General features: G+C 40.8%; 3 protein-coding genes across 3 annotated transcripts; 2 read left to right on the plus strand and 1 right to left on the minus strand.

Moving 5' to 3' along the window:
- Positions 1–5536: 5536 nt before the first annotated feature.
- On the minus strand, positions 5537–18474 carry LOC306753898 (cullin-5; the record flags this gene model as incomplete). Its single annotated transcript, XM_079237812.1, has 19 exons — positions 5537–6667; positions 6877–7000; positions 7426–7544; positions 7745–7906; positions 8075–8250; positions 8665–8788; positions 8960–9091; positions 9487–9619; positions 9710–9774; positions 9860–9967; positions 10523–10653; positions 11486–11579; positions 12131–12211; positions 15542–15687; positions 16364–16505; positions 16584–16760; positions 16927–17026; positions 17130–17239; positions 18451–18474. The coding sequence occupies 19 exons, from the start codon at positions 18472–18474 to the stop codon at positions 6473–6475; spliced, it is 2343 nt and encodes a 780-aa protein (XP_079093938.1). The 3' UTR covers positions 5537–6472.
- Positions 18475–21060: 2586 nt separating this feature from the next.
- On the plus strand, positions 21061–27937 carry LOC306750325 (solute carrier family 35 member F2-like; the record flags this gene model as incomplete). Its single annotated transcript, XM_079233734.1, has 8 exons — positions 21061–21149; positions 21714–21886; positions 22578–22705; positions 23665–23824; positions 24732–24888; positions 26014–26066; positions 26149–26303; positions 26686–27937. The coding sequence occupies 8 exons, from the start codon at positions 21061–21063 to the stop codon at positions 26929–26931; spliced, it is 1161 nt and encodes a 386-aa protein (XP_079089860.1). The 3' UTR covers positions 26932–27937.
- A 1611-nt stretch (positions 27938–29548) lies between these two features.
- Positions 29549–42211, plus strand: elmod1 (ELMO/CED-12 domain containing 1; the record flags this gene model as incomplete). The annotated part of the gene is made up of 10 exons (XM_079213970.1): positions 29549–29565; positions 35029–35174; positions 35483–35511; positions 35816–35913; positions 36085–36214; positions 37462–37595; positions 37824–37892; positions 39296–39346; positions 39971–40104; positions 42036–42211. 10 exons carry the CDS (start codon positions 29549–29551, stop codon positions 42209–42211), a joined length of 984 nt encoding a protein of 327 aa, XP_079070096.1.
- Positions 42212–72089: the final 29878 nt, after the last annotated feature.

Here is a 72089-nt window from a genome sequence, read left to right on the forward strand (position 1 = left end):
GTAAGATGCGAAAAATAAGGATTTTATTGCCTCAACAAAATCGGAACAAAGTGAAAAATAGTTCCATAACTTAATTACGGTTTAACAAAAACTCATGAACTAGAATTTCAGAACAACATCATGCTCTATGGTACAGGAGACACTCCCGACCAGAGCCATCTCCCACGGCAGGGTATATAACAGTGGGCTGGTCCATGCTAATTGGAGGGGGGGCGGAGACCCCTCTCCCCAGTGGTGCAGAACAGCCCGACCGCTAAGAACACCCCTCTGGCCGAGGCAACATGGCACGGCCCAATCATCCAGGCCAGCCTATTTAGGCAGGTGTGCTGCAGAGGCGCCAGTCTCTTTAAAGCAGGGGTCTCAAACTCGCGGCCCGCGAGCCGGTATTTTGTGGCCCCCTACTTGACATCAAAGTTTAGTGTTAGTGCGGCCCGCGCGCGGCCCCGTAAGACAACGTTTACTGGACGTTTCTATTAATAGCTCCGTGACAAAACGGAGTAGAACAAAGATTCAGATACTGCTAGATGAGCAGTCTGGAGATTCCGCCCACTCCTCTGTGTGATCATCCTCTCATAGGAGCACGCAGCCAGAGGCGTCCAGCTGTGTCCAGCTCCACCTTTCACCTGATTTGTTGATTTAGGTGTCAGTCGACATTTTGTGTGAAACTACCCAATGAACACTCAGGAAATCCCTGAAGACCCACCCACCAACATACGCTGCAAAGATACACTGGTTTTTATTCAGACAGACAACACACTACCACCTGAGAAAAAAAACAACACTATCCACAGAGAGATGACAGCTCTGCTCTGCTCAGCTGTTCAGTTTTACTCTGCTAGACACACGACCATGCGCTGGTAAAGAGTACACAGTGTACACACACACACACACACACACACACACACACACACACACACACACACACACACACACACACACACACATGCATACAAGAGTACACAGTACACACATACATACAGAGTACATATGTTGTTCTTGTTCTGAAAACTGTTCTTGAAAAAACGAAACTGAAACATGCACATTGTGTAAACATTGTAAATAGTTTGTTTTTCTATAGAACATATTTTGACTCAAATATATATAGTAAATATTTTGTTTGAAAACAAAAACTGTTGTAATATTAATGTTTCATGTGCACACACCCCATGAAGCTTGATCTGTAGTATGAAGTCATTTCTCAGTCCAGAGTCTGTTGCAAATGGAACTTATTGACTTGCAGCAGTGATCTAAAAGCTAAAGGCACAAGGAAAACCAGACATGACTGGACCATTTATGAGAGAATTGCCTCCATCCTTCCCTGAGCTGACAACAGTGATCAGTCGGGTCATGTACTTTTCTGGAAGCATATATCTGTGAGAAACCTTTCTCCACTATGAACTTTAATAAATGCAAGTACAGGTCCAGGTTTAGTGATGCCCATCGTAAACCTGGATCAGGTTTCACTGTGACCTGGATCAGGGTTTCTATACTATGACCTGGTTCAGGGTTTCAATGTGACCTGGATCAGGGTCAATGTGACCTGGATCAGGGTTCCACTGTAACCTGGATCAGGGTTCCACTGTGACCTGGATCAGGTTTTCACTGTGACCTGGATCAGGGTTCCACTGTGACCTGGATCAGGTTTTCACTGTGACCTGGATCAGGGTTCCACTGTGACCTGGATCAGGTTTTCACTGTGACCTGGATCAGGGTTCCACTGTGACCTGGATCAGGGCCAATGTGACCTGGATCAGGGCCAATGTGACCTGGATCAGGGTTCCACTGTGACCTGGATCAGGGTCAATGTGACCTGGATCAGGGTCAATGTGGCTCAGCTGTGTGAGCAGAAGCACTGCCAGGTGTCTGGCAAGAAATAGAATAAAGTACAAATTTATTCAGGTTTTGCATTTGTTGGTTCGGTGCAGTTTCAATAAGTTATTTTAAAAAATAAAATATATTTGCACTGTTAAAAACTATTATAAAAATGTATAGAAACTGCTGGTTGCCTTTTTTATGACGAAAATATGTTATGAATGTAAAAAAAAAAATTGCGCTTTCTGTGTGGCCCTCCGATGAGATCACAATACCAGCGGTGGCCCCAAGCCAAATTAAGTTTGAGACCCCTGCTTTAAAGGGTCATCGCCTGCAGGTAACTGACAGAACTGTTCGCACTCATCTCAACTCCATATATCTAAATTGCGTGCACTCAATAAAGACAATGGGTTACACAAACGCTTTTAGTGTCAGAAACCATCACCTCCAATTGGGCCTGTCGCTGTTACGGCTGGTTCCAGCTGTCACATAATGTCAGGTAATCTTGATAGTTAGCTAACGTTAGCTAGCCAGTGAAGGTGTGTGACATTCATTATTGCCATTCAGTCAAAACTGTCATCAGGCTATTTTTTTGCGTCATTTTCATTGTGTAATGAAGTTGAAATTTGACTGATAATAACAATGTTAGTATTGGTGCAGCGAGCTAGACTGTTTAATCAGATCTGATACAACTAATCAACAGCTATCTTGGAATGAAAACAGTATGTCAGGCTGTCCAAATACACCAAAATGCTTAATAACTAAATAAGATGGCACAGGAGTTAGAAAATGTACCTTACTGGCCATCAAAGAGCATAACAACTCTTTAATACATGCAAAGCAGCTCACAGAAATATATTCCAACTTGTGTATTGCTCTGTGTGGTGGAAATTAATAGTTTCCTTGTGAGAAATCAACAGTACTTTGAGCAAGTTAGTCTTTGAACAATTTATTACAAGATAAGATATACAAAGAATATAACAAGGTTACAAGTCATCACACATGAGCCATAGTACAGACAGGAGTCATGTAAACATTCAGCTGAATGGTTCAGAAGGTTCCATCCACCTACGATTTAACAGTAAAGCTGTTTAACAGTAAAGCTGAAGCTTTAGTATACTCTCAGAAAACCATACCCTGCTCCCTGTGCTGTGTCCTATATGTGTAAATAGGCAGGGGTGTAGAGACATACATGTAATAAAGAAATGGAGAAGGGTCAATTTGTAGGTCTACAGGAGCAGAGGTCAGGTTTAAATAACACACTTCGTCCCTCTCTGGTGTAGACATCATAGTCATGGTTAGATTTGTGTGAGATAATGAAATTAATAGGGTTTTGAACACACAGGTATTCAGTTGCACATCTGGAAAATATATCACTCAGAATGCAGAATTTATTTTTCCCCGGACATCCTGCAGATCAGTGCAACACTACCAGTACCAGTAATATACCCGGGGTATAATCTAGTCTAGACCCCTTTAACCCCTGGTATAGTCTGGACTGGGGGCATACTATGGCCTGTTACACCAGGATGTTTTGGATACAGGGCATACACACTGGTTATATACTGCATAAAGATATTGATATAATTTTATATATATATATATACGTATATATATATATATATATATATATATATGTTCCTCAGCTTTTGTTCCTCAGCTTTTCCTGTCCGCATGCCGTTTAGACTTGCACGAGCATCGAGTGTTGTAGTAGCTGCCCAGATGACACACCATGGCATCAAAAACAGACCACATTAACAGCCCCATCTGGACAGAAAAGGAAACTTCCTCAAACTAAAAACAGTTATAACCACTTGGTGCAGACTCCCACTGCAATTTTCTTTTTGTCTTTGTACAACTTCAAGGCAGGAAGTTCCATTTATTTTGAATAGCTCTCAGTCTTAAAATTCATGTCTCCCTGCACAGGAATGGATTGTATATATATATATATATATATATATATATATATATATATATATATATATATATATATATATATATATACACATATATACACATATATATGTATATATATACTTAAAATTATTGATTTAAAATTATTCAACAGTGACACCTGCAGGACAGACATGGAAGTGGAGTTTGGAGGCAACATGATCACATTACTCCTGTACTAGCTGCTCTCCACTGGCTTCCTGTAAGATCGAGAATCATATTTAAAATCCTTCTCATTACCTAAGCCGTAACTGGTGATGCACCATCATATCTTAAGGAGCTTATAGTGCCATATTACCCCACTAGAGAGCTGCGCTCACTGAATTACTTGTGGTTCCCAGAGTCTTAAAAAGTAGGTTGGGGGCTAAAGCTTTCAGTTATCGGGCTCCTCTTCTGTGGAATCAGCTTCCCCTTTCAGTTCGGGGGGCAGGCACGGTCACCTCATTTAAGAGTAGACTTAAGACTTTCCTCTTTGATAGCGCTCATAGTTAGGGCTGACTCAGCTTATAGTTAGGGCTGGCTCAGGTTTGCCCTGGTCCAGCCCCTACTGTAGATATGCTGCTATAGGCCTAGACTGCTGGGGGACACCTTAGGATACACTGAGCTCCTCTTCTCCTCTTCTTTCTCTCCTCTTCTTCTCTTCTTTTTCTCCTTCTGGTTAAATTATTGTCTCTTCAATGCACATTACTATTAATTAATGCACTCTACTTTTTTCCGGGAGCCTCTGTGCTTCCTCGCCTCAAGTTTCCATGGATCGTGGCTGTCTGGAGCCGGTCCTGCCTCCTACCATGGCGGCCCTGCAGATGCCCCTCCTCTCCATCCTTCTGCTGACATAGATCGTGGTTATCTGGATCGTGGACCATGCCTACTACTCATTATATGAATAATTTCTGTCATATTCATTGAATGTGCGGTAACTCTGTTACATAATTCATTCTGGTCACGTGACATCTATTGCGTCTGTCCATCCGGGGAGAGGGATCCTCCTCTGTTGCTCTCCCTCAGGGTTCTTCCCTTTTTTTACTATCTTGATTTGGGGGAGTTGAATCGAACAGGCTGATCTGTGATTGGCCAAAGCACGTAAAGCCATTTTTCAAAATTTTTTATTCATGGTTCCCATTTTTAAACATAAGTCTACCAACCTAGATTTTCCACAATTGTTCATGTATTTGAGAAACACTTTTTTGACATCTCATGGATATGTCCACGAGAGCACCTGAAACATACCCTGAAGGTTTCATTAAATCAACCACTTGGGGGCGCTACAGATGCACACCAAAAATGGCCTGATTATGGATATTTATGAGTGTTTATACGGTAACTTTAACCGTACATGTATGCATTATAGACGTGGGCGTCATAGAAAGTGTTAGTCTTTCCTGCTTCAAATTAGCAGACATTTTCCTATTATTTAATTAATGTTTTTATATAACAAATATATACGTTTGTTGATCATTTTACATGAAGACATGTAGGATTTTACACAAATAAAATTAACTAGCCTAATTTTAATGGTACAATGTGTATGCTAGTCTAGCTGTTTCTCCATATTTAAAGTATTTATGCTAAACCAAGCTAACCGGCTGGAACTTCAGTGTGTAATATATCTTCTCAGATGACTCTCAGTTATTACTTTAGGTGTCAAATTGATGGAATTAATAATAAACAGCATGAAATATAAAACTTTAATGATTTCATTTTTATTCAAGAAAAAATAAAAGAATATATATATCTATATCTATATATAGATAGATGGAACTGTTAACCTGAGCTAGGATGAATGACGAGCCTGTTGTTTTTTTAATAATAATAAGGTGCTGTTTATTTAATCATTTCATTACTCACATATCATGGTACACTCTGCTAAAGCTGAGTAGTATTTACCATGTGTAATACTGACCTCAGCTTCTTCCCCCAAGCTTCCTGCAGAAAAGAGAGCGGTCACAAACACGTGTAGCTCCAAGCTCGACTCCCAACACCACCTTTGTCCCTGGGTACATTCGGTCGAGGTAAATGGGTTCTGGATTATAGCGGTATGATATTTCATTTTTTTTACCCAAGGTCAGAGGCCCGGCGGGGGCCCGTCTGGTCCAGTCCTGTAAACTGTGAAGTGCTTATCTGGCTCTTTATACACACTAAATGTTCGGATTAAGTGTTTGATCACTTTAACTGCGACTGCAGAGGGCTACGACAGCACAAACCAGCCAGGTCGGTCAGAGCAGCGTCGCCTTTGAGTGGCGAGGGCGGCGTTTTGTTAGAGGTTCAGGTGGTCTGGTGTTTGATTTGGAATAAAACCGGACTGCAGATGTGTTGAGATCCAAAGTTCCTCAGCCTTTCCTGTCCGCATGCCGTTTAGACTTGCACGAGCATCGAGTGTTGTAGTAGCTGCCCAGATGACACACCATGGCATCAAAAACAGACCACATTAACAGCCCCATCTGGACAGAAAAGGAAACTTCCTCAAACTAAAAACAGTTATAACCACTTGGTGCAGACTCCCACTGCAATTTTCTTTTTGTCTTTGTACAACTTCAAGGCAGGAAGTTCCATTTATTTTGAATAGCTCTCAGTCTTAAAATTCATGTCTCCCTGCACAGGAATGGATTGTATTTTTAAATAGAGGACGGGGGGCCTGGAAGTATCCTAGTGTCCATCAGGCCTGATCCACTGAAACCAAACTCAACACGAGTCATCCCGATGTGCCGTGCTATGCCATGTAGATGAAGGTGTTTAAATCCGTCTCATCCCGCTTTATGTACTTGTGATCTATCAGCCACTCAATCTGCTCCTTGATCATCTTCTTCTGTGGTAAAAACATGTTCTTTAGGATCTCCACCAGCTCTGTCTGCAGCTGGGCGTTGTTGATGCGCTTCCTCATCTTCATGATCTGGATTATGGCCTCCTGGAGAAGGGAAACAAAAAATAAAACATTGGTCACAAAGTGCACTGTGAAACAGATGGATTATATTGTAGTTAAAACAAACACAGGGGTCTGTTGAAACTCCACGATGGGAAATGGAAGATGAAACCATTTATTCTCAGCAGGTGGTGTTGCATAACAAGAGAGAGCAGCAGTATCTTCACCTGCATGCTGCGAGCTCATGTCTGTACCTGTGTTCTTAGTATCCTGAGCTGGACGATGCCCTCGTTCTCCTCCTCTCTCATTCGCTCTGTGGTGAGTTGCAGCCGGCCAATCAGGTTAATCTTCCCCCTTTTCTGAACCTTTGAGTTTTTTCTGTAGAGTTAATTTAAAAGCACAAACAAATCAATGTACAATACAGGTTTACAGTTTTTAAGTGAAAAGGTTCAGGAAACTTGATGTGTGTAGGTATGCATGTGCAAATGTGAAATTGCAGATAACCTGCCACTATATCACTATAGTTTAATCTGACTTTTCTAAATTCATAAGCATGTTTAGCACACAATTTGAAGGTATTTGCAAGATTTTTGTCGCATTAAAAGTGATATGTAGATCAATTTGCAGGTCCGAGAATTACATTGCATGCTCATGCATGGGTCGCTAGTATAGAATTTGTTTTGATTTGTTAAACATGTAAATATATTTACGCGTGAGGACATTATCGTATGTTGCATCATTGGTGACAGGGCTCCCATAACTGATAATGTCATGCCCAATCTTACAAGATAACTTTCACTTACATGAGTGAAAACTCCTGGTTGACGTAAAATAGTGTTCCTTCTGCAAAGTCTTTGGGCGAAGACACCACCGGGTCGTACGACAACACCTGCCGCTTGAGTTTGGGAAATGCCACCAGAGACTGGGAGAGTGAGAAGAGAGAGAAGCGGTAAGAACAAATAATCTGATTAATAAAACAGATTGAAAACAAGCTACGTCAAATTTAAAACAATACACTTACAGCGCTGCATCTGTAGTTCAAAATACATTTGTGACAATCATAATGAAGCCAAATTACCAGATCCAGCTTCATCATTTATTTTATAACAGCTATCCGTTTACCCAGAGAGTGCGTCTCAGCTCAGCGTCCGGCAGCTCGGAGGCTAGCTTGAGGTTTTCAAAGCTGATCCGCTCTCTGGGCCTCTGGTTCCAGGCAAACAGCACAGCCAGCTGGAAGGTGGTCACCTCCAGGTCGTACTGGCCCACCTCATTCTTAAAGGTTATCTGGAGGAATAACATATTGTTTAGTCCATTTTCACAGGCAAAACATCCAAGTGTCTGATGGCCATGTTGCCATGTTGGTGCAAGTTTAAAAAAAAGTTAACCAAGCAATGGCACCAATGTGATTTAATGATCCAGTTTATGTGCAGTGTGTTTGTGGGTTTCACTCACAATGCCGTTGGACATGAGGTGATGCCAGTGCAGCTTCCTGCCACTGTGGTTCTTCTTGTAGAAGTCCTCTACCTCTGGTATCAAATCTTCCAGCTCGGTAGGTAGCGAGACAAAAACCTTCTCGCTGCTCCTCGACCACGCTCCAGCATTCAGGATCTTTATGTTGACCGAGTCGGCTGCAAGGGGAACATACAAAGACACCGAGGTTGCATGACAATTGCTTACAGTTTGTATGTCTTTAACTTACACACAAAAATACTGTCTTGAACAAAAGAGGTGGCCATTAGGAACTATTTTGGACGATTACTAATTTGGAAAGACACGTTTGCTTTCCAGAGAGCTAGATCAGAGGAACCACACAATCTTATTTCTGACCGCTAAATAAGAAGCTATAGGAGGGTATGCTTTTAACTTAACTTTACATAAAGACAGAAAACTGGAGGAAACAGCGAGCCTGGTAATTAACATATCATATCTTGTTTGTAAACTCTTATTATGTGTATATATTGACATTAGAAACTCGGCACATCTTCAGTCACTGACTAAAAATTCAACCGTGTCAGTCAATTCCAGGCTCTTCTACCTCTTACCTGGTAAAGCAAGCCTGTTATGTTTATGCATTTCTTTGAACAATTGGTTGAGGTCCTCTGACACCTTGATGTCTTGAAACATCCTGGCAAGCTTGTTGACATAGTCAGCTGGCATTCCTACTTCCTGTTAAGATACATGATACAACAGATAGAATTTTTTTTTTTTTTTACAGGCGATAGAAAAACTCAGGTTTTTGGCTCCACTAAATGACTAAAATAAAAACACATTTTCAGATTAGTAGGTATACTCTCAGTAGTCTCTCTCACCCCCCCCCCCCCTCCCCTCGGATCTCACCCTGAGCCACTCCACCATGTTCTCCTCTATCTCGCTGTCCGCTGAAATGTCCAGGATGAGTCGACGGGTCAGGTGGGCTTTGTGGTAGCGCATGAACACGTCTTTATTCTGCACATACTTCAGCACTAACAGCTGCAAAAAAAGTACACAGATGTTCACTGAAGCTCAGATTAAACATTTAGTTAGCTGCACATACATGAAACAAAATGCAGTCCAAGATCTACCGCCATACGCTGCTCATTGTGAGGGTGAGATTAAAACAGACTCCAGATAACGGTGACTGATAGGATCAAGCACAAACCAAACATGGAGCATCTGCAATTAAAAAAATACTTGAATTATCCTGAAAAATATTAAAAAGGTGAAATTAAATGGTAACAAAGTATAATCTCCCCTTCAGTTAGTAATACGGTCTCCAGTATATTCTAGATGACTTATGTTTGGAACAATGCAAAACCAATTTGTCACCTTTTTACAGTGCTCACCAAGAGGGCTCATGAAGCCAGGGCTCAGAACATGAAACGTACCACTTCCTTGAGCTTGGCCTCTATCTCTTCAGATGTGAGCTTCTTGCTCAGTGGGGTCTTCCTCAAGAGCATGTCACAGTAGTTGGCCAGCAGCTCTGGACACTTGGACTCTGGTTGAGTTTTCAGACCGACCCTGTAGAAACGCGATGGGAACACTGTTGCAGTCAGACGTCATCGCAATCAGGCAAAAAAAACTAAACGTCGTAGAAGGAGCATCTCTTACCCTTTCTGTTTCAGGGGAAGCTCTAATTTAAATATAGTGGCGTCATTTACTACAGCTTTATATGCCTGCAAAGAGGTTCGAAGAACAGTTTAAACATCGTCTGACAAGTGTGTCCTACAATGACACCAGGCTCGTGAGAGTTCGGCTCACTTTGTCTCGAGCGGTCAGGAAGCGTGGGTCGTCCTGAAAGGCCTCTTTCACCAGCTGACTGAAGCGGTTGAACAAGGTGAGCAGCTGCTCCACATATTTCTCGGAGTCCTGCAAAAAAGAACAGAAGGTGACACCAGTCAATGGGATGAGCCTGAATGTCCATTCTTCTGTGATTCTTCAGTCTGACTGCTTGCGTCGTCCGCATCGTGCCCCTCCCACCGCCACACAGGCTCAAGCCCGATGGATGGAACAGGGAGCTTCGTACTTAAAAACACACAGCAGTGGGAGTATAATTTGAAAAAATCTGCGACAAGAAAAACAACTTTTTCTAGCTGCTGTATATTTGATTGAGATCTGTTTCTCTCACTGAATGACTGAGTGAAGGGGGGAAGTCATATCTTGAGTAACAGGGTCATGATGTCTGGAAAGAGAGTTTTTTTTGGCACTTTGAGCCCCACAAGCTGAGCTCCATATAGTTCTATTATACGCCTTCGAGAGGAGGCCGATGTCTAAACACTCGGCAACTCGCACCAAAACAGTCTAGATGGATAATTATATATTTTTAATTTTTAATTTTGTCCCTTAATCATTAAGAATCAACTTGCATTCAGCAGATGTCAATTTGCCACCTGAATCAGAACATGTGTTGCATTTGACACTCACAGAGGTGATCGTCTCTGCTGTGGCCACCATATCAGCCAGGCCAGCGCTCATGATGTGCTCCTCCAGGTCCTTCAGCATGGGCTCGATGCCGCTGGGCACTTTGTCCATAAGAGAGAACATCAGATGCAGCTCTGTGATGGAGGGAAAAGCAACGTTATCACTTTCAAACCACATAAGCAGCAGAATGTTAAGATCATTTATTATAGTACTGTAAATTTGAATCATGGAACTGACTGGAACAAACATGTTGTATAAGCTAATGTTAAGAAGTTCAAGTGGATTTCAGGGATCTGTCATCTGGAATGATAAACAGTTTTTATTAAAAGTACTTGTGTTGAGACAACATTTCACGAAACGTTTTGTAATAAAAGGAACATGGTTATATTTCCCAAAGGAATCAAAACATAGTTGCATCTGTACTGAAATGCATTGGCTCTATGTTGGAGTAAAATATTTGCATTACTTGATTTAGCTCAAATAAAAAAAAAATTGCAAAGAATGTATACTGTACATATACAACAATAATCTTACAATACTCAAAGTGACTTTAAAACCTACTCAGCAGCAGCAAATAATAATAAAAAAAAAAATCTGGTCTGATCGTTGACAACATCTTCAGGACAACAACAATTTGTATTAGTTTACTGTATATTTTGGCAAATTGGCACGGTAACAAGTATGCAGAATTAGCTATTCGGAGTTTCTGTATCACCGGAATATTTTGATACTATATAAAAAACATGACATTTCTAAGGCAGGTTCTGGGGGGTAAAAAGGAGCATCTTTTCTGTGATTTCTTTGCGGCTTCATGTTTCTGACAACCCTTCACATATCATCCCTCATTCATGCAAGAGGAGTGGTGACAACAACACAATGCTGAGCAAGAAGGTTTGGTCAGGGCTATTTCCTGGTGCAAACCTGAGCTAGCTGTGCCTTTGGTGGGAGCAGTCCGTCCGTACTCACTCTCTGTCTCATTTCGTTTGATCATGCCTGGGCATTCGGCTAAGATGGTCTCCTTGAATAATGTAACCAGTGCATTGACGCAGCACTCCATTAACTAGGAAGATAAACAGAGGGGGAAACAATGCAGTGGAAACGCAAGACAGATTTGTGCAGCACATTCATAACACATTTCCATTTTGTGAAATATGCTTGATTGTTATATTTCTAAGAAGGTCGATTTTAGTCTCATGTCTAACTTCTTTGTTTAAAACCTTGCTGTTTGTTATGTACCGTTACTATTCCTCGACAAACAACAGTTTATCTGTCCACTCAGTACTCATGTGCAACTCCTTTTTTTTTAATGAACACAAGGCACAGATGTGAGATTTCTAATCTCACAGTCGGAAATAAAAGGAAACACCGTTGTGCATATTTCCCTAAACTGTTCTTTTAATAAAAAGTAAGTATAAGTAAAATATGTACAAGTTATATATGTATACACTAGTATTAAAAACAATTGTAATGAAATGATTAAAACTAATACAAAAAATAAAAAATGATTTAACTAAAAAAATGCTATAATTAATATGAGTTGCACTTTGGAAAAAGAGAGGACAACACTACATATAACATTGTAATGTACAAACATAACAGTAGAACACTCACTGCTTGTACAGAGTTACAGTCACGTCTCGTCTCCAGGTATCGCAGTGCACGTTTCTCCTCTTCCCTCAACTTCGAATCAGCCTGGAGAAAATACACACACACATTTATCTCTTTCACATAAAATACTCAACAAGATCTCAAACCTGATAATAAAAACAGAAAGAGTTGTGTGCGTGCGTGTATATATGTACATACATATACACACACACACACACACACACACATACATACATACATACATACATACATACATACATATATATATATATATATACATACATACATACATATATATATACATACATATACATATACATATATATACATATATATATATATATACATATATATATACATATACACATATATATATATATATATACACACATATATATATATATACATATATATATATATATATATACACATATACATATACACATATATATATATACATATACATATACATATATATATATATACATATATATATATATATATGTATATGTATATATATATATATATACACACATACATACATACACACAGAATATATTTATGTTTGTTAATTATTACAATTATGTATGCATGAAAAGGCAAGTACTCTATACAGTACATTTACATTTACACCAAAATAATACAAATTAAAAAAAAATTAAAAAATTAAAAAAATAAATATATTTGCCTGTAAATGCAACTATTAGCACATTGACAATCAAAAAATGAATATGGTTTTATAGAAATTATGTCTTTAAACTCAAGACTTCAAACTCAACCTCTGTCCTATCGGAGTACTTTATTTTGTTTGCGTGTCCCATGAGGGTCGTACTATCACTAAAATAAACAGGAAATGGTTCGATAAGAAAAACACGTCGCCACAGCAAGGCCATCGATTGTTGCAGAGGGAGGGGGTGAAATATTTTGTTTGTATAGTTTGAGATGTTCATATTGAGATTGCAGTGTTATACAATAGCATCAATAGCTAATGTTAATTATTGGGGATATCATTAGGCTATATCAGTGGTTCTCAAACTGTAGGGCGTGGCCCTCAGTGGGGCGCGTAGGTATTAGAGGTGGGGCGCAGTGGGGAGATGCAGATTCTTTCTAAAAAATAAAATTAAAAAAAATCCATTTATTTTTTTAATTTAGAATCCTTTATTAATCCCAGTGTGGAAATTATTCTATGCATTTTACTCATCCTACTAATTAAGGAGCAGTGTGCTGCTGTGAAGCACTGGGGGTTCAGTGTCTTGTTCAAGGACACTTCAACATGCAAACTATGGGGAGAATATTAGTTATTTTTTGCACAGATAGAACTTTATTTGCATTGTTCTAACAAAGTGATTGCACAGGTTATTAGTTTTTGTCTGATGGAACAATCTGGTTTACTTGAAAGGGATTTACATTTTCTTTATTCTATTATATGAAAAAGCACAGATGGAGGAGTCACAAAACGTTGGACCATTTTGTTACAATTTTGTTGGGGCGGTGGGGCCCGAACATTTTTCTTCCTCCAAAGTGAGACGTGACAGAAAAAGTTTGAGAACCACTGGGCTATATGAATACATTTTGTATATTAGCCTGTAATTTGAATTGCAGAATCTAACTAAATAATGTCAATATGAAGAGTAATTTATGTCGGGTTACAAACTCAAAATTGCTTCAAAAGTAATGAAATATATAATCCATTAGTAAAAAGAATACTTTCACACAACTCCTACAACAGGTCTGGACCACTTGTAAATTGTGTTTGTGCCTTACAGAGAAAATTCCAAATACAAGAAAATTGCTGAAATCTCTGATACAAGCTACTGAAGAACGAATCATTTGTACGAGTTGTTCTTGCTTTAGCAGCTACAAATAATCTAACTGGATTACTTCAAAAGGTTGGTGGAAAAGTCCTCCAGAAGAAATAAACAACCTCTGGGGAAGAAAAGGTCATTGAAGTAGCCGTGTTCAATCTACACCGACCGACATGAAGTATTAAAGCTTGAGCAAAGTGTACATTTCTGGCCCGTGCTGTGCTTTAACAGACACATTGCCTCAGTCTTGTTTGCGTGAGAGAGACACTGTGCAGAAGACGAGCACGAGACCAGCCACGGCAGCGGATCACGCTGGCTGTCTGACGGTTTTCTCTTTGGATTCATCCAACTGGCTTATTGCCACAATCATCAAAACAGGGAATAGGAGCCTCAATAGAAGCCTCAAGTTTCTGCTTCTTGTATTGTCTTCTCTACCGGAGAGAGCTGAAAGTTGTTTTCTTACAGCGTGAGCAGAGAGCGAGCTGGAAGCTGTGATTGGGAGCGGAGGGATTACAATACAAACATTTCACGGTATCAACTGACTAACTGTAGATAAATAGTATAAAAATGTATTCATGTCTCAACTTCATGGCATTGTTTCCCCCCGTTTTTTCATAAATTGGGAAGAGAAGAACATTAAATCAACAAGAAACATGCTCCAGTTAAAGTCCATGCCTGATGAGAAACATTGGCTCCATCACATATATATCTTATACACAGGCACAGCATCACCTGAGGCAACAGCCCAAAGAAGCATCTTTTAATCAGAAAAAAGAACAACTACAAAACGGTGTTTAAATTTTTTGGAGCGTTAAAACACAGAACGGCTCTTTGTAAGTATTTGATCCGCTCGGTACAATGAAATGTGGAACGCCTAGATGAGCCGTATGATTAAATCACTGCAGCCCATTCATGTGTGCGGGTAGCCAACAGGAAGTCTCAGACGCACATGCTCTCAAACTGGCTCAGCTGGAGGACGACACTAGTGCTGTATTGGCCCAAAAAACACAGTGAGCCACTTTCACAGGACGTAACGAGCCACCATGTTATAACGCAGTATCCAGTGTTTCTTAAAGCCATGGATGAAGAAAAAAATAACTGGATAAAGCGTTGGAGGCGGAGCCACGTTTGTCCCTATGAAAGTTGCTCAGTGACCCGGATCATCATCTGCATCTTAGGGCCCATCGGGCAAGTGCACTAGCGTTTACTTTTACTTCGCTTCCGAGCCCTTGTCCCACTTACATGATCGGCAGTTCTTTATGCAAAGGGAAATAACTCTGGATTCTGCTGTTATTGAACCTCCACAACTTTTAGAATCTAATGAATCATTAAAATGGCTTTTTAAGCCATCATACTGGGAAGTTTATTTTCCTTTTGGGCCCGATGGCCTCACATGGCGGAACAGGAAGTTGGAATTCCACGGTTTGGCCATGAAGTCAGTTTGGCTTCAAAGCTTGGCGATCTTCTTGGGGGCCTGCTTTAAGTTTCTGTCCAACATTAAATGGTCGTGACTGAACAAGCAATGTTGTTCATTAAAAACATGTCAGGGGTCATTTATTAGGAGCTAAACACTAAAACTTCCGACAATAAATCTGTGAGTGATACTCACATATTTCATGTAGTTTTGGACCCCATTTTGCTGGAGGTAGGCGGGTGCCTGTGTCCTGTAGAACCTCTCAGTAGAATCCATGTACGCCTTCTCAAAGTTGTCCCTGTAGATCTGCAGCTTGTCGTCAGGGTTGGAGCACAGGTTCACTGCTCAGGAACAAAACATAGAGCCAACACAAAAAAGATATGGGAGAGGTCAACATTGTGTCGGCAGATATGTAGACAGATCAGTGTAGTCAAAGGGTTACACATACAATATTTCAAACTGGCAGTATTTTAAAATTAGACATCACAAACACAGATGTGCAGTGCTTTGCAAATGTATTCGACCCTCCTGGTGTTTTTTCCTATTTTGTTGCATAACAACCTGACGTTTTGGATAATTATGTGGATTTTATTTAATGGACCGACAAAAAATAGTCAAATTGGTGAAGTGAAATGAAAATTTTTACTTTTTAAAACTGGACAGTGGTGTGCTCAAATATATATTTAGATCTAATCCAATACCTGCTCACGAGGCATTAGAGACAGCAGAGAAAGACAGATCACGGGAAAAGAGCAGGAGGGGGGCATCAAAGAAAATTCTTACAGCGATATTTATGAGTATCTACGTATTCAGCAGTCATAACTGTAGCTGTAAAGGCTATGGTGAAGGAGAAGGAACCATTTTTCAGGTAAACTTGGGAGTCCATGGAGTGGATACATGATGAGTTTCATATTTCTAAACTTCACTCTTTGAAAATATCTTAAATGCCATGAAAAGCTACTCTCATAAAACTATTTACTGTACAAAAAGAATCTAGTGTGTTACTGTGGGTCATACCGTAGGACTCTCTCACTCCGATGACCAGCTGGGAGTCAAAGGCCTCTCCCAGCCTCTCAGCATGGACAAGCTTCATGGCACTATCTTGTAGCCTGTTTTTGATGTTGGAGAAAATGGACTCGTTCCACGTGTCCAGCATCAGCTGAAGAGGCAGAGACACGGTCAGAAATGTGACGACAACGCACATCATGCTGATTTACTTTTTCCTGCTCCTCCTCACTTTGCGGACGATGCTGTCCTCCACGTTAGACTTCTTGTTGCTTCCTTGCTTGCCCATCAAAGTGATCTCCAGCTGACAGAAAGGCTTGGGCAAGATGTCACACTGCGTGAAGAACTTTCTCCACTCCACGATGTAGGCCTTCAGCAACGCCGTGTCATCCTGGTGACTCAACACTCGCTTAGAAACGGTGAGAAACACAAGGCTGATAAACCCTGCAGAATCTACTTGACAGATACCAAGCCGGAAGAACAGTTTATTTTTCCCTTGTAAATCAGCAACAGCATCGGTTACTTGTTTGCTTTGTAAAAACAGGGATAGATTCCCGTTATGGTCGTAGTCTTACTGCTTGTGCTTGTTTGATGAAGTCTAGGATGTCCTCTTTGAGGGCCTGGTGGATCTTAGCTGGACCTTTGTCATCCCACAGGCACACAGCATGGACATCTCTGTGAAACAATGACGAATTATCTGTCTTAACAAATTCACCTTTGCCTGCTTGCTTCAACGTCAATGCCTGAACTGAAAGCAGACGCATGACGGTAAACTTACGAGAACAAGTCGAACCACTGCTGTTTGGTGACGGACTCCTGCCGCAGCAGCTTCAGCACTATGGGACGCATCAGTTCCCATTTGTCCTCAAATTGAAGGGAGCCTTTGTTCTGAAAACAGACGGGAGGGAAGTGAACTACTCGATTCACAGAGCTTTATTTCAAGGTAAGGCAACGACACAAAAAAACTAAATACCAGGGTAAGTTCCAATTTAAAAGAGCGACAGTAACCCGGAGTAGTCCGAGGCCTTATTTTTTCATTATGCGCCTTAAGAATATGCCAGCATATTTTAATGCAAATAATTTGGTACGTATAATACATATTTTTATGATATCCTTTTTCATAATTAGAGTGAAGTGCCTTATACGTTCTCATATCAACATAGTCAGTTAATTTGAATCAAAAACAGATTAAAATGTTCTTAAGATTTGTTTTTATAAAACACGGTTTTAATATCCAGTCATAGAGCCAGAATTGTCCTGATAAAACTGTGGGGGTGGACTGTTTAACATCTCTCTAACATTGATGTTTTAATGTGCTTGTTTTACTTTTAATGTTATGCCTATATACTTGTTAAGGGTATTTGTACCATGCACAATAGTAACAGATGCACAGGAGGATTGCCTGTCTGCCCCTTACTGTACACAGATACTTATTTTTCAATGCAAAAAGTCTTCTGTTTTGACTGCAGTGTAATTTCCCTCCAACCAATAAACGTTGCACAGCTCTAACCTGTTACACTCACGGTGTAGCTGTGCCACCTCTTGTTTGAGGATATATGAATAGTGATTTAACTAAAGACACATTCCCCGAGGATTCCCGTAGAGCTAAACTTAGTTTACGGGATTAGGGTTCACACATTGCACAGACGCTGCTACAGACAGTTGCTTTTGTCAGCTTTTTAGCTTGGGGGGTGGTGGTCTTCTGCTGATTCCTGTCTCACTGAAGTGACAGATGATATGATATGTGTTGCTAACGTACGATAGTTACACAGATAATATTCTTATTTCAGGGGCCAGGTTAAGCTAACGAGGCGTCTCCCCGTACGTTGTCGCTCCCAACGTGTCTGCGCACTTTCTTCCTGTCTAGTTATAGCGGCGGTGTGTGCCATTATATTCAGCTAAATCAGTGATAAGTGGCTAATGTTAGCCAGATGTAACTTAACTGCTCCGAGCTCGGGTCAACGCCGACTGCGCAGGCGCGAACAGGTGCTGCGTAATGTTCGTTAAGTTTGGGTCTAAATGAAAACATCACACCGCGCGATTGACACGCGCTTCAGCGGCCGTTAAATACAAAATAATTGAATTAAACTGGCTCCTACCTTTAGCAAATTAGACGTCGCCATGTTCCCCTCAACTTATCCTCTCGTGAAATCTCGCGTGAACTACAGGAAGCGTGAAGATTAACCTCATCACATCGCCGACTCTTTCTAAATATAGATCAATAATAGACGTATTAACCAGTTAAAACCATCCTGGTGATTTCATTCTTTAATGTATGTCCTTTTACTTATTTATCAGTTATTAGTTAATCGTCATAACATATTTAACATTGATGGAAGAAGTATTCAGATCCTTCACTTAAAAGCACCAATGAATACATGCTCTTTTTTATGTAAAAGTCCTGTATTCAAAATTTTACTTCGATAAAAATGAAGAACTAAAATCACTCATTATGCAAAAGAGCATATTTCAGAAAACTAATATTACATTATAGGATTCATTTTATTAGAAGTATTGATGTATTAATATGTCAGCATCACTAATGATGTGGCTGGTAAATGCAAGATTTAAACTAATTAACATAGTTGTTTCTATTGTTGTTTATAAATTATATTTTGCATCGATAATCTGAATCTGTAGGCCTATAGCTGGCGGGCCAAAGTACTGGAGTTGCATAAGGGTTTTACTCTGAGATGTAGTGGACTATTATTATAAAATAATATGGCAGAAGCATTTAACACTTTTCTGATTCTTTAAGGACACTTTTTCTGATGAAACTTATCTGTACTTTAGTGACATTTTGAATTCAGGACTGTTGGACTATGGTATTTGCACTTTCACTTCAATAAATTATCTGAATACGTCTTCCACTGTCACATCGAGTGCTACCGCTGCTTTACCTCATACTTTTTTTTCTTTCTTTTAATGAACTTTAGTCCACTTTCAGCATATCTAAGTGTATGCATGGTGTGTATAGCTGGAGGCAAGAAAACAGTATTTGAACAGATTCAAGGACAGTTATTGTTTCTTACAATCAGTAGGATGTTTGTTATCATTCTTTCTCTGTCTGGCTATCTTGGTCAAATGCTTTCTCACACAACAAGGAGGATTGTAATTGTCACATAAAGAAGGAACAAGGACAGACATATTTGGAAAACAGTTAATGGGAATGAAATGAAGATTATGCAGTGAGAATTAAATACATTGAAAATGTAGTTGGAGAAATTAAACGCTAAAGATTCATTCAAGGTTTCTTGACATATTTGCTCGGTGGTAGAAGAAGCACAATATCAGAATTTACAAAGACTGTATTACAAATAAAAGTCATGCGTTCAGAATCTATTGAGAAAAAGTTTATATAGTAAAGTACACATACATAATGAAAAGTAAAAGTACTTATAGTGCAGAATGGTTCCCTTCAGGAGTTATTGCGCTAAGAGGTTAAACACTTTTTACCTGCATTCTTTTAAAGTTAATTTGTGTTGCCTGTTTGTACTGTTTTAATGTAAAGCACTTTGAGCTGCATTATTATTATAATATTATTATTATTAATGTTGTTTATTATTATTATTATTATTATTAATATTAATAATAATACTATCATTGTTGTATGGCTTTTCTTGAGTGAGCTAGATGAGCTATAGCAAAGTATAAATGTTGCATGCAATGCATTTCGATTTATCTCAATGTCTGGATGACTAAGCACACAATGCAAATATATATGCAAATATATATATATATATATATATATATATATATATATATATATATATATATATATATATATATATATATATATATATATATACTTTATTTCCATTCACTGTTGATTCTCATCAGCACCAGACCAGGTTTGACTTCGCAGTGCAGACGTCCTTTAGTTTTTTATTTGGACCAATCAGAGCACAGAAGGCGGGGCTAGAATAGCACGAGGTTAGGTTGACTTACTATTAGGTTGAGGGACAAACGTGGATGGTCTTTTGGTGCGATTGTGAGAAGCATGGATATTCATCTCAGCGGGAGAGTTTGGCCACACTTGTCATGACTAAAGAACAGACGGAAAACGTATGTACATGTACATTATTTGTACTCGATCAGAATAGCGCTTATACTTCTGTTACGATTATATTGAACTTTGTGTAGTTTCAGGAAGCCCGATGAATGACGCTGACAACCACGATACACCAAACTTCGTTGGAAAACTGAGTTTAATATTGGTGTGGTTGTAGCGACTTGTTAATACCTGTTTTAACGTAATTAACGCGATATTTCATATTATAAAAAGCCATATTCAAATTCGGCTGTCAGCAAATGTCATAAGTATGGCTTATCATAGTTGAACATTCCCAAAATGTGCTATGTTCGCTAATAGCACCACCGCCTCTAATGTAAACTAATCCTGCAAGTTGGATTACATTAAAGTGCAGTGCCGTAACCTATGCCGAATTGACCAGTCTCGAAACACGCAGGTTGTCCTATTTGTGTTTTGTCCCATTTATCGTGGACCACGATTTTGGTGGGAATCATAATATGAGCCTCATCGGTCACATGAGCAACATCGCATTCCTGTGAAGATTTGGTCCCATGTTCTTCTTGCGTGACATTAATCTGATGAAGAAAGTAAGCCTTAGAGACACAAATCCCCCGAGATTTTCATATTTCATTTATCTCTCATGTCTTCTTAACTCCTAGGTTTAGCGCTCAAAGATATGGAAGGGCACGAAGAGGAGAGACTGTGTGGGAAATGGAGGTTTGCCTGCGGGTTGTATAGGTACAACTTGAGGGATGTCTTCACATGGTGAGTACTTATCCTATTTTCAGTAACATTTTCACAGAAGACCTTTTTGATATGTCACAGTTGTCAAAGCAGTTAATACACAATGTGCATATTTAAACATACCATTTAATAAAACTGAAAACTAAACTAGTACATTGTCTTAATGTATTTTATCAACTGGGGAGGTTTCATGGTGATATCTATTGCCAAAATGTTTGGTCCTATTCACCTGTAGTGTCTCCCCTTAACACCCCTTCAACTCTTCAATATACCGACCTCTAGTGGTATAACTTGTCATCTAGTTCCGGTGATGTAGAAGTGTACTCCAGGATGTGTCGTCACACTGTGACCTCACTGTTGGGTTTGGCTACAGGTGCGGTAAATGCACACTTCTGACCACACCCCGGTGAACCCTGGAATGTAAATGTACTTTTAAAGTGAGAGCTTTGCCTCCAGACTCAGTTCACTAGTCCCTCGCAGCACCGTCCTTCATGAGTCTTGACAAAGAGTCAACATGTAGGGCTGTGGTGTGTTGGATTGCATTTTAGCGATATAGCTGACACAATGCTGTCCCTGTCCCTCCAGGCGTCTGCTGAAGACCATCCTCATGGGGCAGGTCTTGTCCCTGCTGATCTGTGGCACAGCAGTGAGCTGTAAGTACCTGGCCCTTGCCGAGGTGGAGACGCCAATGCTGCAGAGCTTCTTTAACTACGTCCTGCTGCTCCTCGTCTATACGACCATCCTCTGCACACGCAAAGGTCGGCATGTCTGGACTTGTAATTGTTCTCTTTGCACAGCTCAGTTGCATCTTTTCAACCTGCAGTAAATTATTCTTTTGGCCACTTGGGGGCAGCAGCAACAACTTGTAAAAATACACAACTGATGCAGAGAAACACTGACATTCATTTGGAGGTATTTCTTAAGAAAAGTATCTTGCTCTTCATCTGCTAATTGCTCCACTATGTTCACCACATAGTTGTGAACCATGTCTCTCTGCTTTTTTTCTGCTAAGCAGATAGTGCAAAGTGGGATTTTAGAGCTTTTTTTGCACAAAACAGCTGACTGCAGCACCTAGAAAATACACTGATTAACGGTGAGAGTGAACCAAAACTAAGAGCATACAATGCACATTGTTAGTATAATAAATTATTATTGTAGCAGCTTTGATTTGAATTTATTATTAAATTAGACAACATTTTATAATTGTGCAAATTATCGCACAATTTAATGGGGAAAAACTTTTTTGTCTGACAATAGTCACAAATCAAATCTGCAAGAACAAGTTGGAAGTGGTTAATGTCATTAGTTGTGTGTAAACCCATGAAAAGACCGTTTGGGTATTTTTCTCATCAAAAACAACATGAATGTGGGAAAACGTGTGTTCAAAAGTAGCTTTGAAAAAATACTTTCACCTTTCCCAGTCTGAAGTAAAGGCCTCGGTTTTTACAGGTGACAGGAACATCTTGCAAATTTTAAAAACCAAGTGGTGGAAGTATTTGGTGATGGGTCTGGCAGATGTCGAGGCAAACTATACCGTTGTGAAGGCCTACCAGTTCACCACCCTGACAAGTATACAGGTAAGAGAACAACAGTCAGGATTCATCAGTTCAGTCTGCTGGTTGTGTGAACAGATGCTTAAACGTAAACAGGACGGTGACCTGCTGAAGTCTGTTATTTATTGTGTGTAAATGGTTGAAATCAATTTCATCATATTAACAAAAATAAACCTTTTTAGGATGTTAAGATTTAGTATTTCAAAAGTCAAAATGCCCCAAAATGTGATTTGATGTTTTTTGTCTTCTATGATAAAAGATTACTACCCACTGTTTTTTTTTCTTTTTAGGGTAAATCAATAAGATAATTTGCAGATTTATCAATGAATAACTTTAAAGCAATTCTTAATTGCAGTCTGATTATCAGAGAGGACAAATAACAGCAGCAAATCCTCACTCTGGAGAAGCTGACACGTTTTGGCTTAAAAACGTGACTTGAACGATTAAGTCAAATAGTTTCTGACGAATTACAGGAATTAGTAAAAATAAGATATACTTTATTTTCCAAGGCGCAGTTGAAAAAGATATGTAATCCTTTGAACATGCCGTGAGAGATCAAGAATAGAAATACAAAGGCATTATCAAATCAGGAGAAAATCATAAATGCCATAAACTTATAATAGAAAAAAGTAAATTGTGTATTCTTTCTATGAACTACAAAAACAAGGATTAACCTGCTTTTTTTTTGGAGTAATGTTATTGGGAGGACAGAAAGCTTGAAGTGCTTATTTTTAGCGCAGTAGTTCCGTAGGTATTTATTATGATGTCACGATGATGAGAATTTTAAATTGAATGTGGATAAAGGTCCAATTCCAACTTGAATGTTATTTAACTGTGACTGTCTGCTGCCGCCACAACTATTTAGTACGTGCAGTATTTTAATCGGTAACGTGACTTACAAAGCTTATCTTATCTTCCTGACCTCTATCAACAAGTCCATGTACGTAATGCCGGTGAGCCATTGTGCCGTGACTGTGTTTCAGCTGCTAGACTGCTTTGTGATCCCGGTGCTGATGGTGCTCTCCTGGTTCTTCCTGAAGACTCGCTACAGGCTGGTCCACTTTGTAGCCGTGGTGGTGTGCTTGTTTGGGGTGGGGGCCATGGTGGGAGCCGACATCCTGGCTGGAAGAGAAAAGGGATCCAGTAAGGACACTTTATTTAAAAAATAAAATCATTATCATCCGTAAAGTACTAAAAGTTAATGTGAAACTTAATTACAATTTGTTGACCAGTATCTCATGAAAATATAGAAGAGTGAATTATTGACCAATACTTTGAACACAAAATGACCATAATGATAAAGATGTTCCCAATCTGCAATCACTGCGCAAATAGGATTTATAATGTATTTATAATGTATCGCCTTACACTTAAAAAACGCAGCTAGAAAGAGATGTGATTGTCTGAGGCGAGAGAATTGGAAGAATACAGTGAATCAAAGCCTGAAAAAAAACTAAGAGGACTGTGAAAGATGCCCTATTATTCAATGCCAATATTTCAAAACAAATGACAAACAACTACTAAGTACTTAGTTTTGTAATCACTTATTGAACTTCGAGATTTAATTTAATCAATGACACTGGCTCAGTCGTTCTCTCCCTGCCTGAAGTTTCATGAGTCAGAACCTCTCGTTGTCTCTCCCTCCCCACAAACCTCCTCATTAACGGCTAAATGGACTGCTTCAAGTTTTCAGCTGCCACATACGCGTGTAAACAAGCTGTGCTCCGCTGCGCACACCCGTATGGCGTTTAATCGTTCTTAACCCAAACACACAAAAACCAGGCGCACGCACGTCATACGAGCGAGCGGGAAGCAATCTTTGCATTTCTGCTCGGCATGCACAAATGCATGCACAAGCTGAGTGAGTATGAGCAGTAGGGATGCCATCGGGTTCTGGTCATAACCAACAATCTTGGCTGATTGGAATGATTGCTGTATCATTAGCCCTACAGCTCAGTGGTTTCTATATTTTAATATTTGTAACTGTCTACCTACAGTAAACCTGTCTCTCTCTGTCTCTCTCTGTCTCTCTCTGTGTCTGTGTGTGCAGCCAGTGATGTGGTGCTGGGAGATGGGTTGGTACTGCTCAGTGCTGTCCTCTACGCGGTCTCCAATGTGTGCCAAGAGTACACGGTGAAGAACTTGAGCCGGATCGAATTCCTTGGCATGATGGGCCTCTTTGGGACCCTCATCAGTGGCATACATCTGTGGGTTATTGCTTACTTCCCTCATATATTCTGATGTGTCCCCTTATGTCTGGCAGAGGTGTAATTAGCTGATTTACAGCTATAGGGTTGAATATATGTGTATGCATGAGTCTTACAAGTTTCCATTTAAAATTAATCAATAATTTGTACAATCTAAACCTCTAGTTTTGGTGCACCAAAAGTGTGTTTTTAGGTCTAGTGATCAAGACAAATACATGAACGCATTACACAAATACACACGCTACTTAAGTAGGGGTGGGAATCACCAAAGGTCCCACGATTCGAATTTATCACGATACTTGGGTCCCGATTCGATACTATCACGATTCTGCGATATATTGAATATTGTGATTTTATTCCCTTTTTTTCACCGCAAATTGTCCCCAAAGGAAAACTTTGTCAACATATTGTATCTAAGAAGATAATGTTTTCAGTCTGTTCATCTCACGTCAATCATTTTTATTGCAGCAAAATGTGATTGTCAAGCAGACAAACTGACCAACACTTTTATAAATGTTGCACCTGACAAACTGAACTGCTTGTGTTACAGTCTGTATAGTCGCATCATTCGAGCTGGACGCGCCAGAGAGTGGGCGGGGCTTATCTCTGTGGTTTATCTCTGTGCAAAGAGTTTTTATTTTTGCCATCCACCATGAAAATAACTACTATCTGCTTCATACTTGTTGTGGTAATCCCAAAGAGGTCGGAGCATCAAACGCCGCCGTGTCTGGGTTCATAATATTACTTCTCCAGGAACTGCGTCGGGATGACGGTGTTACGGATTAACAGGCGGCCATGTTAACTGGCGACTTTCGGCCGGAAGTCACCAGTTAACATGGCCGCCTGTTAATCCGTAACACCGGCCGCTTCCAGCGCTACGAGAGTACCAGCAGCCACTTTGATTTATGCTTGAGTTAACGTCTTTGACCAGCGATGATCACATTAAAAAAAAGATCGATACTTGGCTTCCATGTATCGATACAATATCGCCACTATGCGATTCTATGCTGAATCGATTTTTTCCCCCACACCCCTATACTTAAGGCTACAATTCCTTTATTTGGGTTTGGGGTTAAAGTGTAAAAGTGTTTTTTGTTGTTGTTTTTGCATTGCTTGGCATCACAGAGTCGTCCTGGAAACTCGCGCAGTGGCGGCAATAAAATGGGACTTTCACATCTGTAAGTTAACTTCCTTGTCTTGTTAAATTGAAGTATTTTCTGATGGCTGGCTCTGACCGAAGTCCGTTCGTTTGTTCCGCAGCCATGCTGTTTGCGGTCTACGCCCTGTGTATGTACGCGCTGTACAGCTTCATGCCCGTGGTGGTGAAGATGACCAGCGCCACTGCGGTCAACCTCTCTCTGCTCACTGCCGACCTCTTCAGCCTCTTCTGTGGCCTCTTCCTCTTCCACTACACAGTGAGTGTTGACCAGAGAAGCAGCAAGTGCTGTAATGTTGCCGTCAGGATACTCATTCACATGTAATGGGATTCATAGCCAAGTGTTTTTGTGTGTGTGTGTGTGTGTGTGTGTGTGTGTGTGTCAATTGTTATATGTGCAGCAAATGCAGTAAAGCAGTAGATAGCAATGAAATTAAAACAAATTAGAATCTAAGAAATAAAATTGTACATCTGCTAAAATACAATAAAATAAAAACAAGTTATAAACATGTCGTAAAATAATAATATATATATTGTGACGTATGAACTACTAAGGTGTAATGCATTCAACCAGCTGGTTAAAGCAGTAAAGTGGAACCTTCAGGACGAAACGTTAACATGTCCTCCTCGCGTCTCCTCAGTTTTCAACGCTGTACATCATCTCGTTCGTCGTCATCACTGTGGGTTTTGTCATGTTCAACGCCGTTCCCATGTACTCTGCTTTGCCGGAGTCCGGCTCCAGTGATGACGACCCCGCCGAGGCGTTCCCCGACCTCACAGCCGAGAGCTCCTCGGACCGTTTACTGTCTGAGGGCAGAGATGCTCCCAGAACTGAGACACCGGAGGATGCGGCCGCGCTGAGACCAAAGGCTGAAGAAGATCTCTAAAAGCTGGTTGACTTTTTTTTGAACTCTCAGTTTTGACTTTGACATTCTTACACAAGTACACATTTTCTTGTACTCGCACATCTCAGAGTTTGCATAGACAAGTTTTTCATTCCTATTTATTTTTTCTTTTCTTTTTTTATTCAAATTTCTTTATTAACAGGGATCAAACATCTTCTAATACTCTGTGTGTACTGGATGTCGATGTGTTCAACACAAACAATGCACTGCTATGTATTGTGCCAAAACTGATGCCTTACTTCTTTTCTCCTTTTTTCAACATATTTAATATTTTACAAAACACATCAGCCGCCACTGTGTAATGTCATTTTTTTTTATTTTAAAAACAGTCACAAAGTTGTATTCTTGTTGCCTATGGTGCCGTTACAATTTTCATTTTGTAATCTACCAAATCCACTGTAAATCACAAGGCTTTCTTTGCCTTGTGTAAAGCATGTTGACGTTCAGAGGTTTCACTTTTTACAATTAAATAGATTTTTGTATTAACCTGGGTCATCATCATTTTCATTGACTTTACACTTTAAATGCGTCTGTTTGGTTGTTCTACAAAAGGAAGCGACAAGTAATGTGTGTGTGATTTGTTTGATGCCTCGGCGCCGACAGTTTGTCATACTGGCGAACATAATATCTCAGGAACGGCCAGAGGGAATTTCTTCAAATTGAGCCAAACGTCATCTCGGACTCAAAAGATGAACTGATTCTATTTTCTGGTCAAAGGTCACTGTGACCTTCAATAATGTTTTGCGCCATAATTCAAGAATTCATATACTAATTATGACCATTTTCCACAAACACCTAATGGAATAAAATCATGAAGTGAAGACATTTTGGACCGACATTGCAGGAGCTACTTGGTACTTAAACCAGAGATTATTTACACACGACACCTTCACATAGATACTGTATTTTTACAGGAGATGTGCTCTCTTTACCTTTCACAGCTCATCAGAAAGCTAACTATGTTCAAGGTATACCCATTTTTCTTTTATTAAATGAGCTACCACATACAATACTATTTTACTTGTTACAGGGTGTTTTTTTTTTAATTGTGGTAAGAGCACTTTCACTTAATAAAAGATATTTGCACTTCTGTCATCATCACTGTTATTAATCAATGACACTGGCTCAGTCGGTCTCTCCCTGCCTGAACTTTAATGAGTCAGAACCTCTCAATGTCTCTTCCTCCTCCTCTCTGCTCATTTAGCTTTTTTTAAATAGTCGGTAATAGATTGCTCCATTTTTGGAGCCCATTAACGACTAAATAGACAACTTCGTCAAGTTTGTTTTGTGCAAAGACGGGCACAGAGACGGGGTTTCCCTATTCTCATTATGATAGAAAATAAAGTAGGACTTGTGTCCCTTTGCTCAGGTGTGGTGTTTACTCCATTGTGCATTCTTCTTACAAATTTAGTTTCACCGAGACATTTCTCCATTCCCAAAATTCAATATCCAGTTAAAACATAAGGCACTTTAAATGTACATTTTTACAGCTTATTGCACAGCCCCCAAGTGGCAAAAAAGTTTATTGCATTTATTTATTTTTCAACCTGGTGGTGGAGGGACAGTAACGTTTTAAGGGCCAAGGAACTCCTGGTGTCGCCCCCGCAGGCTGCTTATAGCGATCTGTCCAAGAGGTCACAGGCCACAGCAACAGCGAGCAGTGTTTACATGGTGTAGAGCAGCAAACTCTTTTTAATTTGTCACTTTAAGTCTTTGTAGATAGGAGTGTCAGCAAAGGTCCCCTCAAATGAATGCATTTTGCAAAAAAAACATACAGTATATTGATTATGTGGGATCCTTGCAGGGTAAAATCCAGCCACCCTGCTGGTATCTGAAGAAAGTAGGAACACAAATGATGTCCACATTGATTGGTGGCTGATGGTTTTAACCCTTTGCGTTCTGCACTGCATTGCTGTGCTGTAGCTTTTAGACCTGAACCTCCTCCAGTCAGTGACTGTCATCATGGAGGAAAAGCAGACGGCTGTAGCCGAGTGAAGAGGACCAAGCGCCGCATCCCCATCTTTGTTTCGCCTGCTATCATTGCTATTAGTATTATTATTATTATTAGCATCATTTGCAATCGGTAAGTGGAAAATGTTGTCTTTGTGTTATAAATTGCTTGTATTGTCTGCACAGGCGACGTTGCAGGCGCCGTCTGTTGCTATACGGATTACGCACAGCGTCTGCGCTTTGGGTTGCTAATCAGACCGGAGACGACGGAGCAGTAATTAGCTGTTTTCTTTTTTTATTTATTTTTTTCCTACCGGATTATGACTGCGACGGGTGAAATAATACATAGGTGCCAGCGTGTGCCTCTCTGTCTCAGTGCACCGATTGTTGTAGCCGAACAGCGACGCTGCATACTGGAGGGGGAGGAGGGCACCGGGGTAATAAAGCAGCCGCAGATCACACGCGCGTCCATTCTTCAGCACCGCGGACAGCTCCGGCGCTGCGGGCCTGAGCTCACCGTTTCCTGTCGGCCTCTTCCTGGGACATTCAACAACTCCCGTCGTCTCCTGTGTTATTCTTTTTCTGCAGGTGATCAAATCAGCAGAATCGGTACCGAAGAAACCCCCCTGAGCGGTGACTGCGGGCCAAGATGAAGCATTTTCTGAGGTAAAGAGACTCCATTAGGGCAAAATGATGCAGAACTATATTTGCATTGATATTCGCGACGAAGCGTGAAGGAATTCATTCAAGCCCCCCCTCTCTTCTTATGTTTATCTTCGATCTACTGCAATGACTTGTGTATACCAAACTTCCAGCTCTCCCATTTACGCTCAATCGATTATTATTTATTATTGTAAGTGGTTGCTGTGCTGTAAACTGATTTGAGTGGGTCGTTGATAGATGAGGCCTCCATGTGCTCTTATGGAGCACATGGAGACCAAGTGGCGTCTCTCTTAATGGATGTGTTGCTTTATGTGTGCTGCTGGATTTATTTATATTTAAAACATTGCAGTGCAATGTTAAACAAATAGGCAATCTCTTTATTACTGACCGTTGTTATACAACATTCTTGACACTCTGTACATTTGTATGATTTTTATCTACAGTAAATGTATATTTGTTCATAGATTTGTATAAAATACATTACTGATATTCTAAGGTGTTTTAGGCAAACTATTTGTATAGCTGTACACAATACATAGGCAGAATATGCTATATAGCTATACAATAAACACAAGGCAATATAAAACAACATACAACAACAAAAAAGGTAGAAGATAATAGAAGATATGTTGAAATGAGCTAAAATATAATAAAACTGATACAGTTGGAGAATAAAAGCTACAACACTGCATTATATGAATAATAATTCCCATTTAATTTTTTTTCTGCGTGTGCAACCGGGCGATAATCAACTGCCGGGCGGTAGTCGGGCGATTTTTGCCCCGGCTACCGCCTGGATCTTTCTGCCAAGCGGCAGCCGGGCAATGTTTAACTGCCAGGCGGTAGTTAAAGATCGCTAATATTAATAGGCTCGTTTGAGATGAGCCAATTCTGCGCAGAATCGATCGGCGGCAATCGGCACGCAATGCATACCGGTTAGATTTGTGTCCGACTTGCTCAAGACTCGCTCTGACGTCATGCATACGTGGTCAACGATACTCTCACGAGATCAAGTCGCCATCGATTTCAGAGTCAGCCGCTGCAGTTGCTTTCCAAGGACTGCGTGGCCCAGTGCCTGATGGGAAACGCCTGGCTGTCGCCACATCAGAGAGCTGATTGGCTCTTAGATCTGACAGCAAACACCACGTGTTGTAGAAAATCCTTATTTTATGTGTAGTTGGAATACTTAACGCTGGATTATTGACTATTAGTCTCATGTTTGATCTAAACACATTTCTTGTGTGGTTGTTAATACAAAATCGTATTATACAACACACATCAAAACTACTAGTAATGTATTTCACAGGCAGACATAAAAAGACCAAAGGATGCAGCTACACACACATTTCTACATAAATATATATTTACAAACACATATGAATAAATCCAAACGTGATCTGTAAACTACAAGTAAACAAAAGTTCGGAACTAACAGGAAGTCATTTTTTCTGTGACTTCCTGTGTATACTTTGAAGGCAGCTGAAAACTGTCCGACTTGATTGCAGTTTTTTGTCAACGCCTCCTGCTGCGGCCGCCTGCTCTCGTCTGGATTCCAGGCGAGGCGCAGCTCTAACAAATGAGCCTATTGACGAGCTGTGCGACTCCGCACAAGGCGCTTAACTTTTGTTTACTTGTAGTTTACAGATCATGTTTGGATTTATTCATATGTGTTTGTAAATATATATATGTAGAAATGTGTGTGTAGCTGCATCCTTTGGTCTTTTTATGTCTGCCTGTGAAATACATTACGAGTAGTTTTGATATGTGTTGTATAAATACGATTTTGTATTAACAACCACACAAGAAATGTGTCTAGATCAAATATGAGACTAATAATCCAGCGTTAAGTATTCCAACTACACATAAAATAAGGATTTTCTACAACACGTGGTGTTTGATGTCAGATCTAAGAGCCAATCAGCTCTCTGATGTGGCGACAGTCAGGCGTTTCCCATCATGCACTGGGCCACGCAGTCGTTGGAAAGCAACTGCGGTGGCTGACTCTGAAATCGATGGCGACTTGATCTCGTGAGAGTATCGTTGACCACGTGTGTATGACGTCAGAGCAAGTCGGGAGCAAGTCTGACACACATCTAACCGGCATGCATTGCCCGCCGATCGCCGCAGATCGATTCTGTGCAGAACTGGCTCATCTCGAACGAGCCTATTATTATACATTTTCCCTCTACATCCTCTCGTCCAGCGATCCCAAACCTTTATTGCGCCACAGACCGGTTACGTGAAGACAATATTTTCACGTACCGGGTCCGACCGCGGGGAGACGGGAGACCACGACACTAAACCTTTAGTCCAGTCTACTCCGTCATTTATAACCCGCTGTACAAAGACAGGATGTTGAAATGGAGGCAGGTTTTCGTGTTTTTTTGGCGATCTCAGGATACTTTGCCACAGACAAATAACAACACAATAGATAAAAAATATGTTTTCTCGCACTAGTGCTTCCAATTTGGATTGCATTTCCCATAAATCCTGTCTTGTCCTGCTAAGACATTAAGATAATAAAACGTTGACTTGTTGCTCATTTTGCTTTGGTCTCAAAGATATTTAGCTTGCATTACTTTTAATGAACAACCGTGGATCCCAGATGAGGCTGCCAAATGTGTTTTACTGATGTCTTTCAGTTTGTCTACAGTAATTATACGAATGTGCTAAAAGGAATGTGGTAATAGTTCACTGATGTAAAAATGATTCACAGGCCAGCTTTTAATGGTTTTGGCCAACCAGTCTTGGGGAGGATTTAAAAGGTTGCTCCAGTGATTTAGTGTTGCACTTGCAAAAGACTGATTTAAATAAACAAAAAAATCGAAGCAGCGAAGGTGGAGATATCCTGACTTTTAGTTATAGTTTGTGTCAAACTGGGATGGAAACAACATATTTACGTTACAGACTTTCTGGCACACGTCCATGTCTTTGAAACTCAACGTTATCTGTTTTCATTTATAATCTTCAGGCCCAAACTAATATTTCCTGAGCTCCTCCAGACCCACAGAAGTAATTGCAGAGTACTCACACTTGCGGTATTTGAGAGTGCTCAAATGCCCACTTGTTTTTCCGGTAACTCACTCCCCAAGTGCCAGTTTAAGACCGCAAGCATGTGAAGGTTTATCAGAGCTCACTGGGACTCACTTAAAATTAATGAGGCCATCCCACCGTGAACACACATGCTCCCACAATAGATGTAACAAAGAAACACCTGCTCTCACAATCATGCCAACTTTGATCGGTATAATTTAAAGTCTTGTTGGTTATTATACATGATATCATCTTTTCTTTTGTCTTCTATAAAACAGTTTAAAATGTTTGATGACTCATTGTGCATTCAATTAATTGAGACTTTGGGCGAGCAGCTAGACTGTCATATAAACAGTGTAAGATTGTTGCAATTCAGCTGAAGTTGCCAAATTTTCCCTTTCATCTCTCCCTTGTTCTCCCAATCTACCAACAGTTGAGCGAGTTGTGTGTGTGTGGAGCCAACAGTCTTCTGTAGCTCTGTATTGTCATTTTATTTAAACCCCTCTTGTTACTGATCACCGGCTCAAATATTCTGTTGCCTCTGAAATACTCAACCGCAGCTAAAGATGCTCCAAATTAAAGGAACAGTGTGTAAGATTTAGTGACATCTGGTGGTGCGTTGCAGATTGCCACCAACTAATGAAAATACATTAAACAAAACGTTAAAAATGACCGATTAAAAAGCACTAGTTATCGGGTTTCGGTACCCATCCCTACCTTCAGCTAACGTAAAAGCGAGTCTGGTTGGTTTGTCCGTTCTGGGCTCCTGTAGAAACATGGCAGTGCAACATGGCGGACTCCGTGGAAGATATGAATGGCTTTTTCTAAGCGGTTCTTTGTTTCAGGTCATTATAAAGTAATGAAAACGTAATTTATTATGAATTTTATATTCCATTCCTGAGAATAACCCTCCCTAAATGGGACACACTGTTCCTTTTCACTGGGACTTCGTTGCCTTCAGTGAGTTCTGATTAACTTCAACACACTTGCAGTTTAAACCGACACTGTGAAAGTTAGCTGAAAAACATCACACAAAAACGCACACGCAAATGCTGCAAGTGCAGGTGTTTGGACCGACTCTTTATTATTTAGTGTTCTTACAAGCTGAGTTTCGACCCCCTTAATTGGCTTTTACTGTATGTATAGAATTGACGGAGTGCCCCTGATGTTCAGTGTCACATTTTCTTTGTTTCAACCTTCACCCGTTCTCGCTTCTTTGAAGGTTAGTGTCTATATGAGCTGTTTAACATGCTGGTCTCATCCACACGGCAAGCAGGAGGAATTAATCCTTCAGCACTGTATATGTATCTTCTTCTTATGTTGACATGGCAGATGATGTTATGCCTTGATCCGTCAGCATCAGGAGGATTTATTTCTGCCTCAAAAGGTTGTAAAATCTATTCCACAGAACCAAACAAAAGAGGTAGTGAGGCCCCGCTCGTGGGGCTCACAGAGCGAGGTTTGCAGGTTATGCTGATGTGTTTTTCTCAGCTTCTTTGCCACTTTTAGCCCTGATTATAGAAGGGAAAAATTATCTGGGTTTCTGGATCATGAAATCAGATGGTAGAAGGTTTTACATGACAATAATGTCTATTGTTGTTTCATAAGGTTCACCGCAGAGTGAAGGCAAAGTCTGGAAAGCATTTATTCTCCACAGTTTATTAATGGATCGTTATGAATTTCCCAAGACACACACCTCCATTTTCATTCTCAGCGTCACCTGTAAAAATACCACACTTTGATCTGCTGCAAGTCTAGAAGTACAACACAGTTTTCTGACTGCTTGCTTTATATCTTCATCCCTGCTTCTCTTCTTCCCTCTTATTTAGCCCATTTGATGGTGATTATTATAGATCTGTAAAACATCACAAAATAGTTGAAAATGCTCATCTCAGAGCACAAGGTGACATCATTCAATTTCAGTCCAAAACCACAAATTTGAATTACTATCACGTAAGACCAAAAACTAACCAAGCCAAACCAAATTCACCCATTTGAGAACCTGGAATAATTAAATGTACAAAAAATTACTGAGGAGGCACACTCAAGCAATTTATACATATATTAAATTACATAATGTAAAGTGCTTCACAAAAGACATAAAGACCAACAGACGTAAAATGCGGTAAATTACAAATAAGATTAAGATAAGAACCAATTTAACAGCTGAAATTAAAAGAGCTATTACATACTACTATTTATATTTCTTAAAATGATGAGCGATTATCTGTTCATTTTGACGATTGAACTGTACAATACGCTGCAGTAGCAGTTTTCTCCAAATAGACTTGGAGGCTTTCCCGGTGGTCAGGACCTCCAGAGGTGTCGATGATAAATCTGAGATGACTAACAAGATAGGAAATGTGTATTAAAAAATGTCTGTATACTCAATGGTTTTACCTATTAAGGCACCTCCCGTCTTCTCCTCTCCAGAGTGGTGACCCAGTTCTTCGTGTTCCTCTACTGTAAATGTCTGTGGCGGGGCCTCAAGTTTGTCGCCAGGAAGTTTACGGGGCGCTGTGAGCTGCAGCGAATCTGCTACAACAACAAGCATGGAGCTCGCAGGACACACAAGATTGGTAGGCCCCCACACTGCCTGACACACTTAATTTATGTATGTATGTGTTGATGGCATCAATATTTAATGTCCGATCTAAAAGCATATTTGAAAAGTTTGTTTGCAAAAACAGATAAAACATTCTTAACAAAAAAACAAACCAACACCAGTTTGATTAACATACCCTGGATTGCTGTTTTTGCAAATTAAGCCTTCCTGAACCATATTCAAACCATATTTGAGCAAATAATACTCCTAATGATAATACTCATGATAATCATAATAATAATGTGTGCAGTTGTCTTACACTTTGCAATCATCTCCTTCCAGAATCGTCTCTGAGGTACTCCAAGAATGAGGTACGGGTCTCTAGATAGATAGATAGATAGATAGATAGATAGATAGATAGATAGATAGATAGATAGATAGATACTTTATTCATCCCCAGCAGGATATTTGTTTGTGGCAGCAGCAAGCAAGTTACATAGTAAACATACAAATATTAAGTATGGGAAATACTCAATATATACAATAAAATAGCAGAGCAAAAATCTATGAATATGAAGTGTAAATAGGCTAAATGTTCTTGCTTTACATCTAACCCCACTTTATCCTCCTCCTCTCTGTCATCTTTCTGTTCTCTTCTGCTCCTGTCCTCTCTAGTTGCTGCAGTCTGCCCTCAGCGTCCACTCTGACAAGGTGGAGAAAACCATGGAAGACATCATGGCACTGAAGAAGATTAACCCTGACACCAACCCACAGTGAGACACGGCATCAACACATTTTCTGTGACTTTATCACTTATGTTAGGGTGTGGCAGTAAACCAGTGTCATCACACTGACTCCTCAGACTAGCTGTTAATAAAGTACTGTGCTAGATCTGAAATCCCTCATAAAAACCGCCCCTTCCTCTTCCCCGTGTGCTCCCCCAGGTTAGGAATCTCTCTCCAGGCCAGCCTGCTGCAAATTGTGGGCTACAGGAGTCTGGTGGCAGAGGTGGAGAAGCTACGCAGGGAGCCTTACGACTGTGAGAACCCCGAGCACGAGGACATGCTGATGAAGGTACGCAGCTCTCTGTGGCTGTTCGTATGAGTCAAAATAATCCTAACAGGAATAGTCCTATGCATTTGTATTGAACCTCCTGTGGGTGACTGATCCATGGTCCATCCTGCCTCTCACTCACATGCTGGAATAAGGCCCGGCAACCCGCGACCCTTTGACAGGATATAGCAAGTGGTTACCAACCTGTTTTGTCAAGCTGACCCCCACGTTAAGTTCTATAGTATCATTTTATTAATTTCTTTTATTATTAACTGTTAATCCATGTTTATCGGCGGTTTATCAAACCAAATCAAAGTTATTTCTATCGCACATTCAAAACAACATGAGCAGACCGCAGTGCTTTACAACCAGAGGCAGATTAAAGCAGGTCAACTGAGCAGAAAGTGTAAAATCTGAAACTCACAGGAAGCCAGTGGAGGGAGGCAAGTACGGGGAAGATATGTTCATGGTTACGGGAACCGGTAGAGAACCTCGCAGCAGCGTCCTGCACACATGCTGACTCCCATGTAAGAGTTTCATAAAGGCAAGTTGTAATAAAAGCATGGACTACTTTTCCCCAATCTTGGAATGACAGAAAAAAAAGAGAAATGCAGTTGGTAAAAGCTGCATCCCATCACAGACTTTAGCTCTTTGTCAAACTTAAATGAAGAGTAAAGAAATCGTCCAAAGTATTTTTTTTGCAGATGGTTTCACAAAGGATGACAGCAGGTGGATTCAGGGGGGCCAGAGTATGTTTAGCATCAGGGCGTTTGGAAACACCCGGTTTAAAAGAACTGCTGCCTTTTAGCAGGAGGTATAGCTGGTTATTGTCAGCAGAACAATAGAAGGAAATGGCGTACTTCCTAATGAGGGTACTCAGTGGGAGAATACACAGAGAAAAGAAAAGCGATCCCTTTCATCCACTCTTTGCAAGAAAACAAACATCTGTATTTCCTAAAATGTCTAATTACTGCTTTAACTCAGTATTTAAATGTTCATAAACTCAGAAAGCTCATAAGGCATTATGTTAGAATTGATACTATTGCTATATCCTGGTAACATACAGCCCCATTCATAGCTTACAAACAAAATTTCTTGGTAAGAGAGGAAATAATTGAACTGCATTAATCTGTGTGTGTGTGTGTGTGTGTGTGTGTGTGTGTGTGTGTGCGTGTGTGCGTGTGTGCGTGTGTGTGTGTGTGTGTGTGTGTGTGTGTGTGTGTGTGTGTGTGTGTGCGTGTGTGTGTGTGTGTGTGTGTGTGTTGCAGTTGTGGAAGGAGCTGCGTCCTGACGCACCTCTCACCTGTCGCATCTCGAAACAGTGGTGTGAAATTGGTTTCCAAGGCAGCGACCCCAAGACTGATTTCAGGGGCATGGGCCTGCTGGGCCTGCAGAACCTGCTGTGAGCTTCATCTGATCGGAATCCAAAGACAGCAGTCGATTGTTCAATTTGTATTTGGACTTTTACATAGAGAAGTTCTCTTGGGAGAAATGGAAATTATTGACACAACAAAATCTGCTTGGGAAACAATGGCTATAAGAACTGTACTTTAATATACATTATGAATAATCTACATACATGAAGTGTCTTTAATTCCTTTCTCTGAAATCTTCCCTTGTTTCTCTGCAGGTATTTTGCAGAACACGATAAAGTCACTGCTCTACAGATGCTCCATGACTCCCTGCAACCAAAGCACAAGTATGGCGGCGCACCCTTTTCCTCAACTTTTACCCAAAAGCATAATACAATTAAAGGAATGCACAGAAGTGTTTGGGGAGAAGGTATCTCTGGTCGCTCGTATGGTTCTGAAGAAAGCAATGACTCAGGCAGTGTTTAGCAGACGTAAAGCTACTTAACTGACACGTGCATGTATGGCAGGTGGTTCATGGAAACTATGTACATTTAATCATGTACATAGTAGATGATTATATCCAATTAGGCTTTATCAGGCTTTTTTCTTTTTTTTTCTCACTCTTTTGGGGAAATATATTTGGGTTTTCAGCTTGTTAAGCTCACCCATGTGGCCAACACATCAAACAATGCGGCTTTATAAACTTTCTAGTGTATTCCTTCAGATTTAAACTGCGCTCCGTCATCTATGACTCTGCATTCACCACATTCTGCTTGATTATATTCATTCTTACAGCTTGAAGTCATTCACTGCGTCCTCTTTTACCGACTGCTGCTGCTGCTGCTTGTATTGTTTGTCATCGACATCTCAGCGAGCTGTCTCATTTCACAAATGAAGATCCTTCTTCTTTTTCTCCTCCACCTCCACCTCCACCTCCACGTTTATGCCCATGCCTCCCTCTCTGACTCTCACATGCACTGTTGTAGGAGCACACACAGAAAACTAAGGTACTTGATTTCACTTTCATTCTTTTCACTGCATTCATAGCGTTCTCCTTTGGGCCGATGTTTCACGCATTTGAAGCTGCACCAAGCGCCATTTACGTGTATGTTATTTGTACTCAGTCATCTCATCACACAAACGGATGCTGTGAACATGTATTTATATAACACAATGGATAATATATTGATGGATGTGCTGTAACAGTTGAATCAATAAGAGAGAAAAAAATAGCTACAGTAATATTAGTTTTAGCAAATGCAAAAGACATAGCACATATATATACATATATATATATATATACATCCTTTTGAAACATATTACATAATAAGTTGATCAACTGAATACATTGAGCATGCAGTTTAGAGTTATTGTTATATAAATGAACTGAAATAAATTTCAGATTAAAATGTTTTAACATTTTGACCTGCCCCCAAGATTTAAACCACCAAGATTTAAAGCTCAACTTTGAGTCCCTATTTGGGAACTTGACTCCAACACTGCTTAACTGCAACGATCTAGTCTCTACCTTATGTTATACAGACAAATAAAGACCGTCAAATAATATTCTTAACCCATTTACAGAAACCAAGTGACGTTTAAAACAAACTGTTCAGTGTCTTGCTGTTTCAGCTTGAGCTCATTAAAATGTTAGTTCATTTTAATTAAAAGATTTCGCAGAAGGTTCTGTGGCGCACTGTGTTGTTTCACATGTGGACGGTACGTGACGCAAGTGTTGTGTCGTTCACAGTGAGATGAACAAGCCGGAATGGGAACAGAAGAACTTCGACAAAGCTATTGGGTAAGTGCCTACACATGTGCTGGCTGATGGTGCGCACAAGTGTGTATGGAGGAGGCGAAACTGGGTTTGGCCTCAGTGCAGAGCAGTGTTAGCAGCAGAGAGGCTCTGTGTGATGTAGCCACGTGAGTGTGTAGATGTGTTTTACTGCTGTGTGTCCTCCTTCGCTGCCTTCTGCCTCCAGTCTGCCTCAGCTCTGACTCTAAAAACACACAAAACCTTTTGTGAGGACACGCCAGCAGAGCAGCAAGCTGGAAACCGCAAGTCATTTTTACTGCGGCAGCGTGCGCACCGAAGGGAGCGTTTGTGACGGATACCACATCCCACACGTTTGAACCATGTGTACTTTGCCTTGAGGTGTTTCATCCGGATAGCCGTGGTTTTGCAGAAATTAGCAATGCGCTTTTGGCGAGCTTTTGCTTCCATGTGAATCTATGGTTTGGTCTCGTCCATATCTTTAATGTACAGTATACACCAACTAACCAACTTTTTTTGCTTTAATCAGTGAATGTCTAGGGCTTATGGGAAGTGGTGTCACACCACTCACACTGCCCTATTAAAACCCTGTAACAAATTCAAACTTCCTACAAGCTAACATCAATATTTTTTTTTATCTCCTCCCTCCAGATACTCTTTTGCCATTGTGGGCATCAACATCACAGACCTAGCCTATTCTCTGCTGGTGAGTGGAGCTCTGAAGACCCACCTGTACAACGTGGCCCCAGAAATGCCAAATCTGCAGCACTTCCAGCAGACTTTCTGTGAGTTCAGTTTTCCTGCAAACTCAGATATTCATTAAGATTACACCAACTTTTTGTTTGGCTTATCCATAATATGTGTCTTCGAATATCAACTTGTTTTGGGCACACTGGTAAGATTTGAACAAAAATAATTTTAACAAAGCGGGCTAGCCAGCTAGCCATAGCTAGCATAAGCAATAATATGTAGTTATGTGCCAACAAACTATGGAATACTCGTGCCACTGACGGGCATGGCTCCCCAGCACCATCATATTAATGTTCTTTATCACTTTGTGTTGTGTTTATTTCCTTTTTCTGTTGAGAAGATAACTGAGACTTCTGCTAGCTTTGAGGCACTGCTTATAAATGCTTTGTAAAGCATAGATAGTCTTCACTTTATATCAGGTCACTGAACATACTTAACTAACGAGTAGTAACTACTGAATTAATCATGACATTTTTGTAATGCTTTATAAGGCATAAATAGTCTTCACTTTAGATGAGGTCACAGAACATACTTAACTAACGAGTCGTAACTATTTGAATTAATCATGAATGCAGCTTTCTTTTAAACATTTACTAACAATTTAAAAATGATCTTATTAACCATCTATAAGTCCTTAATGTAATTTACAAATGGGGAATCCATCATTTATAAAGTATGACAACCAAAGCTTATTAATCAAGAATAAAACATTTATAACTGTGTTTATGAATTGCATACTAATGAGTTACTAATGAGTGTTCATGTTGGAATAATGCTTTATAAATGATGAATTCAGTGTTTATTCATGCTTTACTGATGCTAAATAGTGTTTACTTATTATAAAGTTCTACTGAAATATCAGTTAAAACCCAGTACCTTTGACATTTTGAAAACATTGTTTTTTTTCTGGAGGCTGTATAACATGATGAAAAAAATACTGCAACCTGCTCACATACGCAAATATTACGAGGGCACGCCGGGAAACCACGAGGTGGCAGCGACATCACAGTAAACAGTAACTGCCTGCTAGTGGGGATATCAACATTTGCATCATAAATACACACGTTGTCACCTTTTTCAATCTATTCGATGTTAACAATTAACACTTAACCTCATCAGCTTGAAGGTCCCCCTATAGTGGGAATTTAGGGCTTCTTCAGGTGTTCTACAGCTCACATGACCCTGATATGAATACCAGCCCCTATTGTCCTTGATCTCTAAAGAATCAGCAACTCCTTGCCTTTAAAACATAAATACAAATAATATATATATATATATTTTTTTTTTTTGCATAAATATGATCAAAAGTCAAGAGTCTGATAAAAAAAAAAACGTAGTCCATCATTTCTCTTCTCACAAGGGTTTACAGTACTTTAGCCGTTTCAATTGATTAAATCGGACCTGTGGTTGATGATCTAGAAGCGTTTGAGTTTTTTAAAACTCACTTCCTCATTATCAAAAATTCTGTAAAAAAAAACTTGGGCGGATGGGGTTAAGAGACAGTATCATCCTTTTCTGACTTTTTTGTCTTCCTTTAGTTGTATTCTCTTACCCAGTGTTAAGTCCTACACAGACTCAATACACAATATATACTATTTCATGGATGCAAGTCTAGGAAATTAGGATGTACACACTTTCAACACACATCACCAAGGCTAATATCGTGAACAATAAGGCCACTCGTGTCTCTCTAACCGGACACATGTGCAACCTGTTGCGGCTCGGGCCGGCTTTCCTTTACGGCCGAAAACCGTCCCTCGGACTCACCATTGATATGTTTTTATAAATATTTTGCAGTTTGAATAATGAAAACTGTACATTTTAGTGACAGTTAAGTTACAAATAAGTTTGTTTCTCTTTACTTTTTTTGAGAAAAGTTAGCTAGTTGCAAATTTTGTCTAGTTAGTGTTGTTAGTAAAAAACAAAACAGTAAACAATGTTACTTTCTCCCTTTTCTTCATTTCAGGCTACCTGATGCAGGAATTTCACCGTTTCTGGATTGAAGAGGATCCCAGCGACATCATGGAGTTCAACCGGGTCCGTTCCAAGTTCCACCGGAGGATCCTGCGACAGCTGAAGAACCCAGACATGGCTCTGTGCCCCCACTTCGCCGCCTCCAACCTCCACCTGGTGAACCTGTAAACCCTCCACCCCCAGCCTACCTCGTCCCAGCTAACGTCATGTTGCGTCACTGCCAAAAGTTCACTCAGCCGCTGCACGCGCACACACACACACACACACACACACACACACACACACACACACACACACACACACACACACACACATATATGTACACCCACACTGCCTCTACGCCCTCACTCACTGCAGCGTTACACCACCAGCATCAGAGATGACCATAGCGATTGTAGCTGTGCATGAGGAGGCTGCACCACACGACTCATCATTATTGCTTTAATTGGTCATGACGATTGTATCACAGCCATTAAACCTCAGTTATGGACCCTGTGCTTCTTCTCATAACAAACCAAAATGTACTTTTTCAGCCCAAAAGTAAAATGTAAAATCCCTGTTGGAGATTGCAACGTTGTGCTCATCAGTTCAGAATATTTTGGCAAATAGCTGGCCGGGCTTTGACAGTCAAATGTGTGGGATTCACATATTTAGTGTTCAAAATGAAGAGCTATAGATATATAATGTAACTTTAAATGCAGCATAAATGAAATGTTGCTGGCCCTGATTCAATCAAAAGCTATTTTACAATATATGGGCCAGTTCATCTCTTAGCTTTGTCTGTATTAGCTAATCGATATATAGATTGTACTGTACTTTTTATGTCAATGTGACATTTACACCGAAGACTTCTCCTTGCCAAAATATTGAATGTGGAGAACTTACAATTACAGCAGCAGTTTGTTTCTTGTGAGCTCAAGTGTACGTTTTGTAAACCTGTAAAGCTGCGACGTTCATACATATTTGAAAACTTGCTCTGTTGAGTCATGCACATTGACAAATAGGAATTAGGCAGCACAGATCCCAGTTTGGATTTAAAAAAAGAGCTTCTTCTCTTTCTTTTTACAGGTTTGCAAAACGTATCTGCCTTCGCTTTGACCCCATGCAGAGTTTCTGTTTTGAATGTTCCTCACATGCTCACGTTCACGATTGTTTAAATCTGTTCATTGAATGTGACACTGTGCCCACTGTTGTATCAGCCAAAGCAATAATTCACATTCATTCCACTGCACGGTTATTTTACACGTATATTGATTTGCACCATTCGTGCGTCAGTATTTTTTTCTATTTTCGAACTCAGAGTCGGATTTCTAATCTCTTCATAGCTGCCGCATGTAGTGTTTAAAAGTGGTAAATTATTACCACATTAATTTGAAGAGATCAGGGTAATTATTGTAAACAAAAGTTACCCGACAGCTGCTGTGCTGCATTTACGATGTCCAAATTTGGAGGAAAAATCTGCAAAATTGCTTTATGGAAGTGCAAACTTGTGTGTTCTGGACTGACATGAAGCAATGGGGTTTATGGACAATCATAATGTTCTTGAGTTTGAATGTGGTCCTTTGTCCTTTGTCTCCACCATGATTTTTTGTTTCTTACAGTAAAGTATTAATTCAGCTCAAGATGAAACAATGCAACACTCAGAAGCTTTAACAAGCATCTGCATGAACCAGAGAAGTAAGACATTAAAGGTAGAGCTGCTACTTAGATAATTAATTGGCTGAGTCATTCTAATGCATTAGAGAGCTGACAGTGAACATTTAAAAATACTAAAGATGGAGGCGTTGACCGGCCAGTCAACGCACACAAAAAAGACGTTTTAGTGACGTGGTATTCATATATGTCACTGTCAGCTCCCTTCTGCGGACAGAAAGCATATTTTTAATTAATACATATTTTTTTGTTTTACCCAGAAAGCTCCTCTTAGATTATACATCTATTTTTCAGGAGTGTCCTGATCAATATCAGTAACAGCTCAGAGAAGATTTATTTGCTTCTTCTTTTGGGTGTCCTGAACCCAGTTTGGAGCCACTGCAGAAGATGGAAACACCCCAAACATTCACCACCTAATTGATTTTCGATGGAGAATTAGTTGGATCGTTATCTCAGCTCTGAGTAATATTCATACTTTTCATTGATGATTAATCACCTGACACGTGTACTTCCTCATAGCTGTGTTTTCTTTACTTGAAATGTGACCACTGTATTTAACATTAATGAGCATTCACATCATGTGTGATGCTGACAACTCTGACAAATGTACAATATCATTTTACTGCCATGCTTGCACTGTTGATTGTGTTTAATAGTATTGAGTGTCTTCGTCCCATTGAAGTGAACGCCAACACTTTTTTCCTCGTATCATGCAGCTGTTTACTTCAGTGAATGTCAGTGCTGGTTTCATCTCCTGCTTGCATCTTGTTTTGCTTTCCTATGGTCAGTTTTGCACTAATGGTCAAAATAAGAATGCAGTTTCCTTTATGATAATAAACCAGTAATTTGTGGTATTAGGAATAGACAATACTGTAGATGAAGTTAGGTACACGCTGCTGTATATTCTGCTTTAAGACTGCCTTTGAGACCACAATCTATCTGCATGATGGTATTTTCATTGCCACTGATACGTCATTCTGTATTCTTCAGTAAAGCCTAAAGAAAGAATAGGTATTGTACTTGTGTGCTTCATTTGTCCGTGCTGTACTTTTTGAGACCACAATAAAGAGTAAATATCAGCTAAAATGGCAGTTGACTATTTATTCTACACTTGAAGTACTCGGATCCTTTACTTTGGTAGAAAAAGTCCACAGCTAGTCTCACATCCTGCAGAACATTTTGGGTGACCAATTATGGCTTCATGCTCACGGACCTCTTGTGGTTTTTAAAATCCCTTCTATTACCTGTTAACCACCGCACACGTTGACGGCCTGCTGACTCCTCATAATGACACACACAAAGCTGAATGAGTGGGGGTGGGGGAGAAATAGTTGGCTCACTTTTAGTATTATGGACATTGTTTTTGGCTAAAGTCTAACAGAGAACGGTGCTACCAGTAGGCACACGCATGCACGCAACTCGGTGAGTCTAATTTGAGTTTTGGCAAGATTGCATGACATGTCATAAAAACAATGACTTCGAGGCGATTTTATGCATGCATCGCTGCTTGTTTTTGAGTTTGAATAAATTGTGTTTGCCTATACCTTTTAGCCCTTGCTGCTCCTGTGGGGTCAGTCTGCTGTGTGTTGTGTTTTATTCAATCACACAATACAGCAGCGGTGGTTGCAGACGCAGCTGGTGGAGGCTTTCTGAGTGCACCTTTATAGTTATTTTGGTTATGCGCCCTGCAACTTTACAAGTGAATGTGCAGTAAATCATAAAAATAAATAATGAATATGAAAGAATATTCGTAGAACCTTGGGTGCTCGTGTGGAGAGAAGTCCAGAATTCGATGAGTTATAATAAAAAGGTTTTAATACAAAGTTGATGATGATGATACAGTGTATATTACTCAGCTGAGGGTGTCTAAGCTTCTGCTTCCACAGACCGTTCCTGTCTAGCTTCAGCTCTGAAGACCCCCGCACAGCAATCTACTCTAGGGTTTTAAATCCAGCACATTGGACTCATTCGCCTCTCGTTGGTTCATTTTTACGACATGCGATTAGCTAATAGTTTCACAGGGGCGGAGTCTCTCTTTGGCTTAGGTTTTGAAGATGGCCCGATAACGTTCCTGTTTTCCGGTACCTGAAGTCCTCACTCCGCCCTCCTGTGTTTGCTAACAAAGTTATTACCTAGAAGGAATTTGTTATTCAGTTACATAGGTAATTGGGTACATTAGGTCTCCTCCAATGAATCGCCACCTTAACGTGGTGGAGGAGTTGATGAATAGTGGCCCACGGTTTGAAGCAACCTCGCCCGGACAAGGGAAAACAGGAGCCAGACCCAGGAGGGGAGCTCGTCGGCGAGCGTCTGGTGTCCGGGCTTTTGCCCATGGGGCCCGGTCGGGCTCATCCCGAAGAAACATCATGGAGCAGCAGTCACCCTGTGGACCCACCACCCGCAGGGAGAATTATCGGGGTTGGGTGCTATGTAGACCGGGCGGCAGGCCAGGCAGGAGACCTGGGCGAGCCGATCGCCGGCAGCATAGACAAGCTCTAGGGACGTGGAACATCACCTCGCTAGTGGGGAAAGAGCCGGAGCTGGTGCAGGAGGTGGAGCGGTACCAGCTAGATACAGTTGGGCTCACCTCCACGCACAGCATGGGCTCTGGAACCAAGCTCCTGGCGAAGGGTTGGACTTTGTCCTTTTCTGGAGTTGCCCAGGTTGAGAGGCGCCGGGCGGGAGTGGGGATACTCACGAGCCCCCAGCTGAGCGCCGCTATGTTGGAGTTTTCCCCGGGGAACGAGAGGGTCGCCTCCCTGCGCCTACGGGTTGCGGGGAGTAAGGCTCTGACTGTTGTTTGTGCTTATGCACTGAACAGCATTTCAGAGTATCCGGCCTTCTTGGAGTCGGTGGGAGGGGTCCTGGAAAGGGCGCCGCCCGCCGACTCCATAGTTCTACTGGGAGACTACAACGCTCACGTGGACAATGACAGAGAAACCTGGCGGGGCTTGATTGGGAGGAACGGCTTGCCCGATCTGAACCCGAATTGTGTTTTGTTGTTGGACTTCTGTGCTAGCCACAGTTTGTCCATAACGAACACCATGTTCGAACATAAGGTGGCTCATAGGTGTACCTAGTACCAGAACACCTTAGGCCGGAGATCAATCGACTTTGTAATCGTATCATCTGATCTGCGGCCGTATGTCTTGGACACTCGGGTGAAGAGAGGAGCAGAGCTGTCAACTGATCACCACGTGGTGGTGAGTTGGATCAGATGGTGGGGGAGTGAACTGGGAACGTCTGGCAGAGGATCCTGAGGATCCTGTCCGGGAGGTATTCAACTCCCACCTCCGGAAGAACTTCTCACAAATCCCGAGGGAGGCTGGGGACATGGAATCCAAGTAGACCATGTTCAAAGCCTCTATTGTGGACGCGGCTGCTCGGAGCTGTGGTCGGAAGGTCATCGGTGCCTGTCGTGGCGGCAACCCGAGAACCCGGTGGTGGACACCAGGGGTGAGGGAAGCCGTCAAACTGAAGAAGGAGGCCTTTCTGGCCTGGCTGGCCCAGGGGTCTCCTGAAGCAGCTGACAGTTACCGGCAGGCCAGAAGGGCTGCAGCTGCGATGGTCGCGGATGCTAAAACTCGGGCATGGGAGGAGTTCGGGGAGGCCATGGAGAAGGACTTTCGGTTGGCCTCAAGGAAGTTCTGGCAAACCATCCGATGGCTCAGGAAGGGAAAGCAGGGTCTACCCCAGGCTGTTCTCAGCGGGAGGAGGAACTGCTGACCCGGACTGGGGACATCGTCGGGCGGCGGAAAGAGCACTTTGAGGAACTCCTAAACCTGGCCAACATGTCCCCCGGAGAGGGGGCAGCGCCGGAAGACTTTGGGGTGATTTTACCCATATCCCTGGCAGAGGTCGCTAAGGTAGTCAAAAAGCTCCTTGGTAGCAAGGCGCCAGGGGTGGATGAGATCCGCCCTGAGATGCTGAAAGCGCTGGACATTGGTGGGCTGTCTTGGTTGACACGCCTTTTCAGTGTCGCATGGGGGTCGGGAACAGTGCCCATGGACTGGCAGACCGGGGTGGTGGTTCCCATCTTCAAGAAGGGGGACCGGAGAGTGTGCTCGAACTATCGCGGTATGACACTGCTTAGCCTCCCGGGAAAAGCTTATGCCAGGGTGCTGGAAAGGAGGCTCCGACCGCTTGTCGAACCTCAGATTCAAGATGAGCAGTGCGGATCCGTCCCGGTCGTGGAACAGTGGACCAGCTCTTTACCCTTGCAAGATTACTGGAGGGATCCTGGGAGTTTGCCCAACCAGTCTACATGTGCTTTGTAGACTTAGAGAAGGCTTTCGACCGGGTCCCTCTGAGTTTTTTGTGGGGGGTGCTGCGGGAGTATGGGGTGCCGGACCCGTTGGCACGGGCCATCCGGTCTCTGTACGCCTGCAGTAGGAGCTGTGGTCGTATCCTTGGTAGTAAGTCAGACACGTTCCCGGTGGGTGTTGGCCTCCGCCAGGGCTGCCCTTTATCACCGGTCCTGTTCGTGACCTTCACGGACAGGATATCTAGGCGCAGCCAGGGGGCGGAGAGGATCCAGTTCGGGAGTCTCGGGATCGCCTCTCTGCTGTTCGCGGATGATGTGGTCCTGTTTGCCTCCTCGGACCGTGACCTCCAGCATTCACTGGGGTGTTTTGCAGCCGAGTGTGAAGCGGCAGGGATGAGAGTTAGCACCTCCAAATCTGAGGCCATGGTGCTCTGCTGGAAACCGGTGGATTGCTCCCTCCAGGTGGGGACAAACTGCCTACCCCAAGCGAAGGAGTTCAAGTATCTTGGGTCTTGTTCACGAGTGAGGGTAAGGTGGAGCGGGAGATCGACATGCGGATCGGTGCGGCTGCAGCAGTAAAACAGGCGCTGTACCGGTCCGTCTTGGTGAAGAGGGAGCTGAGCCGGAAGGCAAAGCTCTCCATTTACTGGTCGGTCTACGTTCCAACCCTCACCTATGGTGACGAACTCTGGGTCGTGACCGAAAGAACGAGATCTAGGATACAAGCGGCCGAAATGAGCTTCCTCTGTAGGGTGGCCAGGCTCAGCCTTAGAGATAGGGTAAGGAGCTCGGACATCAGGGGGGAGCCTGGAGTCGAGTCGCTGCTCCTTCATGTCGAAAGGAGTCAGCTGAGGTGGTTCGGGCATCTAGTCAGGATGCCTCCTGGACGCCTCCCATTAGAGCTTTTCCAGGCACGTCCAACTGGTAGGAGACTCCGGGGAAGACCAAGGACACGCTGGAGGGATTATATATCCCTGCTGGCCTTGGAACGCGTCGGGATCCCCCAGAATGAGCTGGAAAGTGTTGCGGGTGAGAGAGAAGCCTGGGTCGGCCTGCTGAACTAGCTGCCACCGCGACCCGACCCCGGATAAGCGGCTGATAATGGATGGGTGGAGTTACATAGGTTTACATAGGTGTGATGAAAATTTTATATTAGTTACGGTCATCTTCCTACAGACCCCCACATGCAAAGTCTCCACCTCTGCAGCTCTTTAAATGCAAATCAAATCCCCGTCCTCTCTGCCAGGTATAATCAATCACTTGTCTAGACAGGTCATACACTAAGAACAGGAAGGAGATTCCTTCAGACCACAGGTGGTCCTGTCCCTTTGTTCTTTAGACCAAATGCTCCTTTGTAAACCCTCCACTTTGATCTGTGTATAAATGACTGTGAGTGGTCCCAGCACAGACCCCATCTATCGGTGTCTCTCCCTGATCAATACTATAGCATTCATCTTGTTTTAATACATTCCATGCATACCTGTACTATTTTTAAATGATACAAACTAAACAGTGATCCTATACTATGTTTACCAATACATATTTTATAAAATTATTAATAATATCCCTTAATAATATCATATCCCTTTTATGCATTGTAATGTACACATTACACATTTCTTTATATGCATGTACAAGTCCGAAATAAACTATTACAATTCTACAACCCACACACAAAAAATACTTTCCTAGTCTAATTACCAACTTTTTTTCTTTTTCTTTAGTGATCTATAGTCAAAATGATGACTTAATGCGTGAACAGCAGAGGGCAGTAAGCTCACACATCATATGATCTGATGTTTTTTGAATTGGTGATATTTGACAGGAGACATGTTTCCAAAGGAGGGCAGTGGATTATCATTTGTTTCGTCGCTGGATGAGGTTTTGGTGACAGGTGACACCAGCACAAGGGGATTGGGTTAAATGTCATGTTTTTAGTGATAGTTAAGACACTTGATGCACTCCCCCTGCAAAATGATACAGTAAATAAGAACAAAGTACAAGAACAGCCAAACCATTGTTCCCTTTTTAAGATTGTTAAAATAAACTCATTCCTAAAAAAAAAATCAGAACAAATATATTGTATTACTAAAGCCTCAAGCCCTCACCATCTCGTGTAGTTTTGTAATTGATGACATGTAGAAAACAAACACTGCTGAACATGTTTGTCGTTCTCTGTTTGCAGAGAAGATTAATGCAGAAGTTATGGTGCACAATGTGTGTTACCTTTGTATCTCCTGAAACAGCATACTGTTTGTTTTTGATGGAATGATGATGTTGATGTTTCTTTTTGTCATTTTGGTGCATTGTTGCATCAGCTGATCAGATACCAAAGCTGGAGGAACATTTAAGCAGGAAGTGTGATTCTGGTTTTACCAGCGGTTAATGCCATATTTAATACTTTATAGGTTAGTTATAAGCCATAATAAGTACACTTTATCCCATTTTACTCTTCAGTGCTGTTTGTTTGCTTATTCACCTCGTTTCTTGTCTTTTTTTTCATCTTTATTAAAAAAAAGTATCATAATTGTCAAGACCCGGTGTGTGGTGCGCAGAGACTCAGGTGCAGAGGAAAGAGACCGGAGGCAGGTTTGAGCGGGGAAAAATCCAAAACGTACTTTACTTAGTCAAAAACTCTAAACAAAACAAAACAAGGAACTGGCCAAATGCAACGCTCACAGAGTACAACATGAACACACAGGAAACAAAGACAGTCTGACATGGGACAAGGGAAAGCGGGTGAGTATATATAGGAGAGGGGAAACACAGGTGTAGGGAATCACAATCAGAGGACACACATGGGGGTGGCTGAGGGCAGGTGAAGGGAATGACATAATCAAGAGACACACATACACACAACCAATTAACCGGCAGGGCATTACAATAATTAACTACTCATTCACTTTCAAAAATGCAGACTTGATACGTTGTCATAAACCCCCTTTCTTGATAATATAACCTATGGACACTTATAATTGCAAAGATATTGTAGATGACAAATTAACTTTACTTGTTGACTTAACTGTGGCCCTTTATTGATAGTTCTTATGAACAAAAGATTGATGGTTTATTAGACAAATACCATTTCTGACATTAATAACTGATGGGTTATTAGACACTTTCTCAATGACGTTATTACATGACAATTTATGACTAACCTCACAATTTGGCAACCCAAATGTTTTAGTTGATCTCCATTAAGCTTTAGTAAATGATTTATCACACCTAATGAAGCTATGACTTAAAAACCTATTGGCGAACCCAGCGACTGCTTTGTGTGTTTCCACCATCAAGCGCCACCGCCCTTACTGCGGAAGCAAGTCATAGTGACAATGATTTGTTTGCAAACGTGTTCGCATATCGTGGTATCTGGTGACTTTCAGACAATTGCGTCCATGGTTGCTCACAGTAATTTACGTAAAAGGTTGGCATAGATAATAAACACAGATGGGTATGTATTTATTTCCCCATGTGCAACCACGACACATTCTGCCGAGTCACCAGTTAACACAGTTACCAGACTCCTGTTTTTGAATTGTGTTTACTTCATAGTCGAGTTGCCACACATGATTTTTCTCAGATGGTTTGGAGTCATAATTATCTGTTTAACAGGAAATTAAATGAATTAAATCAGAGTGACGGTGCATTTTATCAACGTCCCACATAGGAGTTTAAGGCACAACCTGTTGCTCTCATGCACTGAGAATTTGTAATTGGAACCGATGATTGGAGATCAAATTTGATATTTTTCCCCAAGAGCCAGCTCCGGTGCTGATTAGGAAGTGACTACGCGTCAACATTGTAACTGCATCCTCAGGACAAACTTGGCACGGCTATTAGACAAGCATAATCAGCAGAACGCCAGTCTTTCTGGTGTATAATGAACATTTTCATTCTTGTAAGTAAAGCTTTAGGCTCTTTAAAACTCACAAGCGTAGACATACACAAAAACACACTCATCACAGGGATGTTCTACCAAATTCGGGAAGTGTCTGCAGTTTTTTTCCTCGCATCAGAGCATGTGGAGCCTACAGTGTAATGACAATGCAAGTGCAGATACATGCACACATCACATCAAAGCGGTGAATTAGTGCGGCTCAGCTACAGACAAACTGTGGTAATGAGAGCTAAAGTCAAAAACTGCAGGGCAACTGTTGGAGCTCGACACATTAATGTCAGTGTTGGCAATCCTCACTTGAGTCAGCACTTCTAAAGCTCTCTGCTTGCAGAAACAACATTTCACTGATTCAGACAACGTGTTTGCAGAGGGAAACATAGAGTAACATTATAAAGCAAATACTATATTTATATAGTCTCCTCTCAAAACATGGAGTTGCAAAGTGCTGCTCTTGTCAGGGCCCTGTGAGGCTCACCTGATTGGACAAATAACCTTTATCATCCTCATTAATACACTTGGAGTAATTCCAGTGTGGCTTTGCTCACTTTCAACCTGACATCTACCTGATTTTACTAAAGTACTGTAGTTATCCTATCTTGATGTAATTGTTGATTAGTTGAGTATTTCCATACAAGTTACTTTGTAGATTCAGATTGCTGATCCAAAATATAATCATATATAGTAATAGAATACTGAAAGTTACCTGGAAGTATATAAAGTTCAAATCAGCTCCACCTTTTCCCGCTGCAACATTAAATTGAGGTACATATGAATGCATTACTAATTATAATCCAGTATTGTAATAAACATTCTGAAATGGGCCATTCTGCATTATGAATTTATTTTAACTACATGTTGGTGCTAATACTTTTACTGTTCTTTTATTTAAGTAAAGTCTTGAATGCAGGACAGTTGTAACATATTATTTTTACACTGTGGTATTACTACTTTTACTTAAGTACAAAGAACAAACAAAAACAAAGGATTGCTTGCAACTAAGTCACATTAATTGAGGTAGGTTGCTTATTTACGTGATTTTGGATAGTGAGCATATACTCACTACCTTGAGATTGTTAGCAAACCTGCAGCAGGTTCTTTCATAAAATCATGTATCAAAGTAACTTAAGAAAATTAATTATGTAGAAACAGGTTGAAATTACACGATGAACCAAACATGCAAGGATTATTAATAAAAGATAACTTCAACCTCAAGCAATACATGACCACATTCCCACTAGCCTTTCACAACCGCTTTCTCATTGTTTGATTATGGGACAGGACTCTTCTGTAACATTTCATATGTCAGAACTGGTCGTCAGAAGTTTGAAGTAATAATTCTCCTTGAAACAATATAAATGGCATATAGTACTCACCTCCCTAGGCACTTCAACAAAGGCAGAAACAAAAGACAGCAAACATTGATATAACACTTACAAAAAACTTACAGAAAATTCCTCTGTAGCATTGGCAGGCATTCACACACCAATATAACTTAATAACTTCACAGGAAAGGCTATTTTTTTTCCAATAGTTTCGCGTGAATCGTTGTGGAAATCCAGGACTGGATACAAGACACTTTGATAATGAATAGGAATTTTCCCAAAACTTTTTTCGGGCTCTCCTTACCATTATTTGATAGAAAACTTGTTCTGACACTATAGAGAGCATATAGGAGTTGAGTAGTAAATACATTTTACATTAACTTTTCCTTTAACACTTCAAGGAAACCAAAATGCTGACTCTACTGGATTTCATATCTCACACAGGCTTCAAGTCTCCGCAAGCTGAACTTTGGGCAGAAGCCTGTGGCTGCTTAGACTGGAGATCATTCTACATACTGTACTTTGAAGTTAATGAGCTAAAACATGAAAAGCAAAAGTACTGTATGCCCTTTAAAGGTTGTCATGGTTAAGATGATACCTGCAATCATTTGAGATGTTTCTGTGTGATTAAAACATGAGTTTTTAAATAATTTAGACAGCTGTCCAAAGCGAGGGTGAAGGGGATTCGGCGTGTGATGACACCTCATCTCAGAGAGCTCGGCCAGCTCTCTTCTCCACAGCGTCTCCACATCTCTCCTGTGACTTTTCACTCAGGAGGCAATCTATCAGATGAAAGGCATGCTGGGTAAACTCTGACCTGCCTGTCCTGTGTGTCTGTTCTTCTGAGGGAGAAAGCTATTCACCGAAAATCGTTGCAGTGAATAAACAACGCCATGAGAGCAATGAGACTGAACCAAAACAGTAAAGTTGCCAACTGAAACAATGAGCTATTCACTAACAAAGAATACGCTAATAGCGATATGGGTATAAAAAACGGTTAATTGCGAGATGGAACGAGAGGGTTAGATTTAGGAAGCGGAAAGGGGTTGAGGGAAGAAGGGATGTGGGCGATGGGGGTCGAGGGATGAAGAAGGGATGAAGGGATGTAGTGGAGAAGGAACGAGAAGGGCAGAGGGGGTTATGGAAAGAAGCTCTCTATTAACAGTCGATCTACTTTCAGACCTTGAGCTCTCGCTATGAGCTTCGGGTTGAAGCTAGAAGAAAGAGATCGCGGATACGAGCGGCCAAAATGAGTTTCCGTTGAAGGGTGGCTAGGTTCAGCCTTAGGAGCTCAAATATTCGGAGGGAGCTCGGAGTAGAGCCACTGCTCCTTCTCATATAAAAAGAGGCCAGCTGTGGTGGTTCAGGCATCTGATTAGGATGCTGTGCTCTTTGTGCTGCCCGAGACTCGCGGGGTTAACGGAGGAACGTTACAGATGCCATTGGATGCTTCCCTTTAGAAGTTGTCCAGGCATGTTGAACTGGTAAGAGGCCTTGGGGTAGAACCAGAACATGCAAGATAGATTATATATCTTGTATGGTGAGGGAATGCCTTAGGATCCCCCAGGAATACCTGGAATATGTTGCTGGGGAGAGGGCCTGCTGGCCCAGGATAAGCAGAAAAAAATAATAGATGGATGGAACAGTTGTCTTAAATTAGCGTCATATTCAGCAGAAGCAAGCAACCTAAAATAAACCCAATGTACACCACCTGTCCAGCAACAAACAGCAGACAGAGAAAGGCAGAGATTAGCTGGTGAACATAGACCAAAACAGAGCGAAAAAGAGAGTGGATATTGGCTGGTGGACAGAAAACACGCACGACCATTGCGATCTAAATAAAGGCAATGTTGCTCTGTGTCTGCTAGGTTTGTAAATAAGCAACAGTTTGCAAACAAATCCAACAGAGCAACTTGTTGGGTTTCCCCCAAGAGGCCAAACATAATTAATTGATTAATTGATGATTAATACATGTTCAAAATGAATTATGTTGTAATATGAGGGGAGGGAGAGAGACTGATGACATCTCATCACTTGAAGTTTGACTTGTTTTATTCACCACTATCCACAAAAAGCTTGAGACAAAAGCTGCATTTCATCTTTAAAAATCCATCAACTGAGTTACAGATGAATAATAGCCAGTATGTCATTTTACCATGGGGAGATTGTCAGCACTGCAGTTAAACAGTACTTTAAAACGCCCATGTGAAGGTGCTAAAGCAGCATAATTTCATTCCTTCACCAATACACGACTGCAGCAGCCTGCATGCACATCCACATAATGCAGAGTGTCAGAAATACGAGTCTGCTGTCCAACAGTTTTACACACTGTTTGTCTTGACACTGCTATTTCCCATCAATATTCAATCCGACACATATGCACTCATAAAAATGGTAATCTGTTTGTTTTTAACCGCCTTTTCAGAATGCAGAGAAGTGCCCTGTTTTCCATGAAGTGTCTTGTTTTCCCAAAAAAATCGATTCTCTTGTTTTCCAAGAAGACCAGTTTCATGCCAAGAAGCAGGGAAATGCCGCCACGGATTTCATATTTGCAGCTCTAATTATGTAAATTCATCAACGCTGCTTTATTGATTAAGCACAGGCGTCAGCAGCCGTTCCAAGCGCTCCAGGGCTCTCATGCAGATATAATGTCATACAGCAGCGCGATGCAGCAAATTCATGAATCAAGCTGTGTGTGTATCAAAGTCACCAGCACAGCGGTATACAACGCAAATGGATTGATCTGCGAGGAAAGGGTTGTGCCATGCTTTTACAAATGCAGCAGATACATGAGAGCTGATCATTTTCTCAGGCATGTTTTCAGACCTGTTCTCAGAGTTTAAAACTGGACAATAGACTGCATTTATCGAGTTACAGGCATAATGATAATCTGCTAATTTAATTATCATTTAATTGAATTCATAGATGGTCTGAGCATCATGCATTAAGTATAGCTTCATCAATTGGTGACATCATCTACATCATCTGTTGAATCATTGTGAATGATGCAAAGCTACTAGTGGAGTCCCATAATTACAACATTACAGGTGCCCTTTAATCAATTGTTAACATTGGATGCCGTCTTGGCCAGGACTCCCTCCAAAAAGAGATTTGAATTCTTAACGGGACTATTCTGGAAATGTAAAGGTTAAATTAAAAAAAAAGGGAAAATAAGGGAACATCATTTTGGTAGCATTGACCAATTTACTGACAGAAGAACTTGGTTTTAAGCATGAATTAAATGTTTTTGGAGAGTTACCAGTTGGAGTCATACAAAGGAGTTGCGATGTCCCATGAAAATATCAATGACAAATACATACACAATTTAGAGAACGTTTAAAATGAAATAAAAAAATAGCCAAAGTGATTAAGAAAGATTGTATTTCCCCGACCCTTTGCAATTTGTACTATTCTCTCCCTGTCGAGCAGACGCCAACATACTTACTTACCTGTCCAAGTTACCTGACTCCCACACACACCGGGTCACCTGTTCCTCCTGTCCCAATTACCCCCTGTCAGTATTTATACCAACCTGTTTTCCCCAGCCGGTTGCCTGATACTGCTGCTTTGTGTCATCTGGACCCTAAACCACTAAATCCTTAATCCTGGGACCAGTACCTATACAGGTATCTGTTACGTCTGTCCCAACTTGATTTTCATGCCAGGAAGCTTCTGGCTTGATTTTTGTCAATAAATCACATGTTCAATCACAACCACCACAGCATCTAGTCACTGGTGCACATCATAAAAGCAATATTGTGTTCTTTTGAACACATTTCAAATGTTTTGGCACATTCATGCACATGATTGTGTACACATTTTATTGACATTTCTATCAGACTTTTTTCTGTTGTAAATGTGTCCTGAATTGAAGACTTGCACTCAGATTGTCTTTTTCTTTTCTGTATTGCAATGACACGGTTTACACAACAAAGAAACATGCGTAGTTGTAAACTCTTCCACATCCAGTCGTGTGTAACTTTTAAAAGTCCAGCCTTGTGCATTTTCAATCATTGTCATCATAACTATCAAATATATAAACTATATTGATAACTCAGCTCAGCTTTTTGACTCTTGTTTGTAAACAATGACGCAAGGACTTGTTCATTGAAGTAAAGTTACGGGCTTCTGCACGTAATCCGTTGTGTAAATCCACCAAAGCGGCTAAAAAACTGTAAAAGAGAGGAAAGGATTGGCAGTATGACACATCTAAGAGGGGATGTTTTGCTCACTTATAATACAAGTTGCTCATTGGTCCAGACCAGATGATCAAACTTACAGGATGTGTCGACAAATACTTTTTTCTTTTCACAGATCTGTTCTCTGCTGGTGAAGAAGCGAATAATTCAGAGAACTTAAATACCAGAAAAACCTTGAATTGATGGGAAATAAAAGCTAATTGGTCGTTTAATTGTAACCGCCAGCGCGCAGCAGCAGAGCTCCGCCTCTGCCATTTTGGACTGAAAGTGACTACAACAGTGTCATCACGTAAGTTCTGCCTCCAAAGTGCTGCACAAAAGTAAAACAAATTCTGTTTTATGATTAATGTTTTTTTTTTACCTACAGAACATCTCAAAGATCCGGCACATCCTGTCTCAAAGCGATGCAGAAACATTGATCCACGCATTTGTTACCTCAAGACTGGATTACTGTAACTCCGTATTATCAGGCTGCTCCGGTAAATCCCTTGGATCTCTCCAATTGATCCAGAATGCTGCAGCTCGTGTACTAACGAGGACGCGGAAGAGAGATCACATTACTCCTGTACTAGCTGCTCTCCACTGGCTTCCTGTAAGATCGAGAATCATATTTAAAATCCTTCTCCTTACCTACAAAGCTTTAACTGGTGATGCACCATCATATCTTAAGGACCTTATAGTGCCATATTTCTCCACGAGAGCATTACGCTCACTGAATGCAGGGTTACTTGTGGTTCCCAGAGTGTTAAAAAGTAGGTTGGGGGCTAGAGCTTTCAGTTATCGAGCTCCTCTTCTGTGGAATCAGCTTCCACTTTTAGTCCGGGGGGCAGGCACGGTCACCTCATTTAAGAGTAGACTTTCCTCTTTGATAGCGCTTATAGTTAGGGCTGGCTCAGGTTTGCCCTGGTCCAGCCCCTAGATATGCTGCTATAGGCCTAGACTGCTGGGGGACATCTTAGGATACACTGAGCTTATCCTCTCCTTCTCTTCCTCTTTCGCTCTTCCTCTCCTCTTCACCTCTTCTTTCTCTTCTTCTGGATAAATGATTGTCTCTTCAATGCATATTACTAACTCTACTTTCTTTTTCCATGGATCGTGGCTGACTGGAACCGGTCCTGCCTACTGCCATGGCCCTGCTGATGGAACCGGCCTGGAACCAGGCCTGCCAGCTGCCATGGCCCTGCTGATGTCCCTCCTCTCTACCTCCTTCTACTTAATGGATCGTGGCTATCTGGATCATGGACCATGCCTACTACTCATTATATGAATAATTTCTGTCACATTCATTGAATGTGCTGTAACTCCGTTACATTATTCATTCTGGCCACATGACATCTATTGCTTCTGTCCATCCGGGGAGAGGGATCCTCCTCTGTTGCTCTCCCTCAGGTTTCTTCCCCTTTTTTCCCTGTGAAAGGATTTTTACTATCTTTATTGGGGGAGTTTTTCCTGATCCGACGTGAGGTCCCGGGACAGGCATGTCATGTGTACAGATTGTAAAGCCCTCCGAGGCAAACTTGTATTTGTGATGTTGGGCTATATCAAATAAACTGAATTGAATTGAATTGAATTGGCTTTTGCAACTCAGCCTTGGGCGAAAAAGTGAATATTCGCAACGCCTTTTTGCCTCTTTTGCGCCGCCTGGCGAAAAAGCGAATTTTCTGTCTGTGCATTGACTTAACATGTAATCTACTCGCGCAAATATTTCGCAACTCTTTTGACCCAAGTCCCAAGTCATGCTGTATGATTCAGTGTGGAGCTGGTATAAAGATTCACTATTCTGTGCGTGTGTGTGTGTGTGTGTGTGTGTGTGTGTGTGTGTGTGTGTGTGTGTATTTGTTGTTGCTGATACATTGGGAACAACTCCATAACATCAGGGCAAACATGCTTACAGCACAAGCATCGGCAGTGTTGGTATTGATCTGCCCTTAAGGCTGTGGTGTCGTTCTGATGCGATCTCGCTCCTGCTGTTACAGTGAATATCAGGTGTCGTGGTTTGGCAGGAAAAGGGATCTGTGTTCAGAGTGTTTCAGGTCTGCCATAAAAATTCTCTTTGATCCTCGTTGTGTTACACTGCCTCTCCCCCCTCCCCGTTCACAAACACACCACTCGCTCCTATCCTCCACTCTGCATCTTTTATTCTCCTCAGGCCTCCCACTTTTCCTCACTTCCTTCACTTCTCCTCTTTTCTCATTCTGTCACCATTTTATACTTTTTTTTTTTTTTTAACCCACCTCTCCCCCTCTGTCTCTGATTAAACTTGCTAGTGCATTAATAAAGTGCAGCTCCCGTCCTCCTCCAGTGGGATTAGACAGAGCACTAATTCCATCTCCAGTCCTGGAAGCTTTGAAGTCGACTGCCAGGGAAAACGCCAGCTTCTTCAATTTTTCTATTTGCATAATCCCACTACTGCACTCACACATGCTCATCAGAGTGGAGGATGAGCTAATATGCTGGATAAAGCTGCATATTGGCATTATTATAATCCAGTCTTTTCCAGCAGCATCGCTTTCCTCATCAATGTAACAGGGATCAATGGATCGCTGTCGTTATCGCCGTCAGGATGTCATCATTGTCGAGACCCACTTCCTCGTCGCTCTTGGTTAATTTTGCCGTCCTTATCATAATTAGCAATTAGCATGTGCAAATGCTATTTTTGATCAGTGCCAGGGGCTGATTGTATTTGTGTTTCATTATCTGCCCGAGCAGTACGGCATAGGTAATTCCTACATCTGTGTTGAGGCGCCTCAGTGATCCAAGAGAAGTCTCTGTGTGCTCAAAGCAGCAAAAATAATGTGAGACAACACTGGTGCCCAATAGGGGGCAATGAGACTTTTTGTCCCCCCACTTTCAGGTGTTATTGTAAAAAGTGTTAACGTCTAAATCAAGTATTAAGGTCATAGAACATTACCAAGTCTATTGCGTCAAACATGGTGGAGCTTTTTTATCCAATTATAATCAACCATTGTGTTGCCTCAATTGAATCAGAGTGATTTGACATTCAGTCCGCCATAGTTTAATGTGAACCAAATATATGTTTACACTTTTCAAGTGGTGGGGGTCCTAGCAGTCTGCTCTGGGGGATTCAACTCAGTTGGTCAAGGACGTGGAAGGAAGTCCTTGCGGGACCTCTCCCCGGCGCACATTTTCTCCGGTGCGGCACAATTGGCTCTCAGCTCGGAAAGGCCAACTGTGAAGGAACAGCACCCATTGGTCTGGACATCGCCGCTTCTTGGGCCCGGAGACTTCAGAACTCGCTGCATCCTCTTTCCTCTTGGTGAGGCATGATTAGTCGTTCAGTGTGTTTTGAAATCCATGATTTGTTGGTTTGAGCATAGGCCCCGTCATCAGCATTCATGTCTGACCAATCAACCAATGTGTTTAGGATTAAAATGTTTACTAGAGCACAAGTTTTCACATAGATCTAGCCTCTTTATTCTGCACTTGTGGTGCACCAGATTCATGCATTTTATTAAAAAAAGTAAAAGATTTACCTTCAGGGGAGCATGTCCACCCACCACAGTCTCACAAAATCCTGTTGGAAACACTATAACGCCATCCAAAGCTTGGTTTCCCCCGCTCCCGACATCAAAACTCATTCAGGCAACTCTGTGTGAAAACAGCGTTGCTGTAAATGTATGAATAATCATTTTGGGAGCACTGTAAGGAGAAAAAATATGGGGAAACATTCAAGGTTCCATTAAAAGGAATTGGCGCTGTGTTTTCCTAATCCAGGGGTCAGCAACCATGACAGTAATTTAGGGACAGCAAGCATATCCTATCCCAAACTGCATATGATGATTTTCTTCATGCTAACATGCTAATTTAAGATGGTGAACTTTAGTAAACATACCAGCTGAACATCTTCAGCGTGCTGGCATTGCCGTTGGAAGTTAGCATGGTGACGTTAGCTCAAAGCGCCACTTACGTAGAATCTTACAGGACTATAGCATGGCTGTCGACTTACATTTCAATGCCATTTTGCAAGTTTGCCATTCAATCAAAACATTATTTTCTTTTGTTTAAAGAAAATCCTTTGCAACATGAGAGAATACTTATGAAAAGACTTCTGTCAGAGGGATCATACTGCATGCTATAAGGCCTAAAACAGAGGGACATCACAATAATGAGATATGGGGCTGAAGGATGATGAAAGTCTGGAAGAACTATAAAAGATTTTAAATCTAAATCTTTTCAGACCCTCCCGAGGCAACATCAGCAGACACTTTTGGACACTGGAAAATGTAATTGATGCACTAGATTTTAATTTGGACCTTGACAAAAGGGCTTTAAATAAAACAGGGAGCAGCTGGCTGGTCGGGATACATTAGCATTTAGGAGACAGAGAATAAGCTTTAATCGAGCACAGCACCAAGAAAAGGCAGTTAATGGTAGAACTTCCATAAGTGAAGTGAACGCAGTTGATGATGGAGGTGTGTGTGGGAGAGATGCAATAAGAAAAGAGGATGCTGTCAAAAAGCTAATTAGTATACTTGTGTTTACACAAGGAAATACCTGATGGGCCTGCATTATTGAAGATTAACTTGAGCGTTTTAATTATTGATTATATTATAAACAATAATACCATGACTTGCAGTCATCAATTTAAAACAAAGATATTTTCGAAAAAAAAATTCCAGGAGTAATACAAGATGTCACCAAAAGCTGAGCTCAACGGACAAGATTTGGATGGATTTTCTCTTTCTCTGCAAGATTAAAATGAATAAAATGAGCTGCAAAATGTTGCTATACTAAAGCTACAACAGGGAACTGTCAATTTGTGTTGATTTTGGCAGACTGTGGATGAAAGTGTCAGTGTTTCCGAGCACCAGAGTCCCTTTTAAAAGCAAGACTAAAATGTAACTGCAGCAGGGTCTGACTCTTCTCTCCAGCGAGCCCAGTGATATGGCCCCGGCATCCAGCAGCGTGGTGTCTGCGTTGGCTCCCGGTGGAGCAGCAAGCATGCTCTGCTCCTGGTCGGAGGAGACGCTGCCGTTGGCCGCAGAGCTCTCCTTACAGAGCAGAAATTAGGAATAAACAGGAAAAACTTGCAGAAATGCTGCATTGTTCCTGCAAGAGGGACGGGTATGCATGTCCTGTAAATATGTGAGAAAATACCACAAAGAGCAATACATATTCGAAATTCAATTTTATTGGCTACTTCAGTCATAATGTAATGCAGGACTTGACCTGCTTGAAGTTATTAAATGTCAAGAAATATACTAATTATGTAACCTTGCCTTCTTTTAATTTTCTGCGGCATTCTTTTTTGTGGTCACTGAAGTGTTTTCAGTTATTGAAGAACAGTATATAGGTGTATAATCACTTACAAAAGGAAATATATATATATATATATATATATATATATATATACATATATATATATATGTATATATATATATATATATATATATATATATATATATATATATATATATATATATATATATATATATATATATATATATATATATATATATATACACATTTCAGTTTGGGATAAAAGACAACCAAAATGTCAAGTCTATGCCCCATGTGACAGAGCAAATAGTGATTCAATATATAAATGAAGGTCCTGCTTTTTAGCACCATGGTGCTTCTTGACATCATGTCCAGGACTCCCAAATACCTGTTCTGTCCGATTGATTAAACTGCAAAAATAACCTCCCTTTCTTAATCAAGCAACGAACTTCAGTTTACTGGTAACATGCAGAGTTAAGTGTTCAGTTCAAAGGGAGTTGAGTCAGAAGAGATTAGCTTTTGATTGCGTCCAGGCTGCTCTTGAACTCTCTGTGCCGAGCATTTTAAGGGAGAGCAGTCAGAACAAATGGGGTTTCTGTTCCTGTAGCTAAACATGATGGAGTTTCCTGTAAAGAACCCATTTGGTGTTGATATCAGGAAAGCAAAGCTCACTGCAGGTTATGTGACTCCATCTCGATGCATCCATCATCCATCATCCGTGGGCAAAATTGTATGTTTGTGGTCTTCTATGCTCTGATTACCACCACATACCACACGTTTAAAGCAGTAATACAAATGAAAGGTGAGACCCCTACTTCAGGCGGTAAAAGCCCTGTTCATTTGCTCCGAATAAACAATGTTACATAGCTCATGGATGGAGCACTTGTCAGGCTTTTCCCGGGCATGAAACTCAACTCCCGCTTGAATCATCAGTATAAAAGATGAATAGCAGCTTTGGGAAAATATCTTGCTCTTTCTTTAAAAAGACACAGGTATAAGCAAATTGTAGTGCAAATAAATAAAAATGTGAGACGTTATCTCCAGCTCCGAAGGTAGAAAAACATCCAAGCAATGAGCTGAGAATTAAAATATAATGTGACACTAATGCTATGTTTACACTATGAATGAAAAAAAAAAATGTGTTCCTCATGTGCTTGTACGTGTAAATACGTCGTCAAATAGCACTAAGTACCCTGGAAGAGAGTAAAGAACATAAGATTGGTTTACACTTCACCGTGTCGTTAAAGAGCTAAAATATAAAAAAGTGTGAGACCAGCTGAACTTTGATTTGTAGCGCGTCGTCATGCACATCATGCAGAGACTAGTGTCGGTCTTCAGTTTGTAGCTTCATGTCACCGGCGTCCACAGGAAATGACTCGTAGACAGAATACAGCATGACTCGTAGACTGAATACAGCAAGACTCGTAGACTGAATACAGCATTTATGTGAGTGAAGCAAAAATGTTACAGTGCTGACGACTGAAAACACAATCTGCTGCTTAAATCGACCAGATTCAATTTTGAATTAATTCTGCCACAGTTGTGTTTTGTTCCCAAAAGATTTTGTCTGCACATATTACACAAACAAGATACAAGGAGTGAATCAGTGAGTTTTAAAGGTGCAGGCATATATATATATATATATATATATATATATATATATATATATATATATATATATATATATATATTAACCCTGGACACAGCCAGGCTGCGGGTAGGTGTTCCCCCTGCTGCTTCCAGTCTTCATACTAAGCTAGTGATTCATTCTTAATTTTAATTCTAATTTTTACCTTACGTTTTAAGTTATTGTATATGACAATACAAATATCTTGAAGCTAGTAACCACATACTGAATCCAGCTCTGTACTTCACACACACATTAGAGTTTTCTCACCTTACCTGTGTAAAGAAAGTGACATGTATTATCCCGAAATGTCCAAAAATTATTCAAACATGTCCCGAGACAAGGGCAGAGATGTAGATCTTTCAGTTTACTTAGTTTGGATGGCCTTTAAGAAACAGAAAGGGACATATTCCAGTGTGAAGAGAAACACAATTATCTGAACCTGACCATATGTGAAAAGTGCTGACCTTTTCTCCCAAATGTTGCTTGCTGTCAGGATCTACAAGGCTCCTATATATGCTGTAGGGCTTTGCAGCGGGAGAGAATGAAAGTGCCAGGAGGTCTGAAAGTTGGAGGTAAATTCTTGTGGTGTTTTCATTTGCTCTAAATCTTTCAAGACAGTCTTTGGTTTGATGTTTTGCAGCCAGGGTCACACGAGAGCTTTTCCCTTTTCTAAAGAAATACCTAAATAATCAGTTGCCTCTTTTTGAGATGAGTTTTCTTTGTAAGACAAAATGTACAGCTGCAGCTTTTATTCTGTTTAAAATATGCAGCCTGTCAACGATATTTTCTTTATTCCTGCACCTTGGACCCTGTTAGTTCCTGAATGTTTTCTCATGAGAAATAATAAATTGCATTCTTTATTGTGCAAATAGTGGAAAGAAGAAGTGTCATGTTTCAGAAATGCAACCTCTGCTCCAAAGGGAAACATTATTGCATCCTCTTAGAAACAAAACAGATATCCTTCTGATAAGCGCAAAGTCTTTGAGGGTTTTATATCACCATTGATAGTCTATCCCCAGTCATTTGATTAGAACTGAGAAGCTGACAGTGATTAATATGTTTGCAGGAGAGACAGCAGTTATGACACTTTCCTGGCATCAGTTTCACACCTTTCATCTGATTAAGCGGCCATCGTTGCCTCCCGGTACTGGCTGTCTTGTTGACAAGCTCTGTTGGAGGGCACAACGCAGAAACACCAGCACTGCTGATATTTGTGGACGGGATACTGGCAGCCAGTCAATATCCTTCAATTTTGCTAAAGAATATAAAATGACTTTCCTTATCAATTTTGTATTTATTTTTAAAGCAGCAAAGGATCAATTACAGATAACCTACCATGTAATTTCATTTGGAGCACTCTTTGGACATGATAAGTCCCATGGACTGATCCATGTATGGACCAGAAAGCAGGTGCCAACGGTCAACAGATCCACCTGATAGCACCAACATCATACGTCACCAGTTTCATAGTTGTGCATTTGTGTAATTTTAATTCCCTACACCCCACATCTCATCTCATATCAGGTCAGACCTTTATTGCGCTCAAAGTGGGTCGTCGGATCTCACATAAGGCCAATTAGAGTTGTTGTTTCTGCAAGATGACTTACTGTGTGTTCAGACAGTATGCTAAGTTCAGAGATGGCCAGGGGCAGAGCCAGAAGCTGTCGACAACCAGGGGAGGAGGGGTCCGGGGGCATCTTCCCGCAAGGAGTTTTTTTTTTTCACCTACGGCAACTATATGTACTATTTTTCAAGTCGTTTGATGATAGATAACATACAAATCCGTCCTTTCTTAATTAAAAACTTGCTGGATTTAGTTACTTTTCAGACCCGCTGTCCTTCGGAGCTAATGTTAACTACGCTCATTGAAAAGAGTTGGCAACACTGGAAAAGCGTAACATGGAAAACCATTGCAGTGATCAACAAATAAACTCTATCCAATCACACACGGACAACTGATTTAATAAAAAGACAATATAATCTTGATGTGTCTTTATATCGGTGTGTCTGTTTTAGCCCGATTCTGTTTCCTTCCTGTTGGTAGTTCCAAACGGGGGATCATTTATGAAGAAGATTCAAGGGGAAGAGACGAGCGCACACATTAATAGACCGAAAGTGAAAGACTGATTGGGTTGGAGCAGAAAAGGAGCAGAGAGGCTGCTCAGAGATGATGAATGCCCCAGTAAGCAGTGAAGCCCTGACAGCTTTCACATATTCAAGAAAACATTATCTAGGGGGCAGCAGGAAGAGACGTGCCAGGGCCCGCAGCCTGTCCACACATTGAACTGCTGTCAGCACAGGGCCAGGCAGACGCACTGACCTACACGCAACACACAAGCCACATGTGCAAGAAAACATAAGAGATTGGCAGGGCTCCAGGTGCAATGAATTCTCACACAGTGCTCTCTGCTTGTATTAAACAACACATTATTTGGTGTTTTTATGAGTGTAAACACTCAATCCAAAGTCCATACGACATTTAAGCAATAGCTCTCGACAATCCGTGGTGTGTCGTGACGATATCGCAGCTAAAGGACAGTGTTTGGCCCCACGCAAAGCATCGCAGTCTTTAGTGAGCTATTGCTTTAATCCCAATATGAAGGTTATGGACACATTCCAATTAGATTCTATTTTTTATAGTAATAACTATATTTCATTATAATTTAGGCCCTTTTGTCTCTTTATTTACATTACATTTAGCTGACACTTTTATCCAAAGCGACTTATATTTTGTTCTATACACTATAGAGACAGCAACAGGGGGTTAAGTGTCTTGCTCAAGGACACATCAAACAGGACTTGAACCACCATTCCTTTGATTGAAAGACAGGCATGAAACCACTGCGCCACAGTCACACATGATTTGTATGTTGTCAGCGTCCGTGGCATGCAGAGGGATATTGAACGTGGTATGTGGGTACTTTAAACCTGTATCCAGTTAGGACGACACACATTGAATATTGTTATTTATTCTGTTGTGATATTAAATACACCAGAAAACAACATGCTTATAGGAAATTAAACAAAATATGCAGACATATATCAATCAAACAAACTTTCAAATGCACCATTTTTTACAAACAACAAAGATAAAAGCAAATGTTTTCAATTATTTTAAGATATAGTACTTTTGTTGTGTACACTGAGGACCAATGTACTTAGTTTCACGCTGCATCAAAGACTTCATCTGCTATCGAAACCTTGGTTGATATGCTGCCAATTGCTTTCTAGTTAGCCCTTGCTCTGAACCCTGTCATGAGATGTCACCGGGTTTGCCTTTGGAATCTCCTTTTCATGCAGAATCAGAGCCGCTCTGAAAGGGCCTCTGAAGAGATAAGCATACGCTGCCAACCTGACTCTGCAATACAAATGCCCTTTTTAGCATATGGAGGTGAAAAGGAAAAGATAAGAGAGTGTGCATGGATGTAGACCTTATGGCAAGTTAAAGAAGGGCCAGAGGGACAGAGAGGGCTGACAAGAGGCAAAGAGAGGTTGGTGCGATGAATGAGTTTGTTGAAATATGGTATTGATTTAGGCCAAGATTTCAGCCACTTATTATCTACAAAATGGAAATGTTTAGGAGATTATTTTATGATCATAGCTACTGAAATCCAGTAAAATTAAGTAAAAAGCAACATACTTTGTGGTTACAGTGCACTTGCAACACATCATAAATTACACAAAATCCATGTTTTCCAGTCTGTTAATCTCACTTTCAGATTTTGTGAGTGTTAAAAGGATCGACCTTTTTAAAATACAGGTTTTTACTAACCGGGGGAAGCAGGTCTCCAAGAGCATTGAAACTAAGACATTGCGTACTTATAGTGAAACAAGCACAATTTGGTCATCTGTTGTTTTTTTGGTTTCGGTTTGTTTAAGTAAATAATTCTGACATTACTTAGCAATGCATATATTATATTTCATGCATTCTACAAATGAAATGAATGAAAGGCATGCAGCAAAAACTATTTTCACAAAATGGTTTCGAAACAAATTCCTTCGCAGAAAATACTTTGTTGAGCAATAATTTAGCCACTTAGGCTGAACTCCAGCACATAAAAGGTTCGTCTGAGCGGGGCCAACGTTGTCAATTGCTTCTCGACAGTATTTTGATCCTTGTTGCCATTAAATATTTTCACTCGTTCTGCTTCAATCAGTCTGAATTCGACTACATTTATCTGAGGTTACTAGATAACGTTACTATATGTCAGAGGTCACGTCCAACCAAATTTTATTCATAAACTATTTGATTAACTATTTGACTATGATTAACGACTAATTGTTCCATCATGTAATGTGAGGTGTATCGTATAATACATTGCTGTTGTCTATAATATTTTCCAGGGTTTTAAAGTAAAGAACTTGGGTCAGTTGCAGTAAAATCGTTAGGCCTTTTGTTGTGCAGTAATTCTTATAACCATAAATGTCTACCTCCCTACCTAAGGAAAGGAAAAGTCAGGTATATCACCAAAGTCATGAATGTCATGAATGTCAATAAAAAAAAAAGTCATAACGTAGGAGATATTTCAGTCCGGACTAAGGTTGTGGACCGACAGAGCGCTTGACATTTCCATTCACGCCGCTAGCTCCGGTAATAAATGGAAGAAGAAGAAAGCAAAGGAGAGATGACACAAGGAGCAGAAATTACAAAAGAGGAGAACAGAGTGATCTGCCTGAGGGGAAGACGATCAGTCAGCTCATCAGAGGCTTAACTCCATCCAGCACCGCAACCCTGAGAGCAGCTTTCTTTGCGTTCCCCTCTCATATGTTCACCCACCAATCCTATAATGCATATCAAATCACCGGTTGAATAATGAAGCCAATCTCACATAAATTAGAGCGACATGCTGAATTCCCCTCGGGTCCAATCACCATGAATATTTAAGCAAACTCACAAGGTTATGGGAATAAGTGATAGACAGGGAGAACAAGCAGAGGACAGATGGAAAAAATATGAAGACTGAAGTGAGAGCAGATAAAAATGAGAGCTCCTGGCAAGAGGGGAGAGCAGTCGTGATAGATTTATTTCAACGATGACCATGTAATCATTTTGCTCACATGTGAAAAGGGGGTTTGACAATGAGGTAATTAAATTGCCAGTAGCATGGCATGCCACTGATGGATGTGCAAGGTTGTTTTTTAATACCTCCTGAAAACACTCTGCACTGATGGTCTGTGTCGTCTAATTAGAACTGACTGTAAGTAGCTTACTTGTGACAAACAATGTACAGTGTTTGCTCAAATAATCAAGGAGTACTGCAGTAAAATTACTGTCTGTCTGTACTCCACTACAAGTGAACGTCTTGCATTCAAAACCTCCCTTGCGTACAAGTATGTAAGTATTATCAGCAAAATGTAATGAAGGCTACTACGAGGAGTTTTCATTTTGTATTAATTCTGCCGGTCCCTGTGGACAAAAACAGAATAATCTCTGAGCACCAGAGTTCCTTTTAAAAAAGCTGCTCAGTGCAGTCCTAGTTCTGGTTCTCCCGGGCCTCCCTTCTCTCCAGCGGGCCCAGCAATACAGCCAGGGCCTCCAGCAGCGTGTCGGTGTTGTACGCATAAAGAATAACTATATAGAAATAGTCAAACTTCTCGCTGATGGTCTTGATTACTTATGCAGGTCATTATGCATCAGAATTCATTTTTCAATTTAGTTTAATAGCCAGTCAAAGGTTTTTCAAATCAACTTTAAAGTATCAAAAGTAAAAGTATTTATTGTGCAATTTTACTATATATGATGTTTCTAGATTAATATTACTGCTGCATCAATGTGTATTTTGCCTTTTGCTGCTGTCGCTTGTGCATTCATTTTAACTAATTTATATACCGTTGGGTAATATAATCTTCAGCAATACATCATGGGACAAAGGCAAGATTTTGTATTAAACTGAGACGAATTGGAATAACAGAAATATGGAACGTCTAATGCAAGCAATCCTAAACTGAAGAGTGATGGCAAATGTACAATCATTGGGTTTAAAGGATAATGGAATTCAGCAACAAATTATCTTTTTCTATTATGTCTCCTCTGTTTTTGTCTCTGCAAACACAATGGCAAAAAAGAGGACATGTTAAGTTGCAATGCTTGCTAAAATGCTACCTACAGGGGGAGTTGAACATATTACACTTTTCTTTGATGTTCATGGGCAGAGAAAATGAAAAAAGGTTTGTTGGTTATTTTTATATTTAAATGTAGCCTCTTCACATTTTTAGATTTTAAATTTACATCTACTTTTCTTTTTCATGAGCTGGCTGAAATGTTATCATTTTGTCATTGAGTTCAAAGTTAGGGATCCGTTTCTATGAAAAGATTATTTTTCTGAATCGCACAAAAGGGTCAAATCCCCTGATGCTAGTGAAAATCCTTACATTTTATCTGATGGCAGGAGGCATTCTTGTTATTGACTGAGATAATTATACTTCCCTTTTCCCGAAATTCCCAGAGGGAGAAGTGAACAAGTGGAAGTGCACTGGCACTAAATGACTAAAAGATCAAGGGGATTCTTGGAGCAGCAGAGGGAAGCGTGCAGCAGATTGCTGATCGGAATTAGACATTCACGTTTCCAAATAGATATTGCTCCTTGCTTGAGTGAAGTTTCCAATTTTAGCCGTCGGTTCCGTTCAGAGGATGTTATCTGAAGTGTGTAAATAAGATTCATAGGGATGAATGTGGTGTGTGTGTGTGTGTGTGTGTGTGTGTGTGTGTGTGTGTGTGAGAGTGTGTGTGTGTGTGAGAGTGTGTGTGTGTCTTTCTTTGACCTGAGCAGCAGTGCACAACCTTTACTCTGCATTCAGAGATATGGATGGATTATTGGTTCATATCCATGGCAACAATTTGGATGCGGTCATGTCATATGTCACGTCTACCAGTGGCATCATTTTTGTTTTATTTATTTCTCTGACAGTGCGCAGCTTCCTATCTGACCAGAGTTAGCTATAAGCTAATTGACATATTTAGTCCCTGGGCAGGAAACATGGATTAACATATCTGTTGAGAGAGTTAAGACTGTAGTATAAAAACACAATTACACAAGATTGTACATATTCTCTTTGCTACAACAACAACAGCAATAGGACGGCACAACAACAACCACAACATTTCAAATGTTCAGAGTGTTTGCGTCTACGTGATGTGTACATTGGGCTGAATCCACCATGATTTCTTTCATTATTTTCATCATGGTTTTCAGATGCTTTCCATGTGAAAACAATAAATAGTTTAACCCTTTTTTATTTAAGCTCGGTGTGTTCCTTTAAACACAACTGAAGAAGACACTGAAAAATACGCTTTGGAGCTGGGCTCATACAGTTACAGATTATTGGACAGAAGTTGACAAACTACCATAATAATCCTCTCTTCTCTCACCTTGTTTCAAAACGTGAATTATTGTCACAAGAAACCCAACTCCTCCTCAGCTCAGCAGCACCACCACTTCATTATTAAACTCTAAACATTTGAGGAGGGGCTGAGGTTTCCACCGAACCATCCTCGCAGTGGCGGCCGGGCAATAGAGGGCCACGGGGCCTGGCCACACACCTTCAGCCACCAAAAAAAAGAAAAAGAAAAAAAGGTTTTTATAATTTTATTAATTATAACAATTATAATAATATTAATAAATTGTCAATTTTTTTGTTTTTGAGCTATGGAATATACCCAGTAATATCTGTAAAATAGAATATCTGCGCAAAATATCTGCTTTTCCTGCTTGTCCTCTCTGCTAGTGCACCTCTGAGCTGCTCCAGTGCACGTCGTGGGGCCAGATCGATTTGGCCCAAGAAAGATGGGTCTAATACGCAGTTTAGCCAATCACTGATTAAAGATATAAATGAATGACA

Source organism: Taurulus bubalis (genome assembly GCF_910589615.1).
Source record: "Taurulus bubalis genome assembly, chromosome: 2".
NCBI classification, from domain to species: domain Eukaryota; kingdom Metazoa; phylum Chordata; class Actinopteri; order Perciformes; family Cottidae; genus Taurulus; species Taurulus bubalis.